The sequence below is a fragment of the Pan paniscus genome, chromosome 9 (assembly GCF_029289425.2).
Source record: "Pan paniscus chromosome 9, NHGRI_mPanPan1-v2.0_pri, whole genome shotgun sequence".
Taxonomy (NCBI): domain Eukaryota; kingdom Metazoa; phylum Chordata; class Mammalia; order Primates; family Hominidae; genus Pan; species Pan paniscus.
Window position 1 is genome coordinate 5,411,148 of NC_073258.2, and position 58,307 is coordinate 5,469,454.

A 58,307-nucleotide genomic window follows, 5' to 3' on the forward strand; every position below is an offset into this window, starting at 1 on the left:
GTGACGGCCTCCGCTAGGGAGGACAGTGGAAGTCAGGACATGACCTCCGAGGTTAGATCCTAAAAGGCCATATAGCTCCTGTCTCTCTCTCTCTCTCAGGACTCGCACCTTTGGAGCTATAGGCTGTTGCAACAGAAATCAGCCACCGTGAAGCCGCCAAGCTGGAGAGACCACACACAGGTCTCACAGAGGTAAAAGGTGCCCAAGCAGCCCTAGTGTGGGACCCAGGCACAAACTTAGAGATGACCCCATCTGCCTGCAACTGAAAACCAATCAGCTGAGCCCAGTCAATCCAGAGCCATGAGTTATTAACATGATCGTTGTTGTTTTCAGCCATGAAGTTTTGGGGTGATTTGTTAAGTGGCAACAGATAACTGGAACATGTTTGTTTTACTTTGTTTGGGGGAATTTTCTTTCTTGCTGGTTTAAATTTTTTTATATATAAAATACTGACAAGGTTCAAAGTCAGGCCTATCAATACCCAGAGACTGTCCTCATTGATTTATAACCTTAGTGCTCCCTGCATAATTGGGTGGGTGCTCTCAAGCTGTGCCAAGCACCCTGATGATGCACAGACAGGCTGGTTCCAGCCTTTTGCTGTGTCACACACTACTGCAGTAAACAGCATGCGCATGTGGAGGGCAAGGACAAAGAATTGGCGCACCCACAACCCAACACTGCCACACTCCCCATGCTGAGGCTGCTGCCACCATCCACATGCACTGGATGGAGTGTCCCCCCCTGGATGTCCACAGCACCAATGACTGTCTTTTGTCCCGATGGATATGGCCTGGCACCAGCTTCCGCAGGCATGAAGCAGGCTCTGGTTTCTGCTTACGCCCTCCTCAGCCAAGGATGGGTAAGCACCTTCGCGTCTGGGTGGTGATTCTTAGTCCAGGTGAACCAGGTGTGGAGGCAGGGTGGCAAGGACAACACTGGGCACTGGGGACAGAAGGCCCCTGCTGTGTTGAGACCACCCCCACAACTCACCCATTAGCCATGCAGATCCTGGACTTGCTGTCTCCAGCGGCAGTTCTGGGCAGCTCGCCAGGGGCCTGCCTGCTGAGCCACTCGCTGTGCTGCTGCCCAGTATGGAACGGCTCTAGGAAAACCTGCAGTGTGTTTATTCATCAGAACCCGAGGGCAGACTGAGCGGCCTTTGTCTAGGGCTCAGCAGGCTCTGCCAGTCTGAGCCTGTCTTTTTCCTACTCAAATACCTCCCAATGTGCCCACACACCAGAGATTAGCCGATAGCCGTCAGCATGGGGGAGAAATTCCTCAGCCAGCTGAAGCAGCTCAACTGACCCAAGCACCTAAGTTGTGACCTGCTGACCAAGCGGCCCTGGCTGGCCACCAGGCCTCCTGCCAAGTGCTGAACATGCAGAACAAGACAGAGAGGGTCTCACTGTTGAGAAAAATTTATTATCAATGTCTCAGAGCCAACGACGACACGAACCTACATGAACACAACTCTTAATTTAGGACCCAAGGGTGACTGTAAACATGATAGGAGCGCTGGGACATTGTCACTGAGGCAGACAGCAGCCACTAGTCCACAATGGTTTAAAAAGTCAGTCCTGTGCCCCCTCACTGGAAGCTTCCATTCTGGGCCATCTGCAGATATTCCTTGTAGAGCTTCTCCTGAGCCTCGAAGAGCTTCTTCAGCTTCTTGGCTTGCCCTTTGCTGAGCTCTTTGCCCTCCATGTCGTGTGTGGGCAGACCCTGAAAACCCAGAGCACAGCGGCTATTGGTCTCTGCACCTGGGTAACCCCAACTCCCCTTTCTTTGCCCTCCCGTCTCAAAGTGTCTATCTCCCTGATGCAGCCATGTCCTCCTGCTTGGACATTCAGTCACCACACTGCTCTGGAGCCAGCACACTCATCTGGCAGTGCTGGCGCCAGCAGCTAAGAATGGGAGAGGGGCGACCAGAGTCTGGGGGTGCTTCCTGCCTAAGGTGAGGGGCACTGTGCCCCTCAGAGCCTACCCATGGCTGAGTTCTGACACAGCTGGCCCAAAGGTACATAGCAAACACATCCAAATGCCAGCAGGGAGGGGCCTAGAGGTTTGGAGGCAGTGGCTGTGAATCGCTATGACAAAGGAAGAAACTGGGGGTAGGAGGCCTATCTGCGCCACGGCACTTCAGCCAGCTTGTGAGGGCCTGGGTGGATCTTGGCCCGGGGCCACAACTCCCAGGGCTAGGGACCAGAGCTCACCACACCAGTGGAGGGGGCCCTGGCACGGGCTTGCCTAGCTGCCTGGGCTGTGGAAGGAGCTCAGTAGTTGGGCCAGGAGGCCCTGGACCTAAAGCGGGTGTCAGATTTGATTCCAAATTTTCTACAGACAGAAAATCTGCTTGTCCAAGGTTGAAAATTCCCGTCCTCCCACTTTAATGTGGTCTGATAAAGTTCTGAATAGAAGAGAAGGATGCTTACATGCTTACATTTTCATCAAACTTGGAGTATTTGTCGGTTTCTGACATGAACATCTCACTGGGGGGAATCTTCATCTTGGCCAGCTTTGCTGCCTAGAACACGCAACACGGCACAGTCACTGCCCCCGAGCAGCACCTGGGGCTCCACACTGTGAACGACATCTGCTCATACCTCCAGCCCTCAACTTGCTTCCAAGCCCTCAGATTCAGAGTGCTATGAAAGATGGGAAGGGGAAAGCCAAGGTGGAGGGAACATACAAGGAATTTAAAATTAAACCAGATGTTATTTCTACAGGAATAGTGGAAAGCTTACTAGAAAACCTAATAGTAGTAAGTCTATAAATGCTGTCTTGGAGCTTGTGACCACATGGCACAGCCTTCCCCTTGGCCAGGCCTTCCCTGCACCCCATGTGAGAAGGGCCTGGCAGGCCTTGGGTGGTGGAGGCAGAAAGCGGAGCTCCTTCTGTGAGGGTCTGCAGGGGCCTGGCTAAGGTCCACGGAGGCACAGAGAGCCACAGGGCATGGGGTCAGGGTGCACTCCTGCCCAGGAGAGCCCTCACCCCCAAACAAAATGCATTACTTCTTGTTCCTGTTTCCTCCGGGCCGCCTCCTCTTTCTTCTTCCTCTTCTCCTCTTCAACCTGGAGGGTCAATACAGAGCCAGATGAGACAGGGCTGCCTCAGGCTGCTGGGTCTTTCGGAGTGAGAGGTCTAGCCAAACAAGCCCCTCTCCTAGGGCCTGGCATGGAGGGCTGAACTCTGACCAGGCCCTCCCCGCTGTGGGGAGACAAGCCCATGTGCCAGGCAGCACACCGACCCTCTTCCATTCCCTTTGGGGATCCTCGGCGGCACCCCTGGGTGCCTGGCCCTGCCCTAGATGCAAAGGTATGCAGCAGGCAGGCAAACAGAACCAATGCTAAAAGATCCAGGCACCACTAACATGAAGAAATGGACCAGCATGGTGAGCCTGGCCCAAGGAGAGAGGATCTGTAAGGCGATGACCAGGACAGCACTGTGAGGGTTACCCTGAGTGGGTCTTGGGGTACCTGGGAAGGAGCAAGAGCCCCAGGGCAGGATGGGGATGGTGGGCGGAGGGCAGCCTTGGGGGCTAGGTGAGGAGACCAGAGCCCACTCCAACCAGCAGGCAGCACCCGGGCGGGGCGAGGACAGTCTGATGCTGCAGGGAGAGCTTATTAGTGGAGCCAGCAGGCTGGGTGCCGGTGAGGGAAGCCCTCGGTTGCTTTGGGAGGTTCTGGCCTGAGCCATTGCATGAACAGACATGCCCTCCACTGACGGAAAAGGAGCAAGTTTGGGGAGTTGAAAATCACATTTTCACCTTTCCTTTGGACAGCCTAGGTTTCAGATGCTTCCCAGCCCAGTGGAGCTATCGGGTAGGCACGCCCTCCATGGCAGGAAGGAGGAACAAGTTTGGGGAGTTGAAAATCACATTTACTTTGGACAGCCTAGATATCAGAGGCTTCCTGGCCCAGTGGAGCTATCAGGCAGGCAACTGGGCAAACTGTTTTTGGGCCACCGGGTACAAGATAGATGGTGGAGAAGCCGCAGGACCAGATAAGGTCTCCTGGGGAGGCGCCACACACAGAGCTGGGGAAAAGAAACCAGGAAGGCACAAAGGTCTCAGAGACTCAGGATGGGGCTGGGGCCAATAGGATCGAGCTCTTTCGAGATAGATGGAGGGAGAGCAGGGCTGGCCGAGGGAAAGGGGCTGAGGTGGGGGAGGAGCTGGGCACTGAGCTTGGAGGAACCAGAGACACAGTGCTCAGGATTTCTGCCTTTTCCCTTTAAAAGTTAGTATGTGTTTATGTGCTGGTGGGAATGGTACAGGGAGAGGCAGGACCCCTCCCCCATGGTGCCTCGGGCCTGGGGATGCCTTCTTGCAGCAGCTTGGTGAGGTAAGAGTCCCTTGGTTGGGAAACAGGAGCTACTAGAAGTCACAGGCCACAGCCAAGGTGGCCAGTGGAAAGGCCAGCACAAAGAGTGCAAGGCCTGTGAGGCTCTGGCCGGGCCACCCTGGCGCTCCTCTTGTCTGTTTCCTGCTTCTGAGCACTCTGCCAGGGAGTGCAGCAAGCCAGGGCGTCTGCACAGCCAGCACCAGGCCACCTCACAGCACAGCACGGCAGGCGAGACCCAAGGCTAGGTGAGTGACTGTGATGGAATGGGGAGGGGCCCTGATGAGGCAGTCACACCAGCCAACCTCACAGGACAAGCCCAGCTCTTCCCAACCTGCCAACCAGGATGGACCTGCAGACCACTCACCACTGTCTAGAGCTTTCCCCAGAGTTCCAGTTTGTTATTCCTCCAAAGCACAGCAAACTCCAGCCACCCACACTTGCATCTGGCATGAGCTCTCCCCTCGTGCCTTGGGCCAGTGCAGGGCTAGGCATAGATGCCTTCCCTGACCTTGTACATCCCATCTATCAATCAACCACCCTGTCGATTCTCCTTCCTCAGTTCCTCCCAGAGCCTCCTTCCTGAGAGCTGTGGCATCCAAACTCGCCCTCCATGGTGGTCTCCTGCTTTAAGCCTCTTGGGGACCCACCTGCTGGTGGCAACAGCCCCCATGGCCCACCTCCCATGGTGTGCACTGGGGGCCCAGGTGCCTCTCATCCTGCTGCCTGCATCCCAGGGTACCCCATGCGCTGTGCCCAGAGATTCTGACATTGCGTTTTTGTTCCTGTTCTTCTGTCCTATTGGGCACCGAGGAACTTGGGCCATCCCTGATCCTGGGGGCGTTGTGGGGTGCAGGTGGGGAGTATGGTGGGAACAGGAGGTGGAGATGCATCAGTAACACGCGCCACCCAGGTGAGGGCAAGGTGGGACTGGGATCTTAACATGTCAGCTTCGGGCCAGGCGCGGTTGCTCAAGCCTGTAATCCCAGCACTTTGGGAGGCCAAGGTGGGTGGATCACGAGGTCAGGAGATTGAGACCAGCCTGACCAACATGGTGAAACCCCATCTCTACTAAAAAAATACAAAAATTAGCTGGGCACAGTGGTGCGTGCCTGTAGTCCCAGCTACTTGGGAGGCTGAGGCAGGAGAATCCCTTGAACCCGGGAAGTGGAGGTTGCAGTGAGCCAAGATCGTGCCACTGCACTCCAGTCTGAGCAACAGAGTGAGACTCCGTCTCAAAAAAAAAAAAAAAAAAGTCAGCTTCACAGTTTGCCAAAAGTGACTGGTTTTCACTTAAACTGAGGGAATAATCTTTTTAAAAGAGGTCCTTCATTAGAAGATACTAGTTAATTTTTCTTTCTGACATTTATAAATACTGGGATTTTAATAAAAGTGTAAACATGAATGCTTAAAAAGTAAACTATGTAATAATCGCAATGGTTTTTACATTTTCAACAAATATCACGCTTAAGTCATTTTCACTTTACTCACCCGTCTCTTTTCTTCTCTCTCTTTTAATAAGGTGTTTCTGTCTACCAGTTTCACCACTGTGGGCAGTCCTGCAAAATAAACTGCGTGTGAGAAGAGGCTGGGCTCTGTGGGCCGTCCCCACTGCGGGGCCAGCCCTGCCCTGCCCTGCCCTGCCCAGACCATGCGGTGCTGCCCAGTCAGAGCGAGGGCCCACTGGAGAAAAACAAACAAAAACCTCCATAGCAGCAGTGAAGCACAGGAGAACATTTTGGTTTGTGTGTGTGTGATTTTTTTTTTTTTTTTTGAGACAGAGTCTTGCTCTGTCATCCAGGCTGGAGTGCAGTGGCACGATCTCAGCTCACTGCAACCTTTGCCTATCGGGTTCAAGCAATTCTCGTGTCTCAGCTGCCCAAGGAGCCCACACCCAGCTAATGTTTTGTATTTTAGTGGAGACGGGGTTTCACCATGTTGCCTAGGCTGGTCTCGAACTCCTGAGCTCAGGTAATCCGCCCACCTCAGCCTCCCAAAGTGCTAGGATACAGGTATGAGCCACCACACCTGGCGAGAACATTTTGTAACGAGAAGGTAGGAAGGTCTTGCCAGCCAGGAGTAGGAAAATAGGACATGACATCTGAGATTTAAAATTACCAGGGGCAGAGTGGAAGAGTGGAATTGGAGGGTTCGTAACACAAAGAAATGATAAATGCTTGAGGTGATGGACATCTCAGTTACCTAGATTTGATCATAGTACCTCATACGCATGTATCCAAATATCACACATAGCCCATAAATATGTACAACTATTATGTATCCATAAAAACTGAAACTAAGGCTGGGCATGTGGCTCATGCCACTTTAGGAGGCCGAGGTGGGCAGATTACTTGAGGTCAGGAGTTCGACACTAGCCTGGTCAACACAGTGAAACCCCGTCTCTACTAAAGATACAAAAATTAGCCGAGCGTGGTGATGGGCGTCTGTAATCCCAGCTACTCGGGAGGCTGAGGCAGGAGAATCGCTTGAACCCGGGAGGCAGAGGTTGCAATGAGCCGAGATCGCGCCACTGTACTCCGGCCTGGGCGACAGAGCGAAACTCTGTCTCAATAAATAAATAAATAAAAATTGAAAATAAAAAACAAAAAAATTAACTTTCTGTGGAACAAAAAGACCTCCACGAAGTGGGAGAACAAGCATGCAATCTGTTGACAGTGTACAGGATACAGGCTGGTTCCTCAGCTGAGAGCTTCAAAGGCGGTAGCAACAGGGGCAGCGGGCAGCCAGGCCCCTAGGGGAGATGATGCGCAGGGGAGGTGACGCCACCACACGCAGCAGTGGGAAGGAGCTACGGGGTGCTCCCCTGCCCCTGCCAGGCTGGCCAGCGTGGGAATGGCGCCGGGGGACCCATGGGGCTGCCACTTTGGGATTCTGCATCAGCAATCATGATGCATGAGCCTCAGCCCAGCCCCGGGAGCTCTCCTTGTGACACCTCTCCAAGCTCCTGGTAACTTCGTAGCAAACAGCAAGGGCTCACCCACCTTCGTGGTCTTCAAACCGCACCCCAAGCTCGGGCAGGATGTCGTCCCGCAGGGCATCGCTGAGCTGCAGAATCTCAGGGACTGTAGGAGAAGCAGAGCAGTTCCCTCAGACATGGAGGAGCCAGGGCCCACACAACGAGCGCCTCCTCCAGTGCTGGGGAGGGAGGGGCCGCGGCCCACAGAACAAGTGCCTCCTCCAGTGCTCAGGAGGGAGGGGCCACGGCCCACAGAACGAGTACCTCCTCCAGCGCTTGGGAGGGAGGGGCCAGCAGCTTGATTGGCTGCAGAAGCCCAGAGACTAGTGTCTCCCGTAAGCCCAGGGGCTGTTCCGGGGGTGCAGGGCAGAGCCAGGAGGAAGCATAGCACACTGGCTGCTGGAAGCGGTTCTTCCAGGAAATGGACACAAGTTGGGCCGATAGCAGGGGTGGGAGGGTCAGGACAGGCCTGGGGGTCCCTTCGGGTGCTAACACTCTTCATCTGAGGCAGTTTCTCTGTTGGTGCCAGAATCAGCTTTCTTACAGAAGGACCATTTAGACTCAAGCCCTAAGGACTTGGTTCCCAAATGCACACAGGACTGGGATGGGGGTCCTGACTGGGACCCAGGAGAGCTGAGTCCCAGGACCACTAAGGAGCTCTAGCTCTGTGAGAATCAGCCCTCCCAGGGCTGAAGTGCACGCAGCTGTAAAGGCAGGGGTGAGCGGTGGGGGTGGACCGCAGGTTGCTTCCCAAGACTGTGCTCACCTCTGCCTCTGACTGGGGACCTGACCCAGCTGGGAGGGTGAAAGGAGGCATGACAGGGAGGGCGACTGTGACCTCCATCACGTGGGGAGGGAGCTTCGCTTGGAAACCCATGTGTCTGTGGCTGACTTCAGACCGCAGCAGTGCAGACTTGCCCGGCATCCCACGGTTCTCCTAGTGGGCTCCTCACGCAGTCTCTACCAGACGCCCCCTCTGTGTCTCTGCTCTGCCTGAGTTTTCCCGTTCCCAGCCCATGCACAACGCCCAGGTAGGGAACAGGACATAAGAAGTTTTGGGTGTTACAGGGTAAATGGGATGCCAACCTATCTCAGAAAGACTCCAGAGTATCAGGTGATGTGACAGCATCTCCTAGACCACATCAACAGGACAGATGCTTGCTGCTCTACAAGTGACAACTTTCTGCTCTGAAGTCTGACCTTGGGTTTGCTGGAATCACCACACCCTTTAGTTTTCTTCTGGCCCCTCAGCTTGCTGCGCCCAACTGTGCTAGGCGGGCAGGTGCCCTGCCCCCCAGCCTGCTGGGACCCCCACCATCCCACCCCATCCTCCTGCCTGCCCTGCCTTTGGGCAGCACTGACCATGCACATGCTGCCATTCTCGTCTGTCCTTTTCCTGCTGTGTCCTCATGACTGAGACCCCTAGAGCTCCTTGCTGGGCACCCCACACCTTCATTCACTGCTAGATAAAATATTCACATATCCGGGCAGGCGTGGTGGCTCATGACTGTAATCCCAGCACTTTTGGAGGCTGAGGCGGGTGGATCACAAGGTCAGGAGATCGAGACCATCCTGGCCAACATGGTGAAACCTCATCTCTACTAAAAATACAAAAACTATCTGGGTGTGGTGGCATATGCCTGTAATCCCAGCTACTCGGGACGCTGAGGCAGAAGAATCGCTTGAACCAGGGAGTCGGAGGTTGCAGTGAGCCAAGATGACACCACTGCACTCCAGCCTAGCGACAGGGCAAGACTCCATCTCAAAAAAAAAAAAAGAAAATTGCATATCCTTGGGCTTCAAGGCCCCGCTCATAAGCACAACCACTTTGGGCAGCTTCCGGAGTTTCAACCTCCCCAGGCAGAGACCTAGGGGAACAATGGCCTTTATATTTGTCTGCAGTATCATTCTTGGGAACAGGCCCTCCTCAGCCACCTGAGGAGCAGCTGACTGGGGCATGAGCTGAGGTAGGTGCCTGCCCTTCACTCTTTGAAAGCCACCCCTGGATAGCACCCTCATTAGAAGGAAGGCAAGCCAGCACCTGTGGTCACTGTCACGGGTGTCATGGGAGGCCACAAGGCCAGCACCCCAGCCCACCCGCCATGGGTGATCATCAGAGCAGGCACCAAGAAAGCCTCCCAGGCCACACTCCCTGGGGGAAAGGGACACACGCCGTACCCCTCAGGCCCACACCGACCTCTGGGTCTGGATTCTGAGGAGCTGAGGAAGAAGCCTCTGTGGCTTCTGTTAGCAGAGCTGGGGCAGAGGAGCAGACAATGACATCATCATCAGGGATTTACTGAAGAGAAATGTGGGCTACAAAGATAACGCAAAGGTGATGAGAATTCTTCCATGGAAGAATAGACAGATCAGGGCCCATCCATCCATGGAATATGATTTGGCCATTAAAAAGGCAGGAGGTCCTGACACAGGCTGCAACATGGATAGACCTGAGGACACCGTGTTCAGCGAAATAAGCCAGACACAGGACAAACACTGTGTGACTCCACTCATGTGGGGTCCCTGGAGTAGTCAAATCCACAGAGACAGAAGTAGAGGGTGGGCACTAGGGGCTGAGGGAGGGGATGTGGAGTTGCTGTTCCATGGGGACAGAGTTCCAGTTTGGGAAAAGGGAAGAGTTCTGGAGATGGACGGTGGCGGCTGCACAACACTGTAAATGTCCCTAATGGCACTGAGCTGTGTATTTTAACATAATGAAAACAAAAATGTGGCGATGGGGAAATGGCATCATCTCCCCAGTGCAGAGGGCCCTGGCCCAGCCCCTGGCTTTCTCACTTCAGTGCCTCTCTCCTGGTCAAACCCTGAACCCACTGCCCTCCTTGCCAGGCCTGTGCTCTCTAGCTGACTGGACCATGGGGGTATTTCCAGGGGAAACAGTTTCTTTTTCGTCTGTCTGTGGAGCATCTGGCCTGGGCCAAGCAGATCCCAGCTGATCTGAGGGCCACCCCTGAGCTTGTTATACACTCACTTTCTCTTTGGCCAGCCATGAGATGTTAACAGTGAATAACAAAACAGTCACTATTTGCTGCTGCTGGGGAGAAAGGGTGATTGCACCAGAGCCACCTCTAACACGCTGCCCCATCGGAAGGTCTGAGGCCCCTGGATCCCCAGGGTCTCTGGCTCACAAGGCACATATGGGATGATGTACAGGGTAGGGATCACCACCATCTTAACCTGGGGCCACATCACCCATCTACCTGCTCCAAGCAACAAAACAAAAGTGAAAAGCAAACAGAAAGCAAAACCTAACTACTTCCAATGCTGGCTGGCTGGTGCCACTCTCCAGGCCTGAGCAAGCCCTGTCCTGGTCAGTGCCACCGAGCAGGAGCTTGTGCCTGGCCAGTCCCCCTTTAGCGCCCTCCCGGGGCTGTGGCATGCCAGGGAAGCCAAGGCCACATGCACAGTCTTGTATGACCCCAGGGAGCTGGGGCCCGGGCTCGGCCTTCGATGTCCCCCAGAAGGCAGGTGGAAATGCCCAGGCTGCCTCCAGGAATGGTCTTCCCAAGCCCACGACCCCAGCGATGCCACTAAGTTAGTGCTGCCAAGATTGCTGGAGAGCCCTGCGCTGGTCCTGAATAGGCTGGTCCAGGCTTGGTTCAGTTTGATTCCAGTGCTTTGAAATGCTGAGGGCATCAGGTGTTGGAAAGGGGCGATGGTGCTTATGTGGTCAGGTCAAGTGCGCCCACCGCTGCCTGTTAGGGGCTCAGTCAGGCCCAGGCCCCTCTCCAGAGCACTTGTGGCAGCCCAGCAGCCCAGCAGCCCGGCCAGCCTCTCCTCTCACCCAGTGTCCTGCACTCTCCTGCAGCCTGTGGAGCTCCGAGCTCCCGAAACTCTTTCCTGCCCTCCTGCCTCCTGCTCCACTGTCCCCTGCCCGAAACAGGCCCAGATTCGGCTCCTCCGCCTCTCGGCCCCTCCACCCACCCAGGCTTCCTGATCCTTCCTCAAGGTGCAGCTTCTCCTAGAGGCTTGCTGGGTCTCTGTCTGCTCTGTCTTCAGCATGCCCTGCCTGGATGCTGCCCCACTGTGACCCTCCATGATGGGCTCTGCACAGATGGGGACCAGGTGGATCCTAGGTCAGACTTCCCACCACACAGAGGCCCCCTGGGGAGGGAGAATTAGCACAGCAGGTGATGGAGTAGCACTCGAGGTCAGTGTGACCCGGCCAGGGCTCTCCTTTCCTCTTTTGGAGGATCATGGTGGTAAATGAGGCAATGTGCAGAAAGCAGTGGGCAGGGCCCAGCACATCCTAAGTCCTCAGTGTGTGTTCCCAGCTGTGCTGTTACTCACCACTTCAGAACCACTCACAGGAAGAAGCAAAGGCCTGCCTGACGCTGCTTGTTGCTGTGTTTAACACTTTCTTAAAACTGGCAGTCAAAACGAATGCTCAGATTCAGCACTTTCTAAGTCTTAAACCACACACATCTCAGAAATGTCAAAAGATGAAGGAATGGCCAGGCGCGGTGGCTCACGCCTGTACTCCCAGCACTTTGGGAGGCCGAGGCGGGTGGATCACGAGGTCAGGAGATCGAGACCATCCTGGCCAACATGGTGAAACCCCATCTCTGCTAAAAAAAAAAATACAAAAAATTAGCCGGGCGTGGTGGTGGGCGCCTGTAGTCCCAGCTACTCAGGAGGCTGAGGCAGAAGAATGGTGTGAACCTGGGAGGCGGAGCTTGCAGTGAGCCGAGATCGCGCCACTGCACTCCAGCCTGGGAGACAGAGTAAGACTCCATCTCAAACAAACAAACAAACAAAAAGATGAAGGAATGGCTGCTTATGGACAGTGAGGGGCCACTGTGTGAACCCCAAGTTCAAGCATTCATCTGGCATGCCTGAGCAGAAAAGGGAACCCTGGAAGCTGCAGCTCGGCTCCACTCTGCAGCAGGAACGAGTCACACCTCAGCGCACCCAGCCTACCAGGTCACCAGGAACAAAAATAAGCCCCAGTGTGAGCCAAATGGCAGGTGGTGACTGGGCTGGTCAGAGGACCCACCATTCTGCCTCGGCTCAGAGAAGGAGAGGCAAATCAACCCTGGCCCATCATATCACATCCTCGGTCCCCACTGCCCACTCAGCTGCACTCACTCGAGGATTCTGCCCTGCAGGGACATGTGGGGCTGTGGTGACTGGGGTGTGTGGTGCGAATGCACCTGGTGGGTCCAGGCCCAGGATGCCGTTCAACACCCTGTGGTGCACAGGGCAGCCTTCCCAGAGGATGATCCGGCCTGAACGCCATAGTGCCTCGGGGGAGACGCCCGGGTCCGGGGAGCCCAGTGAGGGGAGTGGCTCCCACACTCCTTCCAGCAACTGGTCCTCACCTTTTTGCTCTCGGGCAATCTTCCGCACTCCTTCTCGGAATTCTGATAACACCTGAAGGTAGGGCATGACTGTGGCCTCGAGCTGCGGAAAGAACAGTTTTGGTTCACTGAGAGCTGCTCATACTCCCATATTCATAACTGAATAATAGCTCAGTGGCTGCGACACAGGGCAGGGACTGGCATGGGCAGTGCTGCTGTGCACATTACAGCTGTGACCGGCATTGCAGAGCCTGGACGCTCTCGTCCCTGACACACGGTCCCTGCTAGGTGTGCGAGTCACACAGACTCTCAGGCCAGAGAGCATGAAGTGAGCTTCCTTTCTACTGCAGCAGGTGGGTCTGCTGCCGCTCTGCCCAGCTGCTGACAGGCCCTGCTTTCCTCAGGTCAGACATGCTGCTGTGAAACAGCTTGTCTTTATGGTTTCAGAGGGGCCAGCTCTGGGAGGGACTATTTCCTAAGGAGCCCCAGGACATCACTCCCCAGGCTGGGGCCTTACCTATGCTGAGGCTGGCGGCTCCCGGGCCGTGCTTTCGTCTGATCTGTGGTCACACATACACTTGTTTAAGATGAATGATCTCCATTAAGCACCTACTATCTACATGCACATTAGCAGCTACACGTAGATTCACCACCCACAGTAACACTGGGGAGGCGGCCACAGGATAGAAAAACCTTTCTACTATATTTCCCTTTTTTTTTTTTAAGACGGAATCTTGCTCTGTTGCCAGGCTGGAGTGCAATGGTGTGATCTCGGCTCACTGCAACCTCCGCCTCCCAGGTTCAAGCGATTCACCTGCCTCAGCCTCCCGAGTGGCTGGATTACAGGCAAGCGCCACCACGCCTGGCTAATTTTTGTATTTTCAGTAGAGATGAGGTTTCACCACGTTGGCCAGGATGGTCTCAATCTCCTAACCTTGTGATCTGCCCGCCTTGGCCTCCCAAAGTATTTCCCCTTTTTTTTTGAGATGGAGTTTTGCTCTCGTTGCCCAGACTGGCATGCAATGGCGATCTCGGCTCACCGCAACCTCCGCCTTCCAGGTTCAAGCGATTCTCCTGCCTCAGCCTCCCGCGTAGCTGGGATTACAGGCATGCGCCACTACGCCCAGCTAATTTTGTATTTTAAATAGAGACAGGGTTTCTCCATGTTGGTCAGGCTGGTCTCGAACTCCCGACCTCAGGTGATTCACCCACCTCAGCCTCCCAAAGTGCTGGGATTACAGGCGTGAGCCACCGTGCTGTGCTAGCATTTCTCTGTTTTTAATAGGACAGAAAAGGTTTTAGGCTTTTGAGCAAGGTTGCTCCCTGCCCCTTAGCTGATTCAGCAGCTCAGTAACCAAAATAAAAACATTAGCAAGTGCTGGCTGGGCATGGTGACTCACAACTGTAATCCCAGCACTTTGGGAGGGCGAAGTGGGTGGATCATGAGGTCAGGAGTTCAAGACTAGCCTGGCCAACATAGTGAAACCCCGTCTCTACTAAAATACAAAAAAAATTAGCCGGGCATGGTGGTGCATGCCTGTAGTCCCAGCTACTCAGGAGGCTGAGGCAGGAGAATGACTTGAACTCGGGAGGCAGAGGGTACAGTGACCGGAGATCGCGCTACTGCACTCCAGCTGTGGAAAGAAGAGTTTTTGTTCACTGAGAGCTGCTCACACTCCTATATTCATAACTGAATAATAGCTCAGCGGCCACGACACAGGGCAGGGACTGGCATGGGCGACAGAGTGAGACTCTGTCTCAAAAACAGAAACACACAAATTTAGCAAGTGCAAAAGTCAGGCAGGCTAACAAGCCCTTAAGTCTAAGCCAAGCTCCCTGAGACCCAATTCTGCATCTGAACTTTGGACTTCTTGGGGGTTTTCGATCTGTATCTCCACCCACCACACAGCCAGCCCAGACAAGCCTTGGGGAAGGACAGAAAGGGAGGCATTCACCCCACTGCTAGGCTCAGTTCCAGCCCTAGGGGCACTGGAGGGGAACTCTCAGAATGGCTGCAGGGGTCTGTCTCAAGAACGCCTGGGGCTGCAACCCCCACCTGAGCATGCTAGCAGGTGGCCGTGTGGCGACACTGAGGTGGTACAAGATGTAGGAACTGCCTCCCTTGCTCCTAAAACCATTTGGATTTGGAAGTTAATCCATGAACGTCAAATGGCCATGATGTGTGGGCACAGGACGTTTTGTCAGCAGGCTCACCATTCGCCGCAGCTGCTTCTTCGCAATCAGCTGACTGCAAAGGCCAAATGAGGCTGCCTGGGGGATGCGGATGCGTGTCCACAGCACGCTGAAGGCACCCCGACAACCACAGCAGCCGTTAAGATGAAAAACACTGCAGTTCAAAGGCAGGCTGACTTTAACCCAGGAGGTGTGTTTTGGTTTTTTGTTTTTAAAGAAAATAAATATCTTAGTATCATTTGCGCAAGAGAACAAAGAAGCTATGTGGGTTTTCTTAAAAGCACCAAAGAAGGTTCATATCAGGAAGTCTCAGAAATACCCCACCAACTACCACAACCAAGCTAGCTAGCGCTAAGGCTGGCAAAAGGCATCAGGCACATGGGCTAGGTGCTCTGGCAGGACTTCTTACAACACGGACTGTTTTCTCTTTGCAAGTTGGTTCCTGGGGGAGCATCTGTAAGCTCCATCCGCATGGGGGCTCTTCACACCACTTGTCATTAGGAAACAGGATTTTAAAAAGGTTTTGCATTTTGACTTTGTATTAAGCTCCTGTTTTAATTAAAATTACAGTTGTTATATTTAAATATTTAGATTTGCATTCTAATCGAATAGTTAAAGAGCATTCTTGACCTGGGAGCAGGTGGAAGTCCATCTTTAAGAAGCCTGACTGTGGGTGTGTCACACGGGACAGGGGTTCTACAGCAGAAGGATATGACTGACAGTGTGTGTCTGCTCACATGCCAACTGCAAACAGAAGCCAGCAACAGACTGCCAGGGTGTTCTGGATGGATTTTCTCACCGCACAGACCCACTAGACAGGGGGCTCTACAGGATGACCTCCCCCTGACCTGTGGGCCACAGCTCTGGGGCAGGGGGTCCTGGCTCAGGCCATGTGGACCGACCTGGGCTCAGGGTCAGGACTGGGCCTGTTAGGGCATATGCCCAGCCCCATGGGGACCGAGGCAGACAGTGGCGTATCTCCCCATCAGTGTAAATTCTGTGCTGTTTGTGAACTCTGCAGCCTTTCGATGAAGCATTTACTGAATACAGGTCAGTATATGTGATGAAGTCACGTGTGTTCATGATGCCAAGTGGCCGCAGCAAAATGCAAATAAGCAGCGGCCTATGTAGTTGGGGTCCAAGACCAAGCTCTTGGGACAGCACAATGGCAAAGTGCCCCAAACCAACAGTCACAACCAAAGCAGACCCTCCACACCGGCAGGGCAGCTGACCACACTCAGCACTCTCAGAGCCAGAATTGCCATTTAGCTCGAGGCGCTGTCCGGAAGGGTCTGGTGTGGGTGGGCAGACAGAGGAGGGGCAGTTCAGAGGGACACAGAGGGGTAGGGAGTGGGGAGGGAGCAGGTGCAGAAGGCAGGACCCTGCATGCTACTCACACTGAGGCTGGTTCCAGGCCCTCCGACCGGGAATCCCAGGGAGCTGTCCTCTTCTACGGCCCCAAAGATCTAGGAAAAGAAACAGATGGGACCTGAAGCTGCGGCAAGATGAAGGCGGCATGTGGCGAGCAGCTGTGAGCTGTGTTCCTCGTTCACGGGAGGGGGTGCCCCAAGACCAGGAAAGAGATGGAAGCAGCAGCTCCAGAAGCCCCAGAAACCCGAGCCTGAGGGTGCCCTCATTGCTCCAGGATGGCCCTGACTCACAGCTACCCTCTCCAGCTCTGTTTCAGCCAGAAGCCACTGGAGCCCAACAACAAGGAAAGAGGAGGAGAGGGGAGGGGAGTTGAGTCCAGGCCCTGCTGGCCTTTCAAGGTGCACTGTGGGGAAGGGCTCTGCACAGGATGTGTTCAGAGAGGAGGCCTTGTCCCTGGTTTTGCTTCTCTTTTTTTTTTTTGAGATGGAGTCTCACTCTGTCGCCCAGGCTGGAGTGCAATGGCGCAATCTTGGCTCACTGCAAGCTCCGCCTCCTGGGTTCATGCCATTCTCCTGCCTCAGCCTCCCGAGTAGCTGGAACTACAGGCACCCGCCACCATGCCTGGCTAGTTTTTTGTATTTTTTTTAGTAGAGACGGGGTTTCACCGTGTCAGTCAGGATGGTCTCCATCTCCTGACCTTGTGATCCGCCCGCCTTGGCCTCCCAAAGTGTTGGGATTACAGGTGTGAGCCACAGTGCCTGGAGTGGTTTTGCTTTTCAAACTCCAAGATGGGAGTAGAGGGAAATGGAGTCAAAGGAAAGAAATAGCTCTGAGTAAGGGACAACTATATGGATGTTACTTGTTTTTGTCTGGTTTTGAGACAGGGTCTCCCCTCTATTGCCCAGAGTGGAGTGCAGTAGTGCAATCACGCCTCACTATTCAACCTCCTGGGCTCAAGCGAGACCCTCACCTCAGCCTCCCAAGCAGCTGGAAAACAGGTGTGTGCCACCATACCTGGCTAATTTTTAATATATTTTATAGACCCAGGGTCTCACTATGTTGTCCAGGCTGGTTTTGAACTCCTGGGCTCAAGTGATACACTCACCTGGCCTCCCACAGTGTTGGATTATAGATGTGAGCCACTGTGCTCCGCTTATGGGTGTTATTTCTAACGCGTGAAAAGCACACCAGGAACCAAAGAGGACAGAAGCGTGTCTCCACGTCTCAGAGGTGCTGGGCACCAGGCACAGCACTAGGGGGCACCAGAGGCCTCTGTTCTCCCAGTCCTGGGGCCTGGCTCCTGTGTCCACACAGGCTGAGGGATACGCCTGCCTGGGGCCTGGCTTACCTTCAGCATATGGGTGAGGTACAGGGCGATGTTCTCCAGCAGAGCCTGGTTGGGCCTCTTCCTCATGGCTTTCCGGGCTGCCATATAGAGGTTGCACTGACTGACCAAGGCCCGCATCTCTTCCATGACGGTGCGGGTGTCAACATTGTCACAGAGGGCTTTGTGAATTGCTGTCTTCTTGTCATAAAAGCTGAGCAACAAAGAGGAAGGAATGTGAAGTCAGACCTGAAAACACACCATAGAAATTCCCCATGTGGCCAGGCGCAGTGGCTCACGCCTATATTCCCAGCACTTTGGGAGGCTGAGGTGGGCGGATCACCTGAGGTCGGGAGTTCGAGACCAGCCTGACAAACATGGAGAGACCCCACCTCTACTAAAAATCTGAAATTAGCCAGGTATGGTGGCGCATGCCTGTAACCCCAGCTACTCGGGAGGCTGAGGCAGGAGAATCACTTGAACCCGGGAGGTGGAGGTTGTGGTGAGCTGAGATCACGCCACTGCACTCCAGCCTGGGCAACAAGGGCGAAACTCCGTCTCAAAAAGAAAAAACGAAAAAGAAATTCTCCATGCACTTCAACAACCAGAGCAGCTCCCATTAGCGGAGCCGCCTATCCTGAATTAATTCTGCACAATGTACGACAGTGTCCCCAGCCCTTCCTCGACAGTCCAGGACACATGGTGGCCAAGATGCGAGGCTAGGCATAGAACATGGGCATGCTCAAAAACCCCAAAGAAATGGCACCACCTTACTTCTTATTCAGTTCTGCTTCTTCTTCTCCCCACTTCTCAAACTGACCAGTGATGTCAACAGGAGCACGAAGGATATCTTTCACATTTAAGAAAAACTCCTGAAGTTAGAAAAATCGGTTTAACAGCATTTAGGCAACTTTTCCATCCTGAAATATCTGTTACAACTTTCTACTGCTGTGATTTTATTTTTGGTAAAAATCTGAAAGACCAGAATTACACAGTGGTCAGAAAGAAAGGAAAAGATATTTCTTTGACAGAAACATGTTCTTGCTTTAGGTTTACAGATGCTCATTTGGTGGAAAGTACAAGTCAGAAGGACGTGCACTGCAGTGACTAGGAGGACGAGGCCTCTGTCCACTCTGCTGAGCCGTCAGCCATTTCAGGAGTGGCCCCGAGCCTGTTATACCCACTAGCATGGAGGTGCTTCCACCCATGTGCTGGTCTCCATTAGAGACATCGGGAGGCTGGTGCACCTATCACCACTGCACAAGGTGCCCACTGTGCAGGGGAGGCCGCTCCACCAACCTCCAGGAAGGGGCTGGGGACTCACATTCAAGAACTTCTCATATTGAAGCGCTGACTCCATGGTGTTGCTGGAGTAGTCCAGGGTGTCCTTCCACGAGTGCATGAGGAAGGCCAGCCGCAACTGCCGTGCTGTGGGGGGACACAAGACAGCAACGCCCTTATTCTCCCGAGTGCTACAGCCATTACGCATGTATGAGAAGGTGGTTGGGGGTCTGTGGGAGAAGCCAGTGTATACCTGAGTGCTTTTTCAAGGCATCTTTAATGGTGATGAAGTTTTTTAGTGACTTTGACATTTTGCAGCCTGCAATGGTCAGGTGGCCTGTGTGCAGGAAGTACCTGACCCAGCAGTCGTTTTCAAAGTAGGCCTGCGTGGAAAGAGACAAAGGATGTCAACAGTCATGTGTTACTGGGGCCGCCTCCTGCCACCTGCACTGTCTGCTGCCTTGTTGGTGCTGTCCACAGGCAGGAGCTGCGTTTTCCAGGTGGTGCAGGCAGGGCTTGGAAGGACAGCCCAGGTTAATAAGCCAGCAGGTAACACAACTGGTTCAAATCCAGGCTGGTCTGTTGCCAAAGGCCAGGCTGTCAATGAGGAAACCACACTAAATGATCAGGGTTCAGATTCCACCCACAAGCCCCGATGAAGGTGTCAAGTTCTAGTGAGAGAGGCCCTTCTGAGGCCTGGGCTGACTTTTCCTCCACTGCAGTATGAACACTGTGCTCTTGCACCTGACAAGGGGACCCTGTTTTCACCTACCTCCGACTGCGCCAGCTCATTGTCATGGTGGGGGAACCGGAGGTCGAACCCACCTCCGTGAATGTCCATCGAAGCCCCTAGGAGGGTGCCTGCCATGGCCGAGCACTCGATATGCCAGCCCGGACGACCCTGGAGAAAGCCGAACACACAGTGACTGACCAGCCTACCCACTTGTCCAGGCCTTTATCACTTATCACTCCAAGTTGATGGCCCTTACATCCTCTGAACTTTATTGGAACAAGCGTTAAATCCCGCACATGAAAAGACTAAGGGAAGGCTGGGCGAGATGGCTCACACCTATAATCCCAGCACTTTGCGATGCCGAGGCAGACGGATCACCAGGTCAGGAGTTCAAGACCAGCCTGGCCAACATGGTGAAACCCCGTCTCTACTAAAAATACAAAAAAATACAAAAATTAGCTGAGCATGGTGACGTATGCCTGTAATCCCAGCTACTCAGGAGGCTGAGGCAGGAGAATTGCTTGAACCGGGACCAGGAGGCAGAGGTTGCACTGAGCTGAGATCGCGCCACTGCACTCCAGCCTGGTGACAGAGTGACACTCTGTCTCAAAAAAAAAAAAAAAAGACTAAGGATAGCCTTCTTTGGTGAAGTTCATAAACCGGTCCTATGTGGGCCGAGGTTTAGGTGAAGTTACTGAATTACATCCAGACCTCTGAGCCCTTGACAGCTGCAGATGGTCACGCCCCTTCCTAGGGTACCCTGCAGTCAACAACTCCTGTCACCGGGAAGATCAGAACGCATCCTACACCCTGGGGCCTGGAATACTCAGAGTCACAGAACACAAGAACCAAGAAGCCTCCATGGACGTCTACTCTGATCACATCTCCACTTACAGACCAGAAAACAGAAATCCCAGGAGGGAAGTGATTTGTCCAGAGACTCAGGGAGTCTCCATGATGTCCAGGTCCCCGGGGCCAGGCAGCCTGTGCTGCACCAGCACCAGGCTCTGGCCCAGTGACAACATCCTTCGCACACAGAGCGGCCCTCTGCTGGGGGCCTGAGAGTGTGGCTGGCGCCAGTGCCCCTGTCCAAGCCCCACACCTTCTAGGCCACTCGCTCACCTTTCCCCAAGGGCACGGCCAGGACGGTTCTCCGGGCTTAGAGGCCTTCCATAAGGCAAAGTCACTGAGAGAGCGCTTCTCACTCAGGCGGTCTGCAGAGATGCTCAGGTCACCTGCAAACACGAGGGACGCCAGGCAAGGTCACTCAGCAGCACCCACAGACCCACATGTCTCACTTCAAGGCCATCCACGGTGCCTAATGGGCAGTCCTTCTGACTAACTTCTGTTTATTAACTTGGCTCAAGCATTTCTTCAAGTTAACTATGTATTACCAGATTCTGGTGTTGACCCAGTGTCTAGATTTACAAAACGGTTCATAATCCCCAAAGTCACCAGCTTATATACCTGGCTGACTTGAGGCCACATCTGGGGTCTCCATAAGACATTCACCTTCCTGCTGCCTTCTCACGGCATTAGCCCACCAGTGTCTAGGACAAGTGATAAGAACCCTGGGCTAAAGCTAGGAGGTGACATAGTGGTGCAGCCACTGGGGCATGGCTCAGGGATCCTGCCTGGTTCGTGCGGGTGGGGTCAATATGTCAAGGGCCCGCACAACTATCTGCTTATGGGTTCCAGGGGATACAAGGATGCAGCTAAGCTGCTGTGTACTACTGCAGGGAACCTGGCGGCAGTGCAGTGGTGAAGGGGACATTTGCTGTTCCTGTGTATTTATAAGGGGAAAAAAGGTGAAGGAAACTAAAGAATAGTCCAGGAAGGCCATAAGAAAAGGGGAGTACTGCTCTTGGCACAAGTTCTATTTCCTGGACAAAGCCAATGATCACCTGGCCAACAAAAACAAGACTGTCTATGCCTTGCCAGAGGGATGAGAAATAACCCCTTGGTGAATTCCATGCATTGACTCGGTGACACTCAGCCACCTGACACTCAGGGTACAAGGCGGTCTGAATCCCCAGAAAAGGAATGCACCATCACTGCAGATTTCTCTCAACAATACATGCAGGACCAATGGAAAAGATTAGCTGCTGTGAATAAAGAAACCTGTGAGCCAGTCCAAAGGTCAACACAGAGAATCACCCTTTGTTCGATGAATGGGCAGAGCAGAGGTCTTCACTCTAGGCATAAGGTTGCCAGGACCCACGCCAGGTCTTGCCCGGCTGCTGCAGCCTTTCCTGGTCCCTGGTCTAAGGGCTGCCTTAGGTGCTGTCACCCCCTTGTGGAGGAAGAACAGACTCCATCTAGGGTTCTAACTCAGGTGACCCTGAAGAAGCTGCAGTGAGATCTTTCCAAGTAACAAATCCACTTTTCAGGAGCCTAATCAGGCAACAGACCTAAGCTGCCCTGAGAAACAGAGTCCAGAGGAAAAGCACTGCTAAATATATTTTCCTAAACACCAAGTTCATGATTATAAAATATGTACTAAATGTAGAATATTTGAAAGATAAAAAAAGAAAACGAGGAAAAAAATTGCCATTATCTTTTAACCTAGGAATTACTACTGTTACCATTTTGGTATACTGATTCCCAGATTAAAAAACAAACAAACAAAAACGCAAAAAACCTCTGCAAGCAAAATCCAGATCTATCCACCAACACGGAAGGCCGCTGTCCTGGCTTCCTTCTACCTCCGCACTGTTCTGCCACTGACAATTCCGCAAAAGCACAATGTGATATGGCCCATGACATTCGCTTTTAGATGCTCTTTGATAGAAAATATAAATTCACGTTTTCAACTTTTCATTATTATGAACTTTACTCATGAAAGTTTATATCTGATTTTTTAAAAATACACTTTGAAAAAATTGATAACAGAGAACACAGGACCCTCCCCACAAACACCCTATCCTTCAGCAAACATCACACTGCAACTGCCCTCATAGGGTTAATGAGAATTCCAAGGCAGGCTATAGGCAGAATGATGAGGCCGGTCACTGGCCAGGTGCAGTGCACGTCCATCCGCTTCCCTGCAGCTCTAACTGAGAGTCACATAGCACGCTGACCACCTGCTCCACCACTGTTTCTAGCGATAGAATCTCTAACCCTGGACCTTTTTACCAAGAACTGCTTAAGGTATTTTTTGGATCCTGAATTCCAGGAGGACAGCTGTTGCCAACTGGTCTGAAGACCTGCACCAAGGAACTGACTCGTCGCAGAAATGTGGTTTACCTCCCTGTCCCATGACTTCGCCCCTCACTTCCCCAGCAACCGGCAATCCCCATCACCTGTCCAGAGCAATTAAAAACCCCTCCTCAAATCTCAGGGAGGCGGATCTGAGGTTTCCTCCCATCTCCATTTGTCCACCATACAATTACTACACTTTTTCTACGGCAACCCCTGGTATCCCGGTATACTGACTCGCTGTGCATTGGGCAACAGATCTATTATGGTTACAACACAATGTCTTTCAAGTTTTCCTTCTTGGTTTCATTTCCTGTCTCTCTCCCCAGAGGCAGAGTGAGTGTTTCTAGCTTTGACCCTACAAGCATGTTCATACCAGCACAACAGGATCCTGTTCTCTCCCACTGGGGGAGCTTCCTCCCTGCACTAGGCCTTCCTGCCACATGCCTTCCCGAGTGGTCTGCATGGCCCATCTGCCTCTGGTGGGTCATCTTACTTGGCGGAGTGAGGAGCTGTCATCATCTAGGACCACTTGGGCCCCAGCATCACCCCTCCCCTTTTCCTCTACCATTAGAGTCCCCATGGTGAGGAGCACATGACTGCACACAGCTAAGGCTACACTCCTTATGACTCCCCGTGGTGGGGGGAGGTTGCGGGGGTGGTCATGTGCCCAGGTCTGATCACTGACTGTGGAGGGGTGGAAATCCATGTCCCTCTTTGGTCCTGCATATTGGCTGTTAGATTCTACTCCTGTTTCCTGGAACTTAAACCAATGCTGAAGTCATTCTGGAAGAAAATGGGCCCAAGAATAAATGGTATTTAAGAAAAAGACCCTAGATGGGGCCAGATAGCAAAATTCATCATAAAGTGGTGAGTCAGTGTGCTCTAGCTGCCTCCAGAACATTCCTTCACCACGTGACCTGAGGGCACTGCTCCACTTACCACTCCCACCTTTCCCATGTGCTGCCAGTTCCCTCCCGGCATCTAAGTGTCAAATGCAGTGCGAGTTGTTCACGGCTTCCTCTAAGGACTTTAAGAAATGCTCTACTATATCCATAGTTACATTCCATTTTTGTCTTGTTATTCAAACATACATACATACATACATACATACATACATACATACATACACACACACACACACACACGGGATCTTGCTGTCAGCCAGGCTGGAGTGCAACGGTGTAATCACAGCTCACTACAGCCTCGACCTCCCTGGCGCAAGCAACCCTCTTACCTCAGCCTTCTGAGTAACTGGGACTACAGGTGCATGCTACCACACTCAGCTAATTTTTAAAATTTTTGTAGAGATGCGGTCTCACTACATTGCTCACGATGGTCTTGAATTCCTGGCCTCAAGCGATCCTCCTGCCTCGGCCTCCCAAAGTGCTGAATTATAGGCATGAGCTATAATTCAGCCCTAATATGTTTTTCAATCTTCTACTTTTATTAATCAAACTTGCTAAGGGTTCTTCTATATTATTTTTTGAGAAGAATCAGCTTTTGGCTTTTATAATTGTTTCTGTTTCTTTAATCTCTGATTTTACTTTATTTCCTATTTCTTTCCACTTCTTCTTGTTCCTTTCCCAGCTTTTTGACTGACTGCTTAGCTCACTTATTTCCTTTTTTTTTTGTTTGAGATGGACTCTTGCTCTGTCACCCAGGTTGGAGTGCAGTGGCACGATCTCAGCTCACTGCAACCTCCATCTCCAGGGTTCAAGCGATTCTTCTGCCTCAGCCTCCCGAGTAGCTGGGACTACAGGCATGCGCCACCACACCCGGCTAATTTTTGTATTTTTAGTAGAGATGGGGTTTCACCACATTGGCCAGGCTGGTCTCGAACTCCTAACCTCGTGATCCGCCTGCCTCGGCCTCCCAAAGTGCTGGGATTACAGGCGTGAGCCACTGCACCCGGCACCTCACTTATTTTCCATCTTTGTTTTTTAATAACTACATTTAGAAACATCAATTTCCTCTAATTGGTGCTTTAGGGGCATTCTCCAGATTTGGTGTGTGGCACCTTTGCTGCTGTTCTGCTTAAACACCCCTGATTTCCCACTGTGGTTTTCTTTCCTAGGAGTTACCCAGGAGCATGATTTCAACCCCCCAGACAAGTTTGTACATTTTAGACGTCCGTCCTATCAGTGTTGGTATCTTTTTTATTAAAAAAAAAAATTTTTTTTTAATGTCTTTGAGACAGAGTCTTGCTCTGTTGCCCAGGCTGGAGTGCAATGGCACAATCAGGGCTCACTGCAGCCTTGACTTCTTGGGCTGAAGTGATCCTCCTGCCTCAGCCTCTTAAGTAGCTGGGACTATAGGCACGTGCCACCACACCCAGCTCATCTTTAAATTTTTTGTAGAAAGGGGGTCTCCCTATGTTGCCCAGGTTGGTCTGGAACTCCTGGGCTCAAGCGATCCTCCTGCCTCGGCCTCCCAAAGTGCTGGGATTACAGGTGTGGGTCGCCATGTCTGGCCAAGTGTTGTTATCTAATACAATCGCTCCATGGTGACAGAATGAGGGCTCCTTGACAGAATGAGGGTTCCTTGAAAACGGTTCTTTGAGATTTGTGGAAATCTTTCTGTGGCCTGGCATATGTTTCTGTGTTCTTGGAAGGAAAGGATGTTCTTTAATTCCTGAGTGCAAAGTTCCCAGCTCTCAAACCAAGCCTGTTAACTATATTTCAAACCTTTCATATCCATATTAATTCTTGGCCTACTTGATCTGTCAACTCCTGGGAAGTGCATGAAACGTGGGCATGTCCACTCTGGTTCTAGGGTAGTGAAGCCTTCTGGTCCAGAGGCCCAGGCTGCATCCTCTCAGAGCTGAGGCGCTTCATCATCACAAACCCGCCCCTCTACTCCCACAAACCTGGAGCCTGAAATGCCACGGGTCTGATATTTATGTGTCAACCTGGCTATCTCTATCTTTTTTCAGTCTGTGTTGTCTGGTTTTATTTTATTATATATTTTTTTGAGACAGAGTCTCATTCTGTCACCCAGGCTGGAGTGCAGTGGCACAATCTTGGCTCACTATAACCTCTGCCTCCTGGGTTCAAGTGATTCTCATGCCTCAGCCTCCTGAGTAGCTGGGATTACAGGCAAGCACCACCACACCTGGCTAATTTGTGTACTTTTAGTAGAGATGGGGTTTCACCATGTTGGCCAGGCTGGTCTCGAACTCCCAACCTCAGGTGATCCACCCACCTCGGCCTCCAAAAGTGCTGGGATTATAGGCGTGAGCCACCGCACCTTTATTTTAGGTTCTGATATTTCTTTAGAATAGAGCCTAAAATTAGATAAAAGTATGAACATTTTTATGGCCAAATTGTCTTCCAGAAACACTAGGACAGGCGGGGTGGGGGTGCAGAACATGCCCTGGCACATTGCGGAAATCCCCACTCTGCAGGGAGGCTTCCAACCTTGCCTCTTGTGGATGTGTCCCCAGATTCACTTAAGGGATAAACATGAAGAAAACACCAATGAAAGAGTTCCCAATATAATTCTGCCTGGTCTAGAAAAAGTCTGGTATCTGTGTTTGAAGCATTTGGATCCAGATGGGCGCACAGGCTGTTGTCAAATATGCGTCACTCGGCACACATCCCAGCACCCCACAATCCCCCTAAACCTCACATGCTCAGCCAGCAAACACCAGCCCTGTGAATCCAGGCCCCAGGGGCCACTATGTTTCTCAAGACAGCACTGCATTTACTGTCTTTTGTTTCTTAAAAAATAACGCACCATAAAAAAATGACATCTTGTCTTTTACAGCAACATGGATGGAACTGGAAGACATTCTGTTAAGTGAAATAAACCAGGCAGAGAAAGACAAATATCACATGTCCTCTCTCTTATGTGGAAGCTAAAAAACGGTGGACCTCAAGGAGGTGCAGCATAGAACAGCGGTCACCAGAAGCTGAGAAGGGTCAGGTCAGGGGCAGTGAGTGGAGAGAGGTTGGTTTCTAGGCACAAACACACAGACAGAAAGAATAGGTTCTCGTGGTCACTAGCACAGTAGGGTGACTATAGTTACCAAAACATTTGTTGTATATTTCAACATAGCCAGAAGATCTGGAACATTCCCAATGCAAAGAAAAGGTAAACGTCTAAGGTGACGAGCATCCTAACTACCCCGATCATCACACATTGTGTGCATGTATTAAGACATCACATGTTCCCCATAAATTGCATAATTATTATATATCAATTAAAAAAACACATGTCATGGTCTTAGAGCTGCATAATGGTGAGTGCAGAAAACTCCTAAAATTCCTTCAGGTGAAAAAGCACTGTTCCCAAGAGTCTGAGGGGTGGGCTCAGCGCAGCCCCCGTGGCCTGCAGAGTCAACACAACCCAGGCTTGGCCAGGAGGGAGAGCCCACATGCTCTCAGGCATGCCCTCCTCACCTTCCCCTTCTTGAAGGGCTTTCTGATCTCCAACGGCCTCAGGTACCAGCTTCCCATAGGAGTGCTTCTCGCTAGAAGCAAACTTCGCTGTATCAAAGTAGACAGACCCATTGGAGACATAGCTGGAAAACAAAACAGGAATTGGGTGGGGTGCATCTAACAGACCCGAAAGTGTGTCAGCAGGATGACAGTAACAAAATAAAGCAGGGCTATAAAAGTGCGAAATCTGTGGCCTATCTACTCTCTGTGGTGGCCACTGAAAACCGTATCAGCTGTTTGGACTGAGTGGGACACCAGGGCCCATCCCGCTGCGGAGGCAGCCTGCCTGCCCTGGGCAGCTCGTCCCTCTGCCTGGCGTCCTGTGACCCATGCAGCTCCCACCCTGCCTTGCTCAGGGCTGCTGCCGTCCTCATTCTTGTGTGGCCTCACCTTTCCCTGAATGTCCACACTCTACCCATTAGCTTAGCTGAGGCTCTTGGCCTCCACGAAGCACTCTAGATTACTCCAGTCTGGAATGACCTGTCCTCTCTGAGCTTCGGCTTGCCCATGCCTCTCGGCTTGGCACAGGCTCTTATGCTGCCCCACAGTAGTTTGTGTGAAGTGGGGAGAGAAGCAGCGCTACTGCTTAAGAGTCTGCCCCGTTCCTGGCACTGTCACAACCTCTTGTTTCTCTTTTATCCAGCCTGTGTGGTTCCTGTGGGAGGGAAGCAATCTGAGGCTGGACACAGTGGGTCTCTGGGAGCAGGGGCACGGTACAGTGCTGAGCACTACCGTGGGCGGCAAGCCACCCAGGTGCTGAGGCAAGAGACCGAGGGCACGAGCTGTTCCAGTATAATAAAATATAAAATAAGAATAGTTATACCAGATATAGATCTTAGATATGATTATATATGAATATCATTAATCATTAGTTTGTAGCAATTACTCTTTATTCCAATATTATAATAATCCTCGCTCTATAATCATAATCTAGGAAAAACCAGGCCATACGGAGATAGGAGCTGAGGGGACATAGTGAGGAGTGACCAGAAGACAAGAGTGTGAACCTCCTGTTATGCCCGGACACAGCCACCAGAAGGGTTCCTTGGTCTAGCAGTAACGCCAGCATCTGGGAAGACGCCCGTTGCCAAGCAGACCGTGGTCTAGCGGTAGCATAAGTGTCAAGGAAAAACACCCGCTACTTAGCAGACCAGGAAAGGGAGTCTCCCTTGCCGGTGGAGTTTGGAGAAGACTCTGCTCCTCCACCTCTTGTGGAGGGCCTGACATGAGTCAGGCTCGCCCACAGTTATCTGGAGGCCTAACCGTCTCCCTGTGATGCTGTGCTTCAGCGGTCACGCTCCTAGTCCTCCTTCATGTTCCATCCTGTACACCTGGCTCTGCCTTCTAGATAGCAGTAGCAAATTAGTGAAAGTACTAAAAGTCTCTGATATGCAGAAATAATGGCGTAAGCTGTCTCTCTCTGTCTCCTCTCTCTCTCTGCCTCGGCTGCCAGGCAGGGAAGGGCCCCCTGTCCAGTGGACACGTGACCCATGTGGCCTTACCTATCATTGGAGATGGCTCACTCTCCTTAACCTGCCCCTTTGTCTTGTATCCAATAAATATCAGTGCAGCCTGGCATTTGGGGCCACTACCGGTCTCCGCGTCTTGGTGGTAGTGGTCCCCCGGGCCCAGCTGTCTTCTCTTTTATCTCTTTGTCTTGTGTCTTTATTTCTACAATCTCTCGTCTCCGCACATGGGGAGAAAAACCCACCGACCCTGTGGGGCTGGTCCCCACACACTACAGACAGATAACCGGGTTCCTGTCTGCATTCCCATTTGTTGGCCATTTCTGAAAATGCTTATTTTGGAGATTGAGACAATACGGGCCAGGGAAGTGTATGATGGATTTGCCAACAAAAAGTCACTAAAATCATAGCCAAGCGATAGATGCTGATGAAATGCATCCTCCTTCGGGATATGACACCAGGACTAGCACTCTCAAAATGTCTATGCCATGGCACTGATGTCTGTGAAGGCCCAGCAGTATTCGCACTCACCATTATGCAGCTCTGGGGCCCCATGACTGATGGTCTTGGCTGCCGAGCTTCCCAGCAGATTCTGGGTTAGGTTCTCACCATGGCCCCCAGGACAGTGCAGACCCATGCTCCTCAGCCCCTGGGTGGGGCCCAGAGTTGTAGGAGGAAGTCTGCTGGGACTTCTAGCTACGCAGCCCCAGAACACCTGCTCCTCTGCTTCCCAAACTCAGACTCAGAGCTGGGGAGCTCCTCCCTGTGTGATGTTCTGCAGCCCTTCCCTCCCTAGGGAGGGCCCTTGTGCTTACCCGTAACCGTTGTCCACAATCTTCTGGACAAAGTTCACGATTTCTGGCACATACTCACTAACCCGGGTTAAGACATCTGGAGGGAGAACCTGTGCAAGACATGAGAAAGTCCTGGGATTTTCCCTTCTGAAAACCACGCGCTCCATAAAAACGTTCCCAATTCAAAAAACGAAAAGCCCATTATGCCCTTCAACTCAAGTTCAATGTTGACTTGGCCGCCTAATTGAGCTGGCCTTGCCAAAACAGGAATTTAGAAATCAGGGCCCTTAGCGCAAGAGAGCCAGCACAAGACAATCGTGACACTTACATTCAGAGCTTCCATGTCTCTGTGGAAGTCCTCCTCCCAGAACTTGGGCAGCTTGGAGAAGATGGAATTGTCAGTGACATCACAGCCAAGTGTAGAATCCAGCCAGTCAGAGAGCAAATCCTTGGCTTCTTCCAGCAACACCTGAAGAGAAAGAAACAAAAATCCAGCAGCGGGCCACACACTTCACATGAGAACATCTCGTGCAGCTGTTGTGAGCCCATCAGTGCCCTGAATTCAAAGGTGCTGGCCTTGACCTGTGAAGAGCCACCGTCTCCTAGGGAGACTGTGATGCTTACACAACTGGCTCGGCAGGGACAAATACAAGACTCTACAAATGGGCAGGTCTCACATGAACTCAGAGGAGCAAAGCCAAGGGGACCGTGGGTGCAGAGGCAAAAAGAGGTGGGAGGGCCGAGGTGGGCCTGGTGAGCATGTGCAGCCTACCTGGGCCATGCAGGGCAGGGTTATGGGCAGAGGCTGGGCAGGAGCACACAGTGTGTCACCTACCGCACAACCCCTTGGTGCATTCAGGAAAAGATTCATGACGGACACAGCCAGAGGTTAGGAGAGATAGGCAGGGCACTGGTCCCAGAGGTCTCAAAAGCCCCATCTCCCTGACGCCATTGACTGAAGATGCCATCCCCACTTGACACACCATGGAATGGGAGTAAAAACCACCAATCCCAGCAAAACATGGCACCTGTGTGACCCAGGTCCTGACCACACACACTCTAGGCATGAGACACGCCCCAACTGCACTCATGTCAGAAAAGAGAAATGTCTACCCTCCGCCATCTTGGAGGGACCTAGAGTCTCAGTGCACTGACGTGGACCTAGGACAGGGCGTGGCACCAAGCAGATGGTCTGTGGCCTACTACGGGAAGGGGAGGCAAAGAACCAAGGCTGGAGAGAAAAAGTGTAGGAAAATGGCCTGGCAGACAGCGAGGACACAGGGTGGACAAAGCCACAACACAGACAGAGAAGGGGCACAGGGCCCACGTGGGCCAGGTTCCTGATGCAATCCCTGCCTATAGCTCCTGAATCAAACAGATGTGTTAAATGTATTGCAGGCCTGCAAGTGGCAAGGCATGTCTGCAGGAATGAGCACACCCTCCCCACCGCGGCAGGGCATCCAGTGGGCAGACAAGCACCAAAAGCAGGGTGTGCGCTCTGGGGAGCAAAGGCTGCCAAGTCTGCTGCCCGAAAAGCAAACACTGGGCCTGCCCCAAGTACAGGGAAACGCGCATCCTGGCCCTCAGGATCACCAAGGTCACGACCCAGCAAGAACTGACATCCTAATCGAGGTCACCAAACACCCAAGAACATGAGCAACTGTGAATGGGAGTCAGCAGAAACGACAAACAGATGGACGCTTCAGATGGAAGAGTTATCAGATACATAATAAAATCCAGTAAATATTACAGGCTTAAAGACATAAAGACGGACTCCCAGATGACACGCAATAGCAAGCAGGGACAGGCCAGCAAAGCGGCCCAGCTGGATCTGAAAATAGAAGCAAACGGAACCTGCAGAGATGAAATCTATTAACAGGCGAAACAGTCTTATCCATCCTACTGAGTGACTGTTTCACTTCCTGTCTGAAGGAGAATTTGTGAACAGGAAGACAGAACTGAAGAAGTCATCCAAAATGGAACAGAGACAAGAAGGAAAATTTTATGAAAGACAGGTTAGGAGACACGGAGAAGGATGAGATGAAATGATGAGACTCACATCTAATTGGCAACCCAGAGGAGAGGAGAGAGGGAATCGAGTAAAGATGATACTTGAAGACACATCTGAGAATTTCTCAAAACCCATGCAACAATCCAGCCCCGGGAAGCACACAAAATATCCAACAGGATAAGTAAAAACAAATCTCTTACAATGTCTTAGTGAAATAGCAGAAAACTGAAAAGAGAGAATACTTTTATAATGCGCCTGATAGAAAAGACATATTTACCGATAAAAGAAAAGTTAATTTGAAGGGCAGCCGATGTTTTCAACAACAGCCAACAATGGAAGCCAGAAGACGGCAACCACCTTGAACAAACAGGGAAATATACACACTTCAAGATAGACAAAAGCTGCTTCCCACCAATACTTCTAAGATAATGTTTCTAAAACTTGCCTGATGATAGGACTGGAATACTCAATGTTGCTGGTCAAGCATACAGATCAACAATCAAAATGCATAAATACAAAATGATAAGAGACTTCTGCTTTCCAGTTTCACATAAGTCAGGAGCTTGGAAGTTGCCACTCTACCTAACAACAGGTAAAAAGCTGAATAAACTGAAAAACCAACTCTTCTTAGATCCATAAGAGAAGTTAGGTCATAGGGCAAACCACTGCCCCCCAAACTGGAGAGACCAACAGGAGAAGACAGACAATCACAACTTACCAGAGCAGAGACTCATAAGCTGAAAATTCTGTGGGAACCAGTGTTGGGGGAGGAAAACCAGGACTGTAACAGAGATTGCTGCAGGCTTGGTGTAGGCAAGTCAGACAGTTGAAAACCCCAGGGACCCAGTCATAGGGGACCCCATACTTTTGTGAGTTTTACCTCTAGGAACCTGACCAGGCCTCACAGTGAATATTGGAGAAAAATCCCCTAGTGTTTCCAATAGCAAGAAGGGAAAGGAAGCATTCCAAAACATACCAGTGCACTCTGTTCTTTTCTTTCTTTCTTTCTTTCTTTTGAGATGGAGTCTAGCTCTGTCACCAGGCTGGAGTGCAGTAGTGCAATCTCAGCTCACTGCAACCTCCGCCTCCCGGGTTCAAGCAATTCTCCTGCCTCAGCCTCCCGAGTAGAAGGGATTACAGTCACGTGACACCACGCCCAGCTAATGTTTGCATTGTCAGTAGAGACGGGGTTTCACCATGTTGGCCGGGATGGGCTCAATCTCCTGACCTCATGATCTGCCCATCTCGGCCTCCCAAAGTGCTGGGAGTTCAGGCGTGAGCCACCGCGCCCGGCCAATAACTGGTAGGTCAGAAGTATAGGTAACAAACTACTACTTTCAACTGGCATCTGAATTGGGGACAGTCTTATGGGACTGAGCCCTTCAACCTGTCAGATCTGACGCTGCCTCCTGGCAGACTGTGTTGGAAATGAATTAAATTTTAGGACTCCCAGCTGATGCCTGCTAGAGAACTGACTGGTTGTCGGGGCAGAGGTGGGCTGGGTGAGGAAGAAATCCCTATACATTTTGGTGATCAGAGGTGAAGTATTCTGTTTAAAAATTTTTTCCGATCTGAAATGGCTGCAACACTGTAGGATTCCAAGTATGTGACATTCTGGGAAAGGCAAAACTACAGAGACAGTAGAAAGACTAGCTGCTGTCAGGAGTTGGGGTGGGGAGGAAGGGATAATAGCTGGAGCACAGAGGATGTTCAGGGCAGTGAAACTATTCTGTGTGATACCGTAATGGTGGATATGAGATAGTATTTGTCCAAACCCATAGGATGTACAATCCTGAGAGTGAACCCTAAAGTAAACCACGGACTCAGGGTAATGACGCTCAGAGCAGGTTCGCTGACTGTAAGAAACGTACCCCCTGGTGGGTGCGGATGCTGGGGGAGGTGACGGTGAGGTGGGTAGGGGATATATATAGCCTCTCAATTCTGATGTGAACCAGAATCTCCTCTAAAAAAAGAACTTTTTTTTTTTTCTAAAAAGTGAAAAAATAAGGAGAAACAGACAAATTCACCATCAGAGGGGGAGTTTTGTTTTGGTTCTTGTTTTTGTTTTTTAAAGAAACTGTATGAATAGGCTAAGCCAACAGGAAGAATTAGCAAAGACACACAAAATATTAACCACACGGCCAACAGGTATAGCTAAGTGGATGGCATGTGGAACTGTGCACTAGGGGATTAGACGGAATCTTCTCAAGCACAAGAGAACATTCAGAAACCAGCACACACAGGGGCCACAACACAAGTCTCTGTTCACAGATCCAGCTTGGGACGGACCATACTCTCCAACCACTGGGTAATTAAGTTATAAGCGAATAACAATAAGTTAATATGAAAAAGTACCATCCAATTTAAATTTGGAAATTTAAAACTTCTAAGTAATTCTAGATAATTAACTTTTAGATAATTACTTCTAGATAATTCCTGGGCTAAAAAATCCAAAATGGAAATTAGAAATTGTTTACAAGTAAATGATGTCAAATTTTGCAGCAAAAACAGTCAGAGGAAAATGTATAGCCTTAAATTCTTAAATCAGAAAATAAGCTAAACTGCTAAGTGAGACAAAGAAAAACAGAATAAATCCAAAGGAAAAAGAAGAAAAGAAGGAATAAAGAATGGACAAAAACTGATAAAACAAAAAGACTAGAGAGGATCAACACAGCCAAACTGGATCTGAGATGGTTCTTAGATACAACATGTAAAATCCCAACAGTGTCTTACATGGAACTTGACAAGCTGAGGCTTCAAAACACACCTAACGACAAAACCAAGATGGGGCCTCTTACCCATCAGATACCTGTGAGAGACAGCATGATACTCCTGCAGGACTGGGCAATTTTTATAAATTTTTTAAATTTTAAATTCTTAAACTTTTTGTAGAGATAGAGTCTCACTATGTTGTCCTGGCTGATCTCAAACTCCTGGGCTCAAGGGATCCTCTTGCCTTGGCCTCCCAAGGTGCTATGATTACAGGAACGAGCCACTGCACCTGGTCTGGGCTGGACAATTTGACCAATAGAACAGAATTAAGAGACACAAACACATGCCAACATGTAACAGAGATGAATTCGTGTCTTAGTCTGTTTTCTGTTTTTTTGTTTGTTTGTTCTTTTTTTTGTTTTCTGTTTTTTGTTTTGTTTTGTTTTGTTTTTTTGAGACAGTCTCACTCTGTTTCCCAGGCTGGAATGCAGTGGCGTGATCTTGGCTCACTGCAACCTCCACCTCCTGGTTTCAAGCTATTCTCCTGCCTCAGCCTCCAGAGTAGCTGGGATTACAGACGCGCGCCACCACATTTGGCTAATTTTTGTATTTTTAGTAGTGACGGGGTTTTGCCATGTTTGCCAGGCTGGTCTCAAACCCCTGACCTCAGGTGATCCGCCCGCCTCAGCCTCCCAAAGTGCTAGGATTACAGGCATGACCCACTGCGCCTGGCCGGGAATGGGTAAAATTTTTTTTCTTTTTGAGATGGAGTCTTGCTTCGTCACCAGGCTGCAGTGCAACAGCACGATCTCGGCTCACTGCAACCTCTGACTCCCTGGTTCAAGGGATTCTCCCACCTCAGCCTCCCAAGTAGCTGGGATTACAGGCACACGCCACAACACCCAGCTAATTTTTTTTTTTTTTTTTTTTAGTAGAGACAGGGTTTCACCATGTTGGCCAGGATGGTCTCGATCTCCTGACCTCGTGATCTGCCCACCTCAGCCTCCCAAAGTGCTGGGATTACAGGCATGAGCCACGATGCCCTGCCTGGGAATGGGTAATTTTTAAATAAAATTTATTTCTTACAATTCTGTAGGCTGGAAAGTTCAAGGTCAAGGGGCCACATCTGTTCTGGGCCTTCTTGCTGGTGGGGACTTTTCCCAGAGTCCCAAGGTGGCACAGAGCATCACATGGCCAGGGGGCTCATGAGGGCCAAACTGGCTTCTGTAACAGCCCCACTCTCATGATAACTACCCCACTTCTGTGATAACCCATTAATCCATTAACCCATTCATGAGGACAGAGCTCTCATGACTCGATCACCTCTAAAAGGCCTTACCTCTTAATACTGTTACACTAGGGATTAAGTTTCAACATGAGTTTTGGAGGGGACAAACATTCAAATCATAGTAATATCAGAAGACATAAGAATGATACAAAACAGTAAGAAAAGGACCAATAACCTCATGGGAAAGGGGGAGAGATGGGGGCACAGAATCACAGCTGGAAGCAAGCACGTGACAAGATGCTCAGTCTCAGGAGAGGTTGGAAAAAGGGACATTCAAACCACAGCAATCAGCACTTCACATTCATTGACTGATGAAAGGGAAGAATCCAACAATACAAATGCAGGTGTATGTGTAAATACACAGCACACCCAAAATGTGGTAGAAGAAGAAGAAATTTGCATAGACATTTCTTTCTTTTTTTTTAAGAGTCTGGGTCTCACTCTGCTGCCCAGGCTGGAGTGCAGTGGTATGTTCAAGGCTCACTGCAGCCTCAAACTCCTGGGCTCAGGTGATTGTCTCACCTCAGCCTCCCCAGTAGCTGGAACTACAGGCTTGCATCACCATGCTTGGCTAATTTTTAAAAGTTCTGTAGAAATAGAGTCTCACTATGTTGCCTAGGCTGGTCTGGAGCTCCTGGGCTCAAGTGATCCTCTTGCCCTGGCTTCCCAAAGTGCTGGGATTACAAGTGTGAGCCACTGTGCCTGGCCATATAGACATTTCTGATATGGCTACTATGAAAATAAAAGTGAGCCTAGAAGGTCTGTGTCTGCCACCTGAGAAAGGCCTGCCTACAGAGCTGGCCATTAGCTGGCATCCAGGAGCTGAAATGTCCCCTGTGCTAAGAGGCCGGGAAACCCAGCTCTGTGGCAGCAGCCCCCAGTGGGCTGTTGAACAAACACTGTGGCTTATGCAGGTGGAACACCAGCTTTCCTCCTGGGGAGTCAGGAATTGTGGCACGTGCCAGGCAGAGGGTGCCTATGTGATGGGCTTCCCTAGGGAGGGACATTTCACACATGTGGCTGCATTTTTTCCTGGTGGGGGAGAGTGTGCTGTGTCCCCTCATGGGAGGCAGGGAGGAAGCTTCAGCAGCCTGCCCATGGATGATTGAAGACTCCGCCTGAGCTTCTGCTCCTCGCTGTGTCACTGTTACAAACCTTAGACAAGATGATAACTCGATGCCGAGTCTCATGAGTCCTTCTAGGACCCCAGAATGTGTGGGCAGTGTTGGGAACCCCCGGCAGTCACTCACATATATCCTACACAACCCAGCGATTCCACTTGCAGGTATATGGCCTAAAGAAACTTGCAAATGTCCACCTAGAGACAACACAAAACAACTCACAGTTCAGCAAAAGACACTCCACATCACTAGCCATTAAGGAAATGCAAACCAAAACCACAGTATACCACCTCACACCTACTGGGATGAAAAAAATGAAGAATAACAAGCTTTGGCAAGGATGTGGAGAAAACAGAACCCCAGTGCACTATGGGTGGGAATGTGTAAGAGTGCAGCCACTGCAGAAACAATACGGTGGTTACGCAGAATATCAAAAATAGAATCATCACATGACCCAGCAATTCCACTTCTGTGTATATCCCCAAAAGAAGTGAAAGCAGGAACCCAAACAGATATTTGTACACCCAGGTTTATAGCAGCATTACTTGCATCTCCAAAAGGTGGAAACAACCCACGTGTCCACGGGCAGGTGAAAGGATGAGCAAAATGTGGCCCATCTATACACAACAGAGTATCATTCAGCCATAGGAAGGAAGCAGAGTCTGACACGCACTACAGCATGGGTCAACCATGGGGACACTATGCTGGGCAAAATAAACCAGACACAAAAAGACCCTGTCTCTACAAAAAAAAAGTTTTTAAAAATGGCTAAGATGGTAAATTTCTTATGATGTGTGTTTTACCACAATTAAAAGAAAAAAAGAATATTAGTGGAACAACTGGGGAAAAAATTACAGCAGCATGGTTGGTAAGAAGGAAACCTAACTGCCCATCCCAGGAGAACAGACAAACAGCTCGGCCCCCAGGCAGGCACTGAGGCAGTGACAGTGACCACATGTGGGTCGTCCCAGAAGCACAGCTTGGGTGAAAGCACACTGACGACTACATACACGTGGCGTGTTTCCATGAAGTTTGGAAACAGGCGCAACGAAGCGATCTGCTGAGTCAGGACACAGAAGAGACCAAACTAGAAAGAAACATGCTGGCGAAGGGCAGACACAGACTCCCTGCCCCGTCACTGAGGTGGGGCCAGGGCAGTGGTGAGGGAAGGCAGGGCTGCGGCCTCAGTGGGGCCTCTTTTTCTACACACAGCTGCAGCCGTCTCTTCTCTTTTCCATCGAGTTCTTAAAGGGTGACCAGCAGGCGGCGCTGGCACAAAGGAGAAGGCCTTCCTGACTGTGTCCAGGGCGCCAGCCACAGGGAAAGGCCTTAGGAAGAGGGCAGGGTCCCCTCTGCACCCAGGTCTCTGCCCTGTGTCTGAAGGAGATCTTGGCAGGGGCAGGAGAGCTGGTCAACGTGAAGGCCCCAAGCTCAGTAGGTACCCACAGGCCTCAATGCTCAATTCAATGTTAATCCCTGCTCCTCCTCCTCCAGCTGGTGTGGGGAGAGTCCGCTGGAGAATCTTGGAACACTTCGACAGAAGGCTGCCTCCCCACGTTCCAAGTGCACCTCCTGCCTATCTGATGGAAGTGGCGGGAGGGTGTGGATCCCGAGTCTCCTTCCAGTGGCACAGGCTCTGCACCCAGGAAATGGGGCAAAGGGGTGTGGGAGGGGAGGGGCACTGACTCAGCCACCACAGAACAGGGCCACCTGCCACAGTGGAGCTACTGGAGACACAGAGTGTCTTCCACTAAGACAATCTGTGGAATCAATCCGTGCACACAGATCAGTCTATGCACGGCCCGACATTTGACCCGAAAGGGCTGGCTGGGAGACGTGTGAAGCCTCACCTCCACACAGCTGTTGACTTCCTCTCCCGTGAGTCTGGACTGCACAGCTTTCTCAAGTGGTTCTGTGGCAAGCTGCACTGCGTGATGAATCCGTTCGAGCATCTGCTTTTTATCGGGATCCGTGGTCTCATTTAATTTTACTGAAAATGGCTGCAACCATAAAGAGACGTCAAACCTATTAGATACTGCTCAGCAAAACCCCAAGTTCATAAAGGTGATTCCAGGTAGAAAACAGAACAGTTTTTCCCATGGCCCCATAGAGATAGAGAAGTGTGCACCCCAAGTGGCCAGGCAGTAAGGAACTAAGAGAGACTGAAGCTCCCGGCTCAGGAGCTCCTGGTTCTGCCCTCTCACGTGTGACCCTGGACAGGGCACCTAACCTCTCTGTGCCTCAGTTTCTCCAATGCAAATTGGGTGGGAGAGCAGCATTTCTAGGGCTGTTCTGGGGATGAGGAAAAGTAGGCCACCCAGTGTGTTCTGAGGTGTGCTGCAGACACATCCATCAGGAAGGTACTCAGGCCTCACTGACCTAAAAGATTGCTCAGCTCTAATTTTATTCCTGTTTTTAATTCCAGAGATAAAATGCCATAAACATATCCGTAATGATTACTGTAATTACTAAGGATAATTAGTAGAGAGTAAAATGACCTATTCTTACTATTGTAATAAAAATAAGTATATAATGATGGTTATTCAGAATGAAAATACTAGAGAGAACTAATTTCTTCAAAAGATTCTGAAAATTTACAGTATTACCAAATTAAAAAGCTTAGTATAGCTTTTGTATCTTGGGCAGAAGTTTCTGATTTAGTTGTAACCTTGGCATTGAAAATTAGACAGCAATATTGGTAAGCATTTTTATAAGTGTAATTAGTGGCACTGTGATGAATTCAGTTGTTTTCCTGTAAGTGGCAGGAATGTCACCTACTCTCCACTCCACTCCAGTACATCTTTCCTGGTGACTTTGTCACAGGCCAGGGGACCTTACCTATGGAGACTTCAGCACCCCTGACGGAACTGGCTTGAGTAACATACACTTTGTGAAAGCCTGTGAGACTGACACTACCCTAGGGACAGTAGCCTACAAAGGACCGAGAACAGAAAGCAAAGGGCTCGGTTTCTAGAGCAGACAGCAAGAGGCCCACCTTCAGGGCGGCCTGAACATCCTCCAAGACCTGTGCCGCTTCAGGCCTCTTCTCCCGATACTGCTCGAACAGGTGGTTCTGCCGGGCCCTCTTGATGATCTGGGGAGGGAAGGCAGACATTGGGGAGTGATGCTTGGATCCCACATGCATCCCTCTGCAGCAGGCCACTCTCTCCCTTGGCCAACTCTAAGTGAGGGTGAGGGTGGTGGGAGACAACTGTGGGCCCCGGACGTGCACACCATCATCAAATAGAAACACCACCCTCCATCTCCCACCTGCCAAGTAGTGCCCAAGGCCTAACATGATCTTTCTGACGCTCAATGAAATGAGCCCTGGGGGCCCCAGCTTCCCCTGCAAGCCACATGTCGAAGTGCGTGCTGTGGGAGGCCTTCCTTCTGCAAAACACCCAGGGCTACAGACCCCTGAGCAACATGCAGGTTTCTAACCGTGTCTGAACATCATAGAAATGATCATATCAGTAGCAGAAGTGGTAATATTAACTCACTGAGGGGATTAAAATGATGTTTATCAGGTGAAAACACAAGCTAGCTCAAGCCTACATTATTTACTTATGCGAAAGTTCTATCTTCTTTTACACCATCCAATTGCATTTAAAATTTAATCTTACAAATTCCCTTTACCTTGTCATCAATATCCGTAATGTTCATGCAATAAAAGACATCAAATTTGAAGTAATCCTTCAACACTCTTCTCAAGATATCAAAAGAGATGTAGGACCTAAAGCAATGAAAAAACAAACATTTCCAAACCAGACGATATGCATAGCTTAACCTCCAACAACACGTGTTTGAACTGCATGAGTGCATTTATATATGATTTTCTCTGCTATCCCTGAAAGAGCAAGACCCCCCCCCTTCTCCTCCTCAGTCTACTCAACGTGAAGATGGCAAGGATGATGACCTTTATAATGATCCACTTCCACCTAATGAATAGTAAATATATTTCCTCTCCCTTATGATTTTCTTCATAATATTTTCTTTTCTCTGGCTTCCTTTATCATTAGGAATACAGTATGTAATGTATATACAAAATATGTGTTCATTGACTGGCATGCTATTGGTCAACAGGAGGCTATTTTAGTGGTGAAGTTTTTGGGGAATCAAAAGTTATGTGTGGATTTTCAACTGTGCAGAGGGTCACACCCTCTACCCTCCAGGTTGTTCAAGGGTTGACTATACATGACCTTGGCACTGCAACTAAAACATGAACAAATAAAAGGACTCTGTGGCATTTACCCCAACAGCCAGCTACTCGTCAGGAGCTACAGCCATGACCATCCAGTGGTCGGTGGGGGTCACAGCCAACCCAGCGTCAGGCCTGTCAGGTCTGAGTGTCACGGGAACTCAGCATCTGGGGACCCCACGAGAGCTTGAGGGATGAGAGAAAACTTTAAGGTATGTGAGAAAAAGTGCCCAGGTCGAGTCCAGCATGTTAGCAGTGGGGCTATGGACATTTTCTTTTTGGTGATCTGTAGTCTTTCTGCAGTGAATATGGATTACTTATGGAATTAAAATTTTCATCTTAAAAATAAGAGAAGAAATTCAGTCTTGATTCCTCAAATCTCAGGTCTCTGTAGCAGATCTAAGATCTTTGTGGACCTAAGATCGCTGCTGTGGATCCCAATGGCTCTGACTTCTGCGTGCAACTGCAGAAGCTGCAGGGACACCCCGCGGTGGACCTACCTGGCGTGCCCCATGTGAGATGCGTCATAGACGGTTGGCCCACAGCAATACCACGTCACCTTTTTCCCATCTTGAGGTATGAACACTTCCTTTGTTAGGAATGAAGGAATGACGATCACAAGAAATGCAAGAAACACTGCACAGGATTACCAAAAACAGCAACAAACATCACAGTGTGGTTTGTGTTTTGTGTAAACAATTCAACAGAGACCATTTTGTTTTACTGTGAAAAGTCACAGTCTCAGTGGGAGCCCAGTGAGATGTACGGCACCTCCCACCAACTGAGCCCTGGGTGGGTGGAGCCTCTTCCTCCCTGGGGTTCTACTCATCTATGGAGGGAGGCGATAAAGGGAATCAATGATTTTATTGATTGTTGAAATGCTGCTTATTTAACAATAACACAGCTAATATTTACTGAGTACCTACCATGTGCCAGACCCTGAGCTAAATATTCAATATGCAGTACACTCTAGGACGTAGGTTATGTCATTTTCTTTTTACGGATGAAGAAACTGAGGCAGACAACACTTGGCCAGGGTCAGTCCCTGTTGGGGGAGCGCGGCTTGGAGGCCAGGACCCCCGAATCGTGGTGCTGCTCTGGCACCACTCCCCAACATCCCAGCACCCTCAGACCTCTCTGGGGGCATCATCCTCAACCAGTTTCCCAAGGAAGGCCATGAACTCCCTCACACCTGACTCTCTGTCTGCCAAACATGCTCCCTGATGGAAATCCAAGCAGCCCCGCCCAGAGCCTGGTCTGAAATCACTGGAGTCACTGGCCATGCCCTGAGCCAAGCAAACCATGCAAACCCCATTCTGTTAGGAACCAATCCTGCCTTCTTCTCAAAACCTGCTGTGCTCCCAACAACATCCAGCCAGTTTGCCGTTTTGTCCATCCTGCTTGGCTCATACAGTGCCACCTGCTGCAACCACGCGTCCTCCTGAAAGGCCTGGCTGTGGATGACCTCAAGTACTCATGGTTGGGCAGAGTCCGAGAGACAAGCCAGGGTGATCCATGCCCAGAAGTCATGGGCAGGCTTCCACATGAGGCATGATACTTCACGTGTCTGGGTTTCAGAGGACAGCTCTGCCTCTGGGCCACAGAGACTATAACATGGAAGTGACTGAAGGATCTTAAACCTGGATTTACGGAACTCCAGAGCCCAACACAAGGAACAGAGAAGTCTGTTGTGCGACAAGGCACATGGGCTGTCCTGCCTCCTGCCTCCCCATTGTGTGCGTGTGCTACAGCATCTGTGTTCTCCTTACCTTGTTCCTGGTGAGGCTGTTGTAAAGGTGGAGTCTGCATGGCTGGGTCCCAGCAGGAGGGGACCACTGGGGTTGCACACGCCGGCCTTTGCCTGGGAGGCAGAGAGAGCAGGATCAGGGTCCAGGGGCAGCACCAGGAAGTGCAAGTCGCCTCTTCACCTGGAGACTTGGTTTTTACAACGGGACCATAGTTTTCCAAATCTCGGTCAACATTACGCAGGTCAAAGACAACTGCGTCCTTTTTTTTTTTTTTTTTTTTTAGATGGAGTCTCGCTCTATCGCCCAGGCCAGAGTGCAGTGGTGTGATCTCGGCTCACTGCAAGCTCTGCCTCCCGACAACCGTGTCTTCCTTTTGCTTTCTAATATTCTGTATGGCAGCATACCCCAATAACACCCTTAGAACCCCAGGAGGGCTGAGGAATGCCTGCACAGCGTGCCCAGCACATTCCACTGCTCTTCAAATACTGGCCCCTTTCTGGCAGTGAGCACACCACCACCTGGCACTCCTGGGTCAGTCAGGGCTTGACACTGACAAGGTATGGTCTGTGCTGCCGCAGCCCTGGGAACCTCCCCCACCCAGGATCCCTCACCTGGACAAACTGAGGATTTTGAGGACTCTTGCTGGGACAGAGGCCACCTCCAAGCCTCCAAGCCCTGGCAGCAGAAGCCAGGAGTCAGAGCAGAAAGGACCCCCTGTGGCCACGGCCAGCAGGCAAGACTGGCTCCAGCCCAGCCCCTCCTCATCACTTCGGACACTGCAGAAGTGAGTGGCTGGCTCCCAGCTCTGGGCCCACAGCCCAGCAGACTCTGATCCAGACACTGGGCTTCAAGCTCCACATAGGTCTATACTGCCTTCATAAATAACCTGAGCTCCTCTCAGCCTCCAGGCAGAGACCCCTGCCAGCCAGCCCCTCAGTGCAGTCACCTCCTCCTGGCCAGACTTCCCTAGTTGTTCCCCTCCACTCGCCTACGGGCCGCCTGGGCTGCTCTGAGCACACTGCTTCCAGGCCTGGCTTCCAACCTGGCACAAGGCTGTCCTTACACAACCTGCATCTGAGATCCCTGAAGGGGCAGAGCTCTGTCCCTGGGGCCAGGGGCAGCCACAGGGTGATTATTCACCCTCTGAAACGTCAATCCGGCAAAGCTAGGTGTGGAGGACGGTACCTGGTGACTTTCCCGCTGCCCTCAGCCGGCTCCTGCCTGCCCTGCCCCCTCAGCAGATCCCCACTTTTCTCCACAGTCGTCGCCCACAGGTCCAGGTTCTGCGTTATGCTCTGCTGGGCACCTCTGACCCCAGCTGGTGCCTGGCCCTGGGAAGGGCTTCACATGTCTCTGCTGAGTGGCACCAGGAAGGCCTACAAGATGGATACTCCTAGCACTGACCTGTGCCCACCCCAGCAGGCCGCCTGGCAGGTCACCAGGGTGCTCGCATCCTGCCTCCTCCTGTCCCTGGTTTCTGTGCCAGAGGGTCTGGCAGCATGGCCAGCAAATCGCCACACAATGATCATGGGGAAGTTGGTCCTGGGCACCAGCCATCTCCTGGCCTCCCAGCTCTAGCTCAGGCCACACGAGCCAGGACGGCAGACGCTGATGACTAACAGGCCAAGGGGAGGAAGGAGGGCGGCTGCACTGTGTCTGGGCAGTGGGGGTACTGTGGGCAGGTGGGAGATGGGGCAGGAGACGGAGAGAGGGCCAGTGCTCAGCAGGAGCCCCCACTCTAGGTGAGTTCCAGCGGTCACAGGTGGTCAGATTCTAAAGCGTAGGCAACGTCCAATCTTAATCAAACATCATGTGCTTATTGAGGCCAAGTGCAGCTCGGCCTCAGTGTACTTTAAATGCCTCACAAGCCCTTGAAGGAGAATCTCACTCAATGCCTGGAGGCATTCAACCGGCCACTCTAGGATCCCATCACTCTCCTCCCTCACAAAGACCCTGGAGCTCCTTCAATAGGCCACTGCTGCCATCTCAGACAGCTGGAGACGCTGCCCAGAAACACAGCCATGAGGCCACGGGATCATCACACTCACCCTGCTATGAGGAAACGGCCCAGGGTTCACAGGACTGAAAGCTTGTCCAAGAAGCCTGGCCACAGCCAGCATTCCTGCTCCCCTAAGGCTGCTATCTCCACACAGCTGGTGATGGGCTCCCCAGGAAAACAGGTTACCAGGCCCAGATATACAAATTCAGATTTGCAAAAGGGAAGAACTGAGAGATATCACATAAGGACCCTTGCCCCCCTTTTTTTTTTTAGATAAAATCTGGCTGAAGTGCACTGGCGCAATCTCAACTCACTGCAACCTCCGCCTCCTGAGTTCAAGCGATTATCCTGCCTCAGCCTCCCAAGTAGCTAGGACTACAGGCGCCCGCCACCACGCCCCACCAATTTTTGTATCTTTAGTAGGGATGGGGTTTCACCATATTGGCCAGGCTGGTCTCAAACTCCTGACCTTGTGATCTGCCTGCCTTGGCCTCCTAAAGTGCTGGGATTACGGGTGTGAGCCACCGCGCCTGGCCTGTGCTTTTGTTTCTTTGGAAAAAATGAACACACATTCGTTGATTCCAGAGTCCCACCCTGACCTGAGTGATCCAACAACAGACCAACTATGAACCGCTCATGAGAGACATGGCTTTGAAACAGGGATGTGGGAGGCTGAAGATAAAACAATGGAGAGAGAAGCCAGGAAGTGGCAAGCAGTCTGCCTACAACACACCAGATGCAGATAGGACCCAAGCAAGGGGTTCATGGAGAGAAATCCTTCATCAGGAAGTTAAGGGTCCTCCATCCGAGGGGTGAGAGCAACACCAAACCTTCATGTTCCTGAAACTATGGCCTCGGCGTCTGACAGACCCACACCCTCCTCAGTGAAGGGTATGGCTGACACTCCTTCCCGGGGGGTAGGGAGAGGCCGGCAGGCTGGAAGGGCTGAGCCTCCACTGCGGGTGAGAAGTGCTCAACAAGTTCAACGTCCTGATATCCAGTGGACCTCCGTGCTGGAGGCTGGTGATCCAGGGAAGAGATCCCCCAGGAAGGGGTCTGGCTTCACAGAAGTAGGGACCTGGGGGTTAAGCAGAGCCTTTCCATTATTCCCGCCCCCCCCCCCCCCCCCCGCCCCCCGAGACGGAGTCTCGCTCTGTCACCCAGGCTGGAGTACAGTGGCACGATCTCGGCTCACTGCAAGCTCCGCCTCCCAGGTTCAGGCCATTCTCCTGCCTCAGCCTCCCGAGTAGCTGGGACTATAGACGCCCGCCATCACGCCCGGCTAATTTTTTGTATTTTTAGTAGAGACAGGGTGTCACCGACTTAGCGAGCATGGTCTCAATCTCCTGACCTCGTGATCCGCCCGCCTTGGCCTCCCAAAGTGCTGGGATTACAGGAGTGAGCCACCGCGCCGGGCCAAGCAGAGTCTTTCCATGTCTGAGAGGATCTTGGAGACAGGACACAGAAGGCACATGGGAGGGGCTGGTAACAGGCGGGCACACTGAGGGCCAGACACAGGCACATCTGATGCTGCTGGGATGTCCAACAGAGGTGGAAGGGCAAGCAGGAGGAGGGGCACATGGCCCACTGTGCCAGCAAGGAAGGTGCATGCTTGGGGAGTATGAGCCATGGAAATAGAGGGCGTTCCCACTCACGGGGGGAAGCAGCTCTGATTGTCACAGCTACATGGAGGGAGATCCACAGCTACTGTCATCCCAGGGACATGGGCGAGGACACTACACTGGACTCCATGGCACCTTGGACCCACTCGAGGTCACTGGATGCTCTAGCAGTCCCAGACTCCAGCTCCCACCTCCCCCTTCAGCCCCTGCTCAGTGTACACCAAGCTTGAGTGAGGGTCGCCTGACACAATGCCCATCATTCCTGGCACAAGCAGACCCTGGCAGCCTCTTGCGCAGCCTGGGTGATGAGGGGATTTGGAACCTGGGGAGGGCACAGCAACTCCATTAGTGCTATCCATGGTCCATTCTGTTACACAGCAACGTGGCTCTGCTTCCTCTCTGTAGGTTAAAAGGTGTTTGCAGGAGCAAAACCCTTCCTTCCTCTCACAGTGTGGATGGAGGCTTGCGTCTGTGCCGCTCTTTCAACAAGTCCCTATGAGGGAAGACTGGACAGGCCACTGCTGAGCTGGACATACCAGGCCCGCTTCACCCTCCCTAATCCTGCCCCCCTCTGGCTGTGTCTTGGAATGGCACATGGCAGGGGGAACAACCTGACACCCGAGACCTTGGAGAGAAGGCACCTCACAGCACAGGTGTCACTTGGGTGACCGCGCTGGAGGCTCAGGCAGGAATGGCTACATGGGGAAGGACGTGACCTGCACAGCAACGGCCTCTGCCCTACGCTGGGGAAGGAGTGTCTGCTGCAGAGTTATCCAGAAAACACGACCCATAGGAGATGTGACATCCCCACCTCCAGCCTGGTTAAAACAGTGGTCTAGCAGAGGCCTGACCCATGGCAGAGGCGGGGTGGCATGTTCCCAATCCCAGGCCCCAACGGAGTCTGGAGAAGCCCCCAGAAGGCTGCCAGCTACAACCAGGACCACCAGAAAACAGCACTAAACCTGCCCCCGCATGAAGGTGGAGGAGTGCCCACAGCCACAGGAGGAGCTGGGCCACCCAAAGGCATACTTCAGTGATGATGGCATGGAGCCCCCTCAGATTTGCCACAGAGTGACAAAGCCATGCAGGCATCCCAGGAGTATCTCCCGCAAATAACCACAGGCACGTTCCACAGACACAACCAGCACCAACAGGCTGGAGCTACGGGACAGACATCATCTCAAAGAGAAAAAATGACTTATTTCTGATTTTTAAAAAGTTCAATGCCGGCCGGGCGCGGTGGTTCACACCTGTAATCCCAGCACTTTGGGAGGCTGAGGCGGGTGGATCACGAGGTCGGGAGATCGAGACCATCCTGGCTAACACGGTGAAACCCCGTCTCTACTAAAAATACAAAAAATTAGCCAGGCATGGTGGTGGGCGCCTACAGTCCCAGCTACTCGGGAGGCTGAGGCAGGAGAATGGCATGAACCCGGGAGGTGGAGCTTGCAGTGAGTGGAGATCGCACCACTGCACTCCAGCCTGGGCGATAGAGCGAGACTCCGTCTCAAAAAAAAAAAAAAAAAAAAAAAGTTCAATGCCAATTAATACTTTAGGATTCAACGATTCTAAAGCTGGAGGATAGACACGCTACAATCTTATGGAAAAAATAAAGAGAAAGAACTGAGTCAACCAGAGCCAGGCACAGCCTTAGCTAAAAATCACAAGGCTAGGGCCCGTGGCCTGGGCATGCTACGTGGAACCCCAGAGCCGCAGCGGCTCTGCACCCCACCACCTCAGGCAATCCTGCCACACCAGTGATGTGAACATACCGCTCCTGAATAACCAACTCCATAGGGCCTGATTTTATCCCAACCTCCATCCAGCAAGCGCTGCATCTGCCCATCCAGGCCACTTGCTCGAGACACACTTGGGCGAGGCTCCCTCTGGGGTATCCGCAGACGCCAGGTAAGCACCAGGGTGATGGAGAAAGCCCTTGACCTTGGGAGAGAGGTTCTAATGGCCAGGGAACCCACTCTGTTACTCACTTGCTTGGAGCCTGCAGGGCTGGCCTTTGCCACAGGGGCTACCCAGGAGCGCTTCTATGTGCCTGAACCACCGAGCCACGTGGAAGAGCTGGGGGTCAGCAGGCGGGGCCGAGAGCTGCCTGAACGCGTCCACGTCTGCCTGGGACAGTGAGTACCCCTGGACATAGCTACGCGTGCTGAGGTGCTCGTTCAGGGCTTGTGCCCTGGCTGCCTCGTCACTAATGCTCAGAATGGACCTGTAGTCAGGAGCTGCAAAGACAGAGGGCACATGGTGTCAGGCAGGCAGGCGGGCAGCCCAGAGGCCGCCAGAAAGACAGGGACTAGGGGATGGCACAGAACCAAGGAAAAAGGTGTTCAAGCCCTTCCCTGGACGCCAAACATCCAGAACAGGCAAAGGCACAGGGGCAGCACTTTGACTGGGGGCGAGGGAGTGACTACCTGACAGGTATGGATGGGTTCCCTCTTGGGTGATGAAAATGCTTTGGAACTAGACAGAAATGAAGGCTGCATGACAACATCATCCACCAAATACCACAGAATTGTGCACTTCTCACTTTATGTCATACAAATTACTTAGTTTTTACATTTTTAATTTATGTTTTCTATCAGGGAAAGCAGGAACACAGTTCCACACCATCACAAATTACACAGTTCAGTTTCTGACATTTGGGGAAATCACAGGGGTCAGCACATCTGGAGTATAACCGATAAGCCTCGCCTTGGGAAAGCTACCTACACGATCATGGTATCCCTCCTGTCAGCTAAGTATGTTACGAGAATTTAACCTCAATTTTTAAAAACTCACAACAGAAATCCCCCAAATCAAACCAACTTCAAGCCTCTTTGCCGCAGCGGCACCCTCTCCCTCTGGGTGCTGGGGGATGAGGGGTAGGAGAACCCCACATTGACAATGTGTGCCATTTACACCCCTGCACCAAGAGACAGCTGGACTCTAGCATGGCTTCTGCAGGTCAAGGCCACAGCCTCAGGAGGACTGGGCCCCCTCAAAGGACCAGCCCAAGAAAGCACAGGGCTGCCAGGAGAATGTGGCTGCTCCAGCCAGCCTCACCTGGCCCCTGGCCCCTGGCCCCAAGCCCCAGCCTCCCTCCTTAGAGCCTTCAAAGCAGTAAGCGTGCACCTCCACCACTCAGGTGCGTCACTCAAGGACCCGAGAGCCACTGTTCCGCATGTCACCATTGGGAGGAGGAGCAGAACCCTAACTTTCACCACTGCCAGCTGTAGACAAGGCCGCCTTGACACATGCACACTGACCAGCTCCATGGCTTTTTTCATTTGAGCCCCTGCTCACCCTCCTTCTCCTCCATTCTCCCTTATTTTTATTTATTTATTTATTTATTTTTATTTTTTAGAGACAGCGTCTGACTCTACTGCCCAGGCTGGAGTGCAGTGGTGCAATCAAGGCTCATCACAGCCTCAAAATGCTGGGCTCAAGTGACCCTCCAGCCTAAGCCTCCTGAGTAGCTGGGACTACAGGCACATGCCACCAGGCCCAGCTAATCATACTCCCTTTAAATCCAAAAGTCACCTCTGCTGAACTGGCAGGGAACGCAGCTCCTTCCCCTACTGTCAGGAATTAGGGAATAAAATCTGTCTCACCATTCTAAGGAATATCTCCCTGCAATTACCTCTGACACGGGAGTTGTGGACCAGGTGCTGTGTCCACAGCCCACGTCCCTAAAGTGGGGGCAGACCAGGCAGATGGTGCCAGGCTTCTGGCCAGAGGAGGGAGTCTGGTCCCTGAGACCATGAGCACAGGTGCATCCAAACCTTGAACCAGTGATTGTGTTTGCTGAGAGGACTGTGGGAAAAGGACCGATGCTTGCTCCTTCCACACAGATACCCTCTCACCCCAGAGTTCACTCAGGGTAGGAAAGCACATGTCTGGCCACCCCTTGCTGTGCCAGCTGCCCTTCCTGGGCACAGGCTGCCCGACATCACAGCCATGGGGCGTGGATGCCCTGCACATCACAGTCCCCCTCTCTGCCTTCTCCCCTTCCCTTTTGTCCCCCATCTCCGTGTTTACTCCTGGCACAGAGCCAGAGTCACCCCAACCAAACCCACACAGCTTCTGAAAACAGAGAGCAGAGTGTGTTGCGGGGGTAACTGCACACGAATGCCTTTCTCTGCTTTGCTTAGTGTGGGGAAAACCCTTCGTGTCAGGCCAATAACTGGCACTTCCCGGAACGCTGTGGTGTCAGCAAAGATGAGTCAGAATGGAGTGCACAGCTGCAGCAGCAAGAATGCCCCACTGGGCCGAGCTCTTCACCCGCCAGGGAGCCCACGGAGCCACGTGATGCCCCAAGGCCCAGCCTCCGTGGCTGCCGGAGAAGATGTCCTGAAGCCACCTCTTCTCTGCAGTGAAAGGGTGGGCACTCTGTGGGAGAGCCTTCCTGAAGTCTCAACATGGACGCAGGGCTCAAAATGGCTTCCTGGGATGACTCTCGCTGGTGGGATGACGAGGGCAGCGTCCCTCTAACTTGCCCTGCTTCCTTCCCACTGCACGGAGCCACTGTCCCATCTGACCCCAATAAGATGGCCACCCACTCCAAGCAGCCACAGGCACCCAGAAGCAAAGCTCTGGGCACACTCCCTAGCTAAAACTGGAATCACACCCCTTTACAAGTTATCCTTAGGAGCATCCATAGCCAACCCACGGGAGGATCCGGGGCCTCTAACTCAAAAGAAGCTTTGGACTTGAGAGCCAGCCCTTGTCACCTGGATTCCTGCAAGCCAGACACCGCCACCTGTAGCCAGCATGGCTCTCCCCTCACAGCCACAGGCCTCCAGCGGCCCTGCTGAAAAGCGCAAGTTCACATTACTGCCCCCAACACCCACCTCGCCAGCAGCACAAGCCTGTCCTCATGCTGGCCATGGGCCCCCACCTGACTCACAATACCCTAGTCACATGGCCCCTCCACCTGCTGCTCCTTTTTTAGGGGGCATGCTCCCCAGATACCAGCAGGCCCCTTAATCCTTCACAGCTCTGCTAGGTGCCGGCTTCCCCACCAGGTCTTCAAGGACTCCCTGTCCATATGGCGCCCGCCTCTAGACCCTGAGCCTGCTGAGCCTGGCTGCTCGTTCTCTCCGCAGCACCCCTGTCTAACACGTGCCCGCATTTCTTTCCTTCACCATCTGCCCCACCGCTCCATCTACCTTATTCACTGCTCGATCTTCAGCATCTACAACTGAGCGTGTGACATTCCAGATATCAGCTAAAGTTGCCTAGGGCACAGATGAGTGGACAGCAGAATGGCACCACAGAGTGCATGCCACCGGTGGTGGGCTGGCGTTCCCCTATGGCACTGGGCCTCATGCACCCTTCTCAGAAAGACACCTGCACAAGGACCAGTGCTAGGAACCGGCCACAGCCTCTGCTGCTTTGAGCCCCCAGGGGCTTGCTTAGCAGGAGCCCTGCTGCCCAAAGATACCAGAGACACAAGAACAAGTCACTTTTCACTTCAGCTCTTCCAACAGTCCAAGGAAAGAGAAAGACAGGGGCGGACTCTGGCCCCACTGAAGGCGCCTGGGGGGTGCCGGGAGCTCTTGAGGACCTCTCACCTGCCCCATCCCCACAGTTACAGGCCCAGTGTCAGCACTGGCACTGCCGGGGCTTCCCTCTGAGAAGGAGGAGGCTGCTTACATGGAGATGCGCTCTCCTCCCAACTGGAGATGAGATCAGGGAGGACGGAGGTGGAGGCAGACCCACAGAGGCAGCTCCAAGCACCCCAAAGCGAGGTCCTGGAAAACTAACTCTAAATAAATATCAGACTCCTTACAAACTCTTTTGCAGAGCAACTTCCAGCCAGGAGACTTCTAGTTTAGCTGGATATTTCCCTCCAACAGCTCTGCAGCTGCCAGCAGAGGTCCCATTTCATGATAAAGAAAATGAAGTTCACTGAAGATTAGAGAACTTGCCAGAGGGATGGACAGAGCTGGAAGGTGAGCCTTGTCCCCTCACAGATCAGGCCACAGTTCGAAAGCTGTTCCCCAATGCTGACCCTCCACATTCCTCTCCCCTGTCCCTTCCCTGAGCCTTGGTCTTCTGCAACTGCTCATGCCTGGGTTGGACTCCACGACAGCAAGAGGGAAGAAGAGACAACAGCAGCACCCTGAGAAACAGTGACACAGCATCGGCTTCCAGCTGAGACAGCGAGCTGACAGTCACGTGCCTCTCACACTCAGAATGGATTCTGATGGAGAGACCACCAGCAACAGCCCGAACACTGACAGTGACGATGGTTGATGAGAGGGGGTGACAGGTGATTTTAATTCCCTCTTTTTCTTCATTGCTCACATTTTCTGCAGTAAGCATCTGCTATTTTTAAAATGAGAAAAACATCAAATGTACTAACGGCGGCTGCAGTGGCTTTTGAGTACTGAGGAAGCCGCTGTGTATCTGCTCTCTGGAGACCTGAGGGGCGGCCCCGACGCCCTCCAGGGCTGAGTGCCTACACTCACACACAGGGCGGCATTTCCTCATGGTAAAACACGCTCATAACATCAGCCCTGTAAAGCTGCAGGCCATTAAGTCAAATTACACTTGTAAAATGTTTAAAAGCTGCCTGGCACAGAGCCAGGGGCCCCATTTGCCATCATTATTATCATAATCGCTCTGGTATTATTAATGTTATTGTAATAGCTGCATGCTACACACAGAGAATTTCCTGGAGTTTTCCTAGGGCTCACACACTCATTTTTATTTAATTAATTTTATTATTTTAAAAGTTTATTACCAAATCTGCCTTGATCTTGGATCACATCATTCTTAAATGTACCGTCTAGAGCAGGCTAGACGGCTCATCAAAAGGGAACCAAGTCCATGCTTGGGAAGGATCTTCTCAGAGCAGAAAGGTGCTGGTGCCCAGGGAAGCACAGGAGAATGACAGGCTTCCGTGAGATGGACGCAGACAGTCATTTGGGTAATTGTGGTAGCTGCATTTAAGTGTGTCTCGAGGAAACAAATAAAAATAGGCCAACTTTCAAGTGGTCATGGGTTTGAGCCAGGCTGTGGATCAGTCTGATGCTGAGATCAGATGAGAACACTTCTGAGCAGACTGAAAACCTCCCAGGGACCTGTTCCTCGACCCTGGCCCTCAAGTCGTAGAGCCTGCACACTCCATGCCGAAACTCCTGCTCTGCCCCCATGAGAAGGAATGTCCACCACCGGGTGACCTTGCAGTTCAGTTCATCAACACATTGAGGGACATGGGAATGTCCCAAAGGTGGATGGTGGTTGTCACCGGCTACAAAGGTGGAGTCTCTACAGAACATTTATTGAAATCACATGCAAGTACCAAGCAATTGCTCAGCACAGATACCAAAACAAAGCCACACCAAATGAACAACATCCCTGACACGTCAAACAACTGTGGCAGTGCGACCTCTCCCTCTCTCTGGCTCTTTCCTATCAGCACTTATTTTTTATTTATTTTTATTTTATTTTATTTTTTGAGACGGAGTCTCGCTCTTGTCACCCAGGCTGGAGTGCAGTGGCATGATCTCGGCTCACTGCAAACTCCGCCTCCCGGGTTCAAGCGATTCTCCTGCCTCAGCCTCCCGAGTAGCTGGGATTACAGGTGCCCGCCACCATGCCCAGCTAATTTTTGTATTTTTAGTAGAGACGGGGTTTCTACATATTGGCCAGGCTGGTCTAGAACTCCTGACCTCAGGTGATCCACCCACCTCGGCCTCCCAAAGTGCTGGGATTACAGACGTGAGCCACCATGCCTGGCCTCCTGTAAGCATTTAAACCTCTCCCGGCTGCCCTGTTTCTCTTCCTGCGTTCCCTTGAGGCTCTCCCAGGTCCACTCCAAGCATGGCCCTGGTGTGCCTTCAGCAGCAGAACCTGGGGGATCCAGAGAAGTCACATTCTTGGGCTCACCAGAGACCTGCCAAATCAGAATCTCTGGGGTGGGCCCAGCAAGTGAGGTTTAAACCAGCTTCCCCATGGGTGGAAAGCTTGCTAAAATGCAGACCCCTTTACAGCAGGTCTGAGCTCCTAATAAGTGCCCCGGTTTGGTGGGGGTCTGCACCCCTCACTCACCCTGACCCTTTGCCCTCTGACCCTGCTACTTCAAGGGTTCCACCAGGGTCCTCATCTTGTGGGTGTCCAGGCAACATCTCACCCTGCAGGTTACTCCCTTTCTGCAAATGTTCCCCTGGTCCCACCCTCTACAGCTGCTCCTCTTGGGTCCTTCCCAGTGATCCACTCCCTGCCCAAGAAGTGCTCAGAAAGGGGACTGGAAAAAGCCCCCAGACATGAATCGTGGGGAGGAGAGAGGGGCATGCACCCCTGCTCTCACCAACTAGGAGCCAACACCACCCACTCCCAGAGACCAGCGCCTCCTCCCACAGGTGAGGGCTTCCCCTCCCCCTCCCCGTCCTGATCACCAGCCCCGGAGGTCCAGCTGCCACTCATTCACAAAGGTGGCCCCCAGGCATCCTCTCTCACCCCCAAGAACAGCATCTCCATCTTCCTCCTTACTGGGAGGGAGGTTATTCATTATTAGGGGCATCCAACATCCCTCACAATGAGCCTGTGGGGTGATCAGACAGCAATATTGCCACCCAGAGCACCCACACTGGAAATGGCTTAATCTCCACCCCAAGGGTACTGCCTAAGACTCTTCAAATACCTGGAAACACTGTACCTGAGTTCATAGAGGAGCAAACATTTCATGTGGCTCTGGGGAAAACATCGAAGGGCATCAGCTTTATTCTCGTCTGCCTTAACTCACTGGGTTGAGCTATTGTGAGTCTGAAGAGAATCATCAAAGGCAGCACAGCACAGCAGTTAAGGTCCCTATTGAGCCAGGCTGCCCAGGTTGGGAGCCTGGCTGTGCCTCTGGCTAGTCGTGATGGTGGACAGATTGCTTGACTTCTCTGAACCTCAGGATTCTCATCTGTACAAGATGCCGGCAGGATCTTCCTCAAAGGGGTTCCCCCAAGGGTGGCAGGAGATAACAGATGCAAAGCATTTAGAGCAGTGCCCGGCACAGACTCATGCTGAAAAAATGCTGGCTGTGTTATTATGAAGACCCTTGAATTAAACTGTATAAAAATTAAACTATAAGTCTGACCTGATGAGCAGCCGACCAAGTGGTATCCCAAGTCTGTGCGGAAAGGCCCTGAGGTAGGCTCCATCTACCCCAGAAACCTCAGAAATGAAACTCATCCTTCTGAAATAATCAGGCTCTTGGACAGGCACCAAGCCTATGCACCTTCAAGACTGCAAAGGAAAAGCTGTACACCCAGTGAGATCAGGAAAGAGAAATAGACCTTCTGAGTCAACTTAGGGAAGATGGTACAAAAATGATGGCCTCCTTGAAAAATCTGGGAAGATGGTCACTGAAAGCATTTACGATTGGATTTTTTTTTTTTTGAGACGGAGTCTCGCTCTGTCGCCCAGGCTGGAGTGCAGTGGCGCAATCTCGACTCACTGCAAGCTCCGCCTCCCGGGTTCACATCATTCTCCGGCCTCAGCCTCCGAGTAGTCAGGCGCCCACCACTGCGCCCGGCTAATTTTTTTTTTTATTTTTAGTAGAGACAGGGTTTCACCACGGTCTCGATCTCCTGACCTCGTGATCTGCCTGCCTCGGCCTCCCAAAGTGCTGGGATTACAGGTGTGAGCCACTGCGGCTGGCCTACGATTGGATTTTATTTCCTGTTCTCATCTTTGAGAGTGTGTGTGTGATGGGAGGAGGCGATAGTAAAGGCAGGTGGGCCATGCCCTGGGGCAGAAGAACACTGGCTGGAGATGCTGTGCGCAGGCTGAGGACTGGGCAATCTGCCTGCTGCCCTGACAGCCCGGAGAGGGCAATCCCAACCTATATGGCAAGCTCCAAAAAGAAGGCAATTCTTACAAGGCTCTGAAAACCTAAAATTCTAAAGCTATTTTTAAAAACAAGATACAAAACACTACTAATACGTCATTTACGTTCACAAATGAACAAAAACACATTTTTAGTTTGAAAACAAACAGGCTCTAACTTTCAGCACGGACACAGCACTTATTGAGTGCCAGGCACTGTTCTACGTCCTTCCCATCTATTAATTCATTTACACTCCATGCTCCAAGGTAGGAGCCATTACCCATGGTTTGCTGTGGGGCGGGAGGCAGAGTTGGGACCCTGGCCCTTCCAGGGTGGTTCCAGAGTTGGGGCTGTTAATTATGATGCTGTTTTACAGGAATCTGGGTGACTTCTGAGGGCCGCTTGGCTCTGGGACGGGTGGAGATGGTGCTGGAATCCAGGCACACAGGTAGGGTGGTAGGCGGCGTGCCTGGAAGGTGACCACCTCCTGCCACTTGGCACAAGAGTGTAGCCCTGTCATCTGGGTGTCCCCACGCCGCCAGATTACTCGGGTTGTCATAACTACCTATCTATAACCCAATAAACCCTCAGGGGCAAAGGGCACCACCAGATGCTAAGGAAATCTTGGTACGATCTAAACTAAGGGTGGGGGCTGGAGGTGTCTTAGAAGAACTTGCATCTAATTTTTGCCAGCCAAAAGAATTAAAAACTAGATACTGAGAATGTTTCCTTTGGAAAGGCTGCTCCAGACTGTTAGGAATCTGGGCTTTCTGATTCAGTCTCTTGCCTTTCCAGCACCTAAAATCTTGCTGGAGGGACAGTGAGAGAAGACCCACTGGTCTCTCAAGGTCTACCCGCTGGTGACATGAGTGACTGGGGGAGCTGACACAGCTGTGTCTCTGGGGAACCTCCCGGGTTGGCAATAAAATGGGGCAGTAATGCTCTGACAATCAGCTTGCAGTGGACTGCCTGCGGAACTGGAGATGAAAGCCTTCGTAAAGCCCCAAGCCCTTTTACTGTGTGTACGCGTACCCCTGGCGTCCTCTGCCCCATTTCCCTAAGTACCAACCTCAGGTGCCCTCCGCCCACCTCCCGGAAGCTGCCAGGTCTGGGCAGAAAACCAAAACAACCCTTGGGCCTTTGTCTCCCCCCTAAAGTCCAGCTGGGGCAAGAGGGAGCGAGGGCCCGCCCAGGCACCGGCTGAGGAAAGGCTGTTTGATGTAGGGCCACCTCCCGGGGTGAGGATGCAAGGGGACCTCGGCAGGAACCAAGTGAGGAAACTGAGGCTGGGTGGTCTGGGCAGCGCCCCGCTCGGGATCGGGTCCCCGCGGGGTCTGTGCTCCAGCCACGGGTCTGGCAGACCCTCATGCAGGAGTCCCAGGGGTCCCAGTGGCCGTCCCTCGGAGCCGGGCACTCGTTGTCCTTCGGATCCTAGGACGTGCCACCCCTCGAATCTCAGGACCCGCCGTCCCTCAGACCCCGAGCACCCCCGCCCCTCGGACCCAAGGACGTGCCGTCCCTCAGACCCCGCACACTGACACCCCTCAGACCTCGGGCACTGCCGCCCCTCAGACCACGGACACAGCTGCCCCTCAGAACCCAGGCACCCGGGCCCCTCAGACATAAGGACTCGCCGCCCTTCGAGCCGAGCACCCAGCGCCCAGTCAGGCCCCCAGCCGCCCTCAGCCTGGCCCGGCCGCGCCGCTCACCCTGCTGCCCGGAGGAATCTGCCATGGCTGGGAATCCCGGACCCGCAGCTGCGGCTACAGACACTTCCTAGAATCTGATGCAACCGCCGCCCCGGAAGTCGCGCCCCACGCCGGGCCCGTCTTCCGGGACACGCCCGGTCGCTAGGCAACTACCAGGGGCTCCGGATGTCGCCGGCCCGGAGCATGCTGGGAGCTGTAGTTCAACCCAATGGCGACCCGCGCTCCGGAGCATCGCGCGGCCAAGCGTTCAGTGGCCGTGCTGGGAGTAGTCAGCCCAGCCGCAGGGAGACAAGCACTAAAGACTGAGCGTCCTGTAATAGGTGTTTAAGTCATGATTGCGCTAAGCGCCGTGGGGACCAGGCCCAGCCTGGAGGTCAGAGGCGGCCTCGGGACAGGGTGTGCTGGCGAGACGGGATGGTTCCCAGGAGGCCGACCTGGAGCAGGGCCTGGGGATGGGCGGGAAGAGCGCTCCAGGCCTAGGGACCGCCCTGCCAATGACCCTGCGGAAAGCAAGCCACTATGAAGTGTTGCGTGAACAGGCTTCTCCATCTCCTTCTCAGACCCCATTCTGGAGCCATCCCCAACCCCCTTAGGGCTCCTGCCTTCTGTGTGCATGATGTCACCTCCCAAGGATATCCCACC

The 58,307-nt window shown here is 52.0% G+C and overlaps 1 protein-coding gene and 1 non-coding gene across 17 annotated transcripts; both read right to left on the minus strand.

Moving 5' to 3' along the window:
* Nucleotides 1-1,402: 1,402 nt before the first annotated feature.
* CARS1 (cysteinyl-tRNA synthetase 1) lies at nt 1,403-58,076 on the minus strand. Of its 16 annotated transcripts, none has more exons than XM_008969075.5 (23): nt 57,666-57,823; nt 48,125-48,373; nt 42,537-42,628; nt 41,268-41,356; nt 40,206-40,302; nt 39,565-39,663; nt 38,420-38,569; nt 29,766-29,906; nt 29,459-29,547; nt 27,139-27,260; nt 20,660-20,772; nt 19,577-19,705; nt 19,058-19,187; nt 18,848-18,951; nt 18,298-18,395; nt 17,548-17,737; nt 16,226-16,294; nt 12,657-12,738; nt 7,343-7,423; nt 5,832-5,899; nt 3,012-3,071; nt 2,433-2,524; nt 1,403-1,722 (listed from the first exon to the last, which is right to left on the minus strand). In XM_008969075.5, the coding sequence occupies exons 1-23, from the start codon at nt 57,688-57,690 to the stop codon at nt 1,662-1,664; spliced, it is 2,430 nt and encodes an 809-aa protein (XP_008967323.2). In that variant the 5' UTR covers nt 57,691-57,823; the 3' UTR covers nt 1,403-1,661. The 16 variants fall into 16 exon arrangements, with proteins under 16 accessions (XP_008967323.2, XP_003816089.2, XP_003816088.2 ...); XM_003816041.5 differs by having other exon boundaries at nt 2,441-2,524; nt 57,666-57,820; XM_003816040.5 differs by lacking the exon at nt 48,125-48,373 and having other exon boundaries at nt 2,441-2,524; nt 57,666-58,076.
* On the minus strand, nt 48,731-48,893 carry LOC112441327 (U1 spliceosomal RNA). The gene has a single exon (XR_003029256.1). It is a non-coding gene; the product is annotated as a U1 spliceosomal RNA (small nuclear RNA).
* Nucleotides 58,077-58,307: the final 231 nt, after the last annotated feature.

What these genes read in the sequence shown, in the direction of transcription:
- CARS1 (XM_003816041.5), bottom strand. Translation starts at nt 57,690, where the DNA reads ATGGCAGATTCCTCCGGGCAGCAGG. An exon ending in ACAGCCTCACCAGGAACAAG is followed by an intron (nt 41,357 to 42,536) that starts GTAAGGAGAACA and finishes TTCCTAACAAAG; the next exon opens with GAAGTGTTCATACCTCAAGA. An exon ending in TCTCACATGGGGCACGCCAG is followed by an intron (nt 40,303 to 41,267) that starts GTAGGTCCACCG and finishes TCATTGCTTTAG; the next exon opens with GTCCTACATCTCTTTTGATA.